We start from the raw sequence: 72,089 nt of genomic DNA, 5'->3' as shown, positions 1-72,089 counted from the left end.
TGGAGCTGGCATGTCAGTTAACTGCTAGTAGTCCTTTGTTAATTTATGTATCATTGCCATTTTGTTTAGTTTCTTTTGTTTTACCTATTCTGACATCGGACTCGGACTTCTTTTGAACTGAGTTTTACTCTGCGTATCGTGTGTGTTTGTTTTTTCTACATTGGCTAGAGGTATAAGGGGAGGGTTGAGATCTCAAAAAACATGTTTAACCCCGCCGCAATTTTGCGCCTGTCCCAAGTCAGGAGCCTCTGGCCTTTGTTAGTCTTGTATGATTTTTAATTTTAGTTTCTTGTGTATATTTCTGAGTTTAGTATGACGTCATTTATCACTGAACTAGTATACATTTTTGTTTAAGGGCCAGCTGAAGCACCCCTCAGGGTGTGGGAGTTTCTCGCTGCATTGAATTTGAAAACCCATTGGTGGCCTTCGGCTGTTGTCTGCTCTTCGGTCGGGTTGATGTCTCTTTGACACATTCCCCATTTCCATTCTCAATTTATTTTGAAATTATAAGTGAGTTGAAATATCTTGATTACGGTTTCACTGTCTTCCATAGTTCGAGATAATTTACTCTGACGTCCAACGGCTGTTTTGCCAGACACGGCCCAAGCTTGTCTGGCAAAACAGCCGTTTGACGTCAGAGTAATCTCTGACTATGTCTTCCATTGCTAATATCATAATAAAAATCATATATTTGTGCTTTAAAAAATTGTTATAGGAATTAAGAAAAAAAAACTGCAACTTGTTGAAAACGTAAAGACTATAAAATACAACGTTACCACTTTTCGTATTTTTTTTTGCAGAATTTTCATGGAAAAGTCGTTTATCAGCATCAAGTTGCTGAAGGAAACGCACAGAAGTGATTCTAGAACACTTCGAATTCACGAGTGTTTACATATGAAAAATCACAAAATGAAACATCGAAAGAGTTGTTTATTTCAAACCGGAAATTGAAAAGTCCTTGTAAATCAAAAACAATTAAGGTGTGAGACGCGTCAAAAATTCGTACTTAATGTTTAACAAAAATATGCGATGGAAGTTAAACAATGCCATCCTTTAGCAAATTATCGATAAAGTATTAATCTAAATATTGTTTGAAGCACCTTTAGCTAAATGAAAGCACATGTAGCAGTCTGTAACACCAAAGGCAAAGCCTGAACTAAAAACACAATGGAAACCATCTTGAAATAACCTTGACATCGACCAATCAGATCTCTAGTTTTATTTGCATAAATAACAACAACTTAATTTGACAAGCATGAATTGATCGAAGATCGAATACGAGATGAACGGAATAATATTAACAAGAATACAAATGAGCATACATTTAATTAAGATGATTAAAATAATCACAATCATCTCAAACAAAACAAATAAAATAATTAATAATAATTACCTTTGAATTATCAGAATCCACCAAATTTAAAACGTCCTTGAATTACGTTTTGTCGACGAAGTGTTCAACTGTTCCTAGACATCTTAGCCAAAAGCACAAGGGGGGGGGGGGATAATAAATTACATAAGAATACCTATTGAGCACTACTTCCTATGTGCAACTTCAAAACTTTTGGGTGGTTCGACGATCATTTGAGGTTTTTCTGGTCATATGTTTTGTATTCCAGAATTAAAAGTATGAAAAAGTGTTCAATTAGTTATAAATAACATAATAGCCAGCTAGATAATAACAATGGCATTAATTTCAGCATTTATTGGGTAGAACACAAATCTAGGGTGCTCGCATAAGGCAGCTTAACTGCCTAAAAATCCGAATGAACATCCAAACCAGCAAAGTGAAATGTATCGACTATACATAACGACTGGACATGCCAAAGTGTCATCTCTAGAAATAAGTATTTCGTTTCCTTGTCTGTTTTGATCGGTCTTTGACCGGGGCAGAAAAAATCGAAATATGATCATCAATAATCTTAACATTCCTACATGTAATAGAACCTAATTCATCAAAGCGCAAAAAATCCAGCATAGCCTATCAAAACCATAGTCAAATCCCTAACAAAAAGCAAGTCATTTTCAAATTCATTACCCCCAAGGGTGACTGGGGAATAGAAATATGGTCACCAGTGGTCTTCCTCCGATCGGCAGTAAAACCCTCGCTAAAGTGAGGCGTCCGTTTGGCTTTACGGGATGCCCTCTAAAATTCGAGCCTTTAAAAAAAAAGTTTCCGTTTCCAATCTCAAAATGTATATAGTTCACAGTTTGCTCTGCTTTATCAACTCTCAGAACTGACGAATATTTTACCAGATTAAGTGATCCAAATGTAACCTAACCATTTCGATTTTTGACATGGATCCCAAACACATTTTTCATGTGCAATTAAGAAACCTAGCTTTTCAAGTTGAATTTTAACAAACTGACTACTTTTTTGACAAGCCACCTCCCAAACCATCATCTTAAAACACTTATTTGTGTGCCTTTAGATCTGAGATACTTTACAACTTTTTAAGAACGAAATATCTGTTTGCACCATCTATCACCCATGCAAAACCTAAATACTCTCTGTGCAAGTTAACAATCTCTATATGGTGATAAGCACTCTTTAAATCATGGCCATTCGTTTGATGTGTTTTGTCATTTGATTTTGCCATGTGATTAGGGACTTTCCGATTGAATTTTCCTCGGAGTTCAGTATTTTTGTGATTTTACCCATAGAGGAAATCATGTTGGTGAACAATTTCCCTTGCTAACCTTGTGTTTTCATATTTAAATCACCCCCAAGGGTGACTGGGGAATAGAAGTATGGTCACCATTGGTCTTCCTCCGACCGGCAGTAAAACACTTGCTAAAGTGGGGTGTCCGTTTGGCTGTGCGGGATGTACAAATTTGCAGCCACGTCCGGTCAGAATGGGGACGTAAAATCCGATGTCTCGTGTAAAGAGAGTGCCACGATTAAGTTCTTTCATTAAGAACCTTTGCAACAACTCTTTGAGGGGTCCGTAGGTGACCTGTTGCAAGGCTAAATTTCTGTCCCTATCCAATATACCCTCATTTCCCGTGGCAGTCCAAATTTCCCCGACCATCATCGAGGATGCCCCTATTACAGAACCTACCTATTGTATTTATTGTTAACTTGTTCTCGTCCTGAATATGCATGAAATATTTGCCACTGCACGTTAAGCAACCAACAACCAATCAATCAATCAATCATAATTAAATCTAAATTTAAATAAATGAGGATTGATATGTGTACAATCCAATACCAACCTGGGTTTGCTCGATTTGTTAAAAGCAACAGTCAAAGGATTAACTACACAAGGTATTTCATTTACTTCTGATATACAACCTTTTGAAAATAAAGTTTTCATTTCTGACTTAACAAAACTTGCATTATCAAGAGATGATCTGTTATTTCTAATAATTTTATGTTCTGGTTCTGTTTTGAAAGGTATCTTATACCCGTGTTGTAATACATCAAGTATATGCGTATTATCTGTGATTAATTTCCATTCATCGATAGCGTTTTTCAATCTACCTACTGGACTAACCAGTTTTTCAACATTAGTAACAAGATCAACAGGTTGTATACAATCAAGTGTTATTGAAACCGTCTCATTTGCGTTTCTTATTTTTGAATTATTGCAATAACAACTATCATCTGAGCTACAAAATAAGCTTGAACTATCTACGTTTGAAAAATACAAAGAATTACTTATCTTTTGTTTCTTATCAGGACAATTATCTGCCCAGTGCCCCCTTTTTCTGCAACTGAAACATCTTCCTGACTTAAAAGAATAATTTTTCTCTGCATTCCTGGCATAAGGAACTTGTCTAGGTTTGATGCTTTTCTTGGTTTTCTCTGCCTTACTCTTGCGTTCTGCTCTAAATTGAGCTCTTAACATTTTTCTCTCATCTTCGGAGTCTTCTGCTATTGGGTTGGCAACATACTCGTTTACCACTTTCCATCCGAGTTGTGAAGAATATGCAAGTTTTATCAACTTTTGTCTCTCTTGCACAATGTCAATACCTTCTGTAATCCTGGATTTAGTGTTTTGTACGGTCGCTCTCGTCAAATCTTGAACTTCTAAGCTTGACTTCGTCTCCTTCAGTTTTGTTAAAACCTTCACACCATACGTGAATTGATTTTCGTTGCCATTCCTCTGAAAAGTATAGTTATCGGTCAGAGTTTCTTCATTTTTGCCATTTGAGTCTGCGCAATTTCTTGTTGACTTTCTTGTAAGGTGGCCTGCAAATTTGTCAGTTTACTGTCCATTATAACGTTTATACTGTTCAATAATTTCTGTTGAGAAATTGATATATCATTAGAAACTTCTCTCGTAATAGCATGTCTTATGGGGCTGGTCAACACACCGGTGTCCACCTTGACTGTATCAGTGTTGGGTAGAGAGTGATTACTACATAGGAGTAGGAAAAATCTGGTAATCTCCAATGAAGGATTGATTTGTTGCTGGTGTGCAGCAGGAATCTCTTCTGGAACGCCTTGTTTTTGTTGTGCAACAAGGATTTCTTCTGAAACGCCATGTTTTCGTATGCCAGTTACCGTTCCCAGATCTAGGATTAAAGTAACTTCTGGTGACTTAGCATGTGTAGGCAAGTCGGCAGGTGTTTGTGATGGCAAGTTCAGTGCCACAGATGACACGAACTCTGGTGCTACATGACTTAGCTCAATCTTAACAGGAGTTTGATTTATCTTTTGCGGGGCCGTCACTTCCTGAATGGCAGTTGGTTCAGAATGTTACACGTGCAGCCTCTTGTTCCATTTTGGCTTTGACGTCCGTTTCTCTGAACATAGCTTGTTCCTCTAATACGGCCTACTGTTTAAGGATCAAGGCAAAGGCTTTTTTAGATTTAGCAGCCTCTGCTTTGGCACGCTTCCTCCGTGCTAGGCTTTGAAGCCATTGAAGCTCCCGCTGTGGGAGTTGTTCTTCCCCTTGCTTGTCTTCGTCGTAGTGGATTTAGCCCTTGTCCTGGCGAGGTGATGCTCGTGTAATGTTTCTATTGCTAGGTCCACTTTGGACAGTCGAATAAATGTTGAAAGTTTACATGCATCAATGTCTTTAAGACTGTCCAACGTTCTCCTATTTTTTAGAAATTTCAGGTACTCGTCTGTGAGCCTGCGATAATTGGTACAGGCTTGTACAATTTTGTCCTGTGCTGTTAGCAGTTGTTGTAGCTCGTTATGAGGCGTAGTCATTTTCAATAACTGAAATCCTAGATCTGATCATAGGGTCTCTAGCTCTTGACATAACTTGTCACGTTTCTCTGTGAATGTTCCCCGTCCCTTTTCGGTAGTTCACGTACTTGCCTAGTCTCGGGATTTTCATCTAAAGGTGTGATATTAGACGGTTTCTCTCATTGTTCTTCAAATACGTTTCCCCCCCCCCCCCAAGGGTGACTGGGGAATAGAAGTATGGTCACCATTGATTGGTCTTCCTCCGACCGGCAGTAAAACCCGTGCTAAAGTGGGGCGTCCGTTTGGCTGTGCGGGATGTACAAATTTGCAGCCACGTCCGGTCAGAATGGGGACGTTAAATCCGATGCCTCGTGTAAAGAGAGTGCCACGCTCTTTGCACGTTAAGAACCCTTGCAACAACTCTTTGAGGGGTCCGTAGGTGACCTGTTGCAAGGCTAAATTTCTGTCCCTATCCAATATACCCTCATTTCCCGTGGCAGTCTAAATTTCTCCGACCTTAATCCCTTAATCTATTACAGAACCTACCTATTGTATTTATTGTGAACTTGTTCTCGTCCTGAATATGCATGAAATATTTGCCACTGGACGTTAAGCAACCAACAATCAACAATCAATCAAAGACGTTTCCCTCTGGGGGTTAAACCTCGTCTTGTTGCTCCGCGTGACTGGGATCCATGATGTTTATATACAATGTTCGTTGTACGTTGTTGGTTTGTTGCCTATGACACAAGCTGTGTTGCGTAACAGCTACGAACGATGCTCCGTTGTATTTCCTGGCCTGGAGATGTGTAGACAAGTTTTTGTCAATTTACTGTAACTGGCCGGACCAGTAGGTATAACCAATGGACTGAATCGCAATCTCGGCGAAAACTAGTTTTGAAAATTGTAATTATGATATTCCACCAAAAAGGTGTATAGGTAAACTGCAATAAAACATAAAGCAATACTATCAATGTGTATGAATAGAACATATAAAGTTTAAATGCAAACAGTATATAAAACAAGTCATAAATATTGAATGTGAAACAGAATCTTAGAAAACTTAAAACACCTATATACATTGTCAAAGAAAAGACTGATCAACCAAATTCCTTTTCTCTAACTATTCCTTCTTTTTATCAAAATAACAAACAACAAAAGTCATATTTTAATTTTATCTATACATAACAACTGATTGTAGCAGCATATATTGCATCTTTTTAGATTACTTTATGCAAATAAATGAAGTTAACATTTTCTTGTTGCACATTATAAAACGGTTTTAAAGAAAAATTTAGCACCAATTGTTTTTGCATCATTGTGAACATAAATATTCACTTTCTTCCTACATGTTATTAAAATATTGATTGATTGATTGGTGTTTGCTTTACGCCGCATGAGCGCAAAAAAGGCTATATCGCGGCGAGAGCTAATTCAAATATTTTTACAATTTACAGTATATTTTTAAAATCAGATAAAAGGTCCTTCAATAATCTTAAATTCAAGTCTAAAGCAAATTGTTTATTAACAAATAAAATTCAAAACTAAGAAAACGTGATAAAAAATAAAATCATTTTAAATTTTTACAACATTTTTATATTTTATAATATATTCCAACTTCTTTTAAGAACGAAACAATATTTGTAATTGGAACACTATTAAATAAATCATACATATTATTGAGATTGAAATGCTTCCTACGAATAACAGCAAAGTCAATACAATTATTTAAAACATGTTTAATAGTATACTTGCAGTTGCAAGGTATACATTGTGGTTCATCTTCATTTTTAAGAAGATACTCGTGTGTTATTCTAGTATGACCAATATGGCACCTAGAAATAACACACTGATCTTTTCTTCACATAAAATTATTAAAAGGTTTACTTAATTTAGGTTTAATTTCATGTAATTTATTATCATCTTTTTTACTCCATTCATTTTTCAATATATTAAAACCATATTCTCTAATATTAGACCCTCCAAATGTGACTGGGGAATAGAAGTCTTTCTCCGACCGGCAGTAAAACCCTTGCCAACGTGGGGCGTCCATTTGGCTGTGAGGGATGTACAAATTTGCAGCCACGTCCGGTCAGAATGGGGACGTTAAATCCGATGCCGCGTGTAAAGAGAGTGCCACGCTCTTTGAACGTTAAGAACCCTTGTAACAACTCTTTGAGGGGTCCGTAGGTGACCCGTTGCAAGGCTAAATTTCTGTCCCTATCCAATATACCCTCATTTCCCGTGGTGGTCTAAATTCCGCCGATTTTAATCCCTTAATATATTACAGAACCTACCTATTGTATTTATTGTTAATTTGTTCTCGTCCTGAATATGCATGAAATATTTGCCACTGGACGTTAAGCAACCAACAATCAATCAATCAATCGAAAAAGGGATTTTGAAAACTTTTATCAATAGTGTGCCTAATATGTATAGAGTCGATATAGTTATTGAAACTATTGGAGCTTTCCATGGTCTCCTTCATGCCACAAGAAAAGAGATGTTCTCATTTATAAACACAATAACTTCATGGAGCCAATACACAACTCTGAGATGGATTGAATCAGAGTGGGAATTTGAGTTGGTAGATTTAATAGAGAATATTATATTTATATTTTCTTTATATATCAATATGAAATGAAATTCTCCACTTAAAAAGATTGTTATAAAATCATAACCTTTTTTACGAATTTACCGAAACTGTTTTAAAGTCTGGACAAGGGTACCAGTCTTCAAAAGACAAAAATATGGTAACTTCTCTTTAAAATGTACACCCCAAGGGTGACTGGGGTATAGAAGTATGGTCACCATTGGTCTTCCTCCGACCGGCAGTAAAACCCTTGCTAAAGTGGGGCGTCCGTTTGGCTGTGCGGGATGTACAAATTTGCAGCCACGTCCGGTCAGAATGGGGACGTTAAATCCGATGCCTCGTGTAAAGAGAGTGCCACGCTCTTTGCACGTTAAGAACCCTTGTAACAACTCTTTGACGGGTCCGTAGGTGACCTGTTGCAAGGCTAAATTTCTGTCCCTATCCAATATACCCTCATTCCCTGTGGCAGTCTAAATTTCTCCGACCTAAATCCCGGACGCCCCTATTACAGAACCTACCTATTGTATTTATTGTTAATTTGTTCTCGTCCTGAATATGCATGAAATATTTGCCACTGGACGTTAAGCAACGAACAATCAATCAATTTAAAATGTACATTCCCTCCATAATCATTATTGATTTTTTTTTATAAATAAATATGTATCGGGGTGGAGGTGGGGGGTAAAATGTATTCATAGTATAGATATGCTAGGTTTCTTTGATTAAGGTAAGGATGGATGCCAATTAATGGGTCTTTCATTTTGGTATTAAATCAAAATATCTATAAGAAATTGTTATTAAAAAGCTTTAAGAGGGGGAGGAGTAACCAGATTTTTATGATACAACTGTACCATAGAGAACGTTAAGAAAAGAAAAAAATGGTATCGAAGTGTCAGGCCTTGATCAGTTGAAATTGTATGGCTTTTCGTCACACATATGGGTTGGATGAATTTTTGTCTGTTTTTACCGTATCGTTTAAATGTACATTGCTGAAAAAAATTAGTAAGATGGCACATAACGTAGTTTCAGCAGAGGATTAATGTGAAAGGGAATGTGGTTAATTTAAAAATATAGTATTTACACTTGGGAAACGTTCTTTGAACTTTAAATATTGATGTTACCTTATAAATTTGTCATTAAGTAACTTTTAAATCCCAAACTGTTATATTTTCCTTGAATTTAGCCATGCTTTTTATTAGAGGAGTTCCGAAAATTATTATCTCTCTAGATTTTTCAATTGGGTGCGTTCGGAGATCTTTCTCTGTGCGTTTTTCTAAATCGAGGCCTAACAAGTTTTCAATAGTAAATTTCATTGGTTTAACTTATGTGTTGATATTTCTTATTGGGTTTATAAATTTAGATATAGTTTCTATAATTAGAACTTAATTAGTATATAAGGCCCACATATTCTTAATATCATTGCTTTTTATGCAAGAGCCACTTGTCTATAACAGACTCTTCAGGTAGGTGCCTATTAAATTAGGACTGTTTTCTACTAGCCAGCGTTAGTCTTCGACTATTAGCAACTTGGCTGATGCGTTAGTTACGACTTACAATTTTGGCTTGTTGTAAGACAAAACTTTGGCAAAACTTTTCAAACTGTTAAGCTTCCACGTCTGGTTTTTCCCTTCCCAAATTTAATTAAGTAGCCTGTTTATTTTATAAAACAAGTTTAAGTAACTAGTGTTAAGTAAGTAGGAAATTAAGGTTCTTCAATATTATTTTAGAAAAGGGGAGATAACTTTGCCCAATTTTCATTACACTGTGCTTTATAGGTGAAGTGTTGATTTGATGTATATTTATATTAAATTCTGACAGGTAGATTTGTCGTTATAACATCATTAAACTATGTGAGCTTGATTGTCTTTATTTAAATAAGCTACCAAGAGGAGTCAAAGACTCAGGATCGAACTACAACAGAACCTAGAGCTTAGATATACCCTGTTTTAAAGGTTGAGTCATTAACATGACACCGTTCATATTATTTTGGTTGTTTTAGTCATTGTCAATAATTCTGGTTGTTCCTTTTTGGTTTTTGGTGGTTTGAATCTTCCAATATATTATTTAGGTTGATCTCCTTGAACAATCATACCGTACTAAAACAAGACATCAACATTTACAAATAAACAATTCAGAAATTCATGAAAAACAAGACAGGATAACTAGCTCCGGTTACAAATCTTTAGCTAATAGTGATCGATTATTTTTTCCCAATTCAAACTTAAGCTTTTTTCCCATAGTCCCGACAACAAACAACATCAGCAAGCAATAGGTATACCTCACCCACACCATCATTGACTATCATCAACCTATACTACAAATTCAACAGGCAGACATTTGTCGTCCTTAATTTGTAGCAACCCAACAACCTGCCATGTAAGGTGTTGTGGTATTTTTAGGTAGAGATTCAGATAAGAATCGAAAAAGAAATGAAAAAAGATGCAAACATTTATGTACGTAAATAAAAAGTTGGTTTTTTTTTCTTCTGAGAACAATACCCAGTATCACTTCAAAAAGAAAAAGATATGATATAGTTCTTTGAGATTTCTTATTACATGAAAAAAAAGAGTATTGTATTTACATTAAGATTACAGTTGCAGGAAAAAGAGAAAAGATTTAATGTTATATAATAATGAACTACCATTATACAAGATACTGATTTATTATAGTATTCATTCTCAGCGAGGAAAGTATATATTCAGAAGAAGCCCCTAAATTAGTTAACATTTCATTAAAATACGAAGAAAACAATACCTGCATCTATTTTTAGTTCATCGTCAGTACTCCAACTTGACTCAATGACAGAATTAGAATTTGATTCAATAATCTATTACAAAATGTATATATATTTAAATCCTTTAAATTTACAGATGCAGGAGAGAAACAAACCTCAGGACATTATAATGATAGACTTGACAAAAGAAGAGGAAACAAAGATACTAACTGTGTATGTATAGATACATGTTTATTTTTAGATGATAGACTTGACAAAAGAAGAGGAAAACAAAGATTCTTACTGTGTATGTATAAATACATGGTTTTTTTAGATGATAGACGACAAAAGAGGAATAAGGAGATCCTAACTGTGTATGTATAGATTTAAGTCATTATAAGTTATACAATTTATACAATGTTAACAATATTATTAAGAAAGAGTCAGAAGTAAAAATAAAATAACAATTGCATGCTTTATTTTTTTTTATCATGTGCAAATGTTTAAATGTTGAAATTTTTTGTAATTTTTATTCAACAGGCTGATTTAACTAACATGACTAAGGGGAATCAAAATGCAGACCCCAAACCATCAACAGCAAGAACATCTTGATTTTTGGTAATAAGTAAAAAAAAAAGATAAAAAAAACAGACTCCCGCAATAAACAAATAATTGTAAAGCAAAAATAAGTATATGAAAACAAAGGGGTTTTAATACCTTTCTTTCCAGATTTTTATCACATTTTTTATATAAATTTAAAACATTATAGCTAATAATGATACTTTTTTTTTTACAGAACAAGAGGAAATTAGTTGACATTACTTCGGATGATGACAATGATGTACGTTATGTGTCTAGAATATGCATGTATACTCTTATATGTATCTATAGAGAATGAGAAATAACAGGGAAAATAAATAGACTTCTAATTAGATGAGGAACAAGGTATGTAAGTGTTTTCAAATACAGAATATATCAGTATATCTGCTACAATGTACGATTAAATGCAATTAATCCTCTATCTCTCTTAACTCACTAAAATACAATTTCTTTCATTCCTTAATAAACAATTGTTACTTGACATGTTTTACTGTACTTGTTTGTTCAACTGTTATACATATGTATATATAAAAAAGGCAATAAAAATATCTGATTATATATTTTCTTTTTATTTTAAGTTTGGTTATATTCACAATAAAGAGTTTCTGGAGCATTCCAAATATTCAACTAATTTGGTACTTTTAGAAAGTTTAATTAACCAGAAACCAATGAGCATGCAAAATATTTATCTTTAAATAAAACAACCATAATGAATAATTCTTATACTTACATTTTTGTCATTTAAACATCAGCTTGGTTGTACTCACATTGACACGTTCTTGGTAAACAAACTCGCATGCTAAATAATCAGCAATTAAGGTGGTATTTCAGGAAAGTTAAACAGCATTAAACCAACAATCATACAAAATGTTCAACTGTTTAAAACATTCATGATAAATATCCAACAAATACCTCGAATACACATTACAAAATATTTTACATAACGTAAAAAAAACATAGAAACCCCCCAAAATGTTTATATGTCAATATTTTTTGGACAACACTTATCATTTAACCCTTTTGTTTAAAACACTTTGAAAAAATATAGACTCATTATATTTAACATGGGTGCCGAAATAAATACATTGGGTGCCTATTTTACCACTAATCAAATTGTCAATTGTGAGTAAATGTTATAGTTTGATTGATTGATTGAATGATTGTTGGTTGCTTAACGTCCAGTGGCAAATATTTCATGCATATTCAGGACGAGAACAAATTAACAATAAATACAAAAGGTAGGTTCTGTAATAGGGGCGTCCGGGATCAAGGTATGAGAAATTTAGACTGCCACGGGAAATGAGGGTATATTTGATGGGGACAGAAATTTAGCCTTGCAACAGGTCACCTACGGACCCCTCAAAGTGTTGTTGCAAGAGTTCTTAACGTGCAAAGAGCATGGCACTCTCTTTACACGAGGCATCGGATTTAACGTCCCCATTCTGACCGGACGTGGCTGCAAATTTGTACATCCCGCACAGCCAAACGGACGCCCCACTTTAGCAAGGGTTTTACTGCCGGTCGGAGGAAAACCAATGGTGACCATACTTCTATTCCCCAGTCACCCTTTGGGATGTTATAGTTTGAACATCATATTATGACTGGATATTTGAAACAATGATTGAAAGAAGACAGTCACAGGATGAAATAAACTGATCTGATCGTTGCTTTTTCCACTTGCCCAACGTTGGCAGACGTATGTTGTCCACGCAGTTGCACAAGGCCAATGCCCACTCCATCGCGTGGACATTGGTATCGTGAACCGGAAGTCCATGCGGTCTCGTTGGACGTCCTCGGGCACAATATCGGACGCAAATCCGGTGCAAATTTACGACTTTTGAATCACCAATATTCATTTCCGTTTAGAGATTTCTGTAGCTTTTAAACTGCCAATATTTTTCTTTTTGAGGTATAGAGGGTTAACACAAGTGGTGGGAATCAATCCGCCGAATTTTTAATTTTTTTTTTACTTTTTACTTTTCCTAATAACATTTGCGTATTTAGTTGTGTTCCATCTTGTTCAATGATTGTTTGGACTTTTTTAAATTTTACTTTTGTACATGATTGAATACGAACATCTTATTGTTGAACTACCAAGCATTGTTTTTTATATTTAGCAATAACATTCCAATTCAAGGCAATGTGTTCTATTCCATGCTCAAGAGAATCGTTGATCGCCGGTCAATTCTACGTTTCAAAGCTGTGTTATAAAAGGTCACCTGAATGATGTTTTAATTTGTGTATAAGAGGCATGCGCAGTACGAAATAGTTTACCTGCGTCAGTTGAATGAAATGTGTATTTCACGCTTGGACAGAGTCACTATCATAAAAAGCGTGTGCAACTGAAAATAATATGAATAATAGAGCGAGCCATTAATAAGGGACTTCTGATTTTGATGATAATAAAAGCTTACCACAATTTCAAATGACCATTTTCACTTTACTTGCTCACTTTTTTTGTGTCTGCACTTGATTTTTTGGGTTTTTATTGTTGGTTGTTTTTTTTTCGAAAATGGGAGTGGCTTTTCTTTATTTTATGTTTTGTCTTTGTTCCGACTTCCGTAAATACAGTTTTTATTTCAGGTAATGACAGATTAAAGTCATTTTTTCTTGATGTTAATTTTTTATGGAGTACATACCTATTTAATTACTTTTTCAATTAAACAAAGATTGTGTTTTGTTAAATGTGTACTTCATTTGTTCCATTTAAGATGTATGGGATCATAATACAGAGTGGCAGTTAAGAAAAATAGTTTCTACATGACTTTGTGTCGATAAAAGGCAAAATGTGTTCCCCAATCGGTAGGGGACTAACAATAAAAAAGTTTTCTAAAAATTATATCAATGAAAGAAATCATGATATAGTTGGTATTCTTCATATCTTTCAATTTTATAGTACATGCATGCATACGAATTAAGACTTGCATGTTAATGCCTAAGAGGCGTATGTCATACTGAAAGTAAATGATTTCAATTTCATGTTGTGATAAGCTAACCTCTTTACAGCTTTCAGTCTAGATACTTTATACTACAGATGCAAATATTAAAACATTGGAATGCCTAACGTGCAGCTACAAGTATTTCATGCATTATAGCCGGAGGTTGGGGAACGAGATGGTCAATTTCGGTAAACCACGAACTTTTTAACATCGAACGTATATGTCAGTAATGGTCTTTTCATATTTTAATCATTTCCATATGAATTTGGGCGCGGCCATATATAGTGATCCAAATTTAATCAGCAAGAATTTCTGAAATACCTGCATTATATAATAAATAATCTATTGAGGTACCATGGATATACATAAATCTGTATGATCATATTTCCAAGCCTGTATGACGTGGAGGCTACATAAACTAATTGTACAAACACTTTACTTAAAATATGCAACATTTCTTTGGACTAACAAATTTTTAAAAGGATTAATTTTAATTTCTAAAAATGCACACACAAATAAAAAATATTTAATTTGAATATAGGACCTTACATTTGCATCGTATTGAAATATTAAATTGTTCTCAATTGATGGTGTCAATAAGTTGGAATTTATTTTTCGTTTAGATTATGATACGAACAATAGATATAATGAGGTTTTAGAAGAAAATTCATTCGTCAATTTAGATAACGGTGTTTCTGCTGATTATGTAGGTAATTGGCTCCAGTAGAAATTTCTCAGGCGAGGAAGGTACTTAAACACGACCGTTTGAAATAGCATTCATAGCGCAGATTGCCAGTCGCCGAACACGACCCTCAAATTCTAAATTAAATATATTCTGTTAATACACAAGATGGTACGAAAAGTCATTTAAACAAGCTGGACTTAGTTCGCCTTTACTGGAACAACTTCACTACCAAAGATATCCGAAAAGCTTTGAATTCCAAAGGCATCAAAGTTACTCGTCAAGTAATAGACTACTGGGTTCAACAGTATCGTCAAGGGAAGTTTACATACGAGATGACCTGTACTTCGCCAAGAAAAGTGAAGATACTGAAGACGCTTACAAGAGCCGATGTACAGTTTGTCAAACGAACACTATCTACAGAACCTTGTACCTCTAGCAGAACTTAACACAAAAGGCTTCTCCTAAAAGGGTCCAAGGTCAGTCAGTCTACGACAAAGAGAGCCATATTCCCTGTTGGCTTCACCTGTACCAAACCAAGGTATTGTCAAATGGTGAGACACGTTAATAAAGAGAAGAGGGTAGCCGTTTGCAAGATGTTGGTGGAGAATGATGATCAGCTCAACGACATGATATTTACAGATGAGTTTACCCTTCAACTTCGTCAAAATAAAATCTACATTTACAGAAGATTGGACCAAGTCAGACCATCACTGCCAAAACCGAAACATCCTTTAAAAGTTCATATGTGGGCTGGTATCAGCAAATGAGGCGCAATACCCATTCTTATATTCGACGGCATTATGAACGGACAGTTCTTTACCGACAAAATCCTGAGGGAGACCTTCCTGCCGTACGTTAGACGAACGTTTCTGGATCACCACCGATTCCAAATGGACAATGATCCACAACACAGGCCCAACGTCTCCAAAAACTTCATGACTGCCAACGGTATTAAATTGTGGGATGTGTGGCCATCGGGTATGTATATTCAAACATTGTAGAATTACTATACCTTTACATTTTAATGCCAGTTAGACAAATTAAGACAGAAGAAGAATAGGAAAAAGAGTAATCCTACTGTTTACCAAATAAACTGTATATCAAATAATGACTAAAGTGTTTCCGATAGACACTATAATGAGACAGTTTTCTGACAGTACCCCAGAAAGTCTCTTTTTTTTTAGTAGTGAAGATGTCAATACAGTTATAGATCGTCTTTTTTTTGTCTTGTTGAGTCTCGAAGAAGGGTTAAACAATTACCTCAGATATCCTTTAAAGGAGGTCTTATTGTAAATACATACTCAACTTGATATTTCCAAAACGATATATCAAAAGTTTAACAACTAATCTATTTCAGAAAGTGCCGACTTGAGAGAAAGCTGTCTACTATACACATGACAACAAAAGAAGAGTACTTACATGTTGAAACAACAGTGTGCCAACTACATAGACCATGTGTATAAAGTAGTGCCAGTGTGTATGTTGATGAAGGGTCAGGCTACAGGCAGCATCCCTAATAGGATCTTCAACGAGCCATCCATCACACGGGAAGAGAATCACGTATTTTCAGACGTTGTTGTGGTCTCCTGAATATCATGGCGCCCGTAAGCGACTTGGCTTTTAAAGACTAGCAAGAACAACTTCAAGATTAAGAGACCAGACCACAAACAGCAGACCAATAAACGGCCCTTATCAGGGCCACCAACATTTTACAAATAGAGTCTAAATTGTTGTACTTTAGTCCTGAATTTTCCTTCCTATAGTTTTTATTGATTGTTTTTTCAACTATCTTTGGTTGCAACCATTGAAACAGGTCACCAACGGACCCCGCAAAGAGATGTTGTAGAGGTTCTTGACGTGCATGGAGCGTGGTACTCTCTCTTTCAACACGGGACTTCAGATTTTACGTCTTCACTCTGACCGAACGTTGCTGCGTATTTGTACATCTTGCAGAGTTAAATATCAAATTGTTTACAAATATATACGATAACATTTTTCAATTTTTATGATAAGGGTGTTTTTCTTCACAGTATTAAACCCGTGTGAAATTGCAGTTTAATAGTGCATCTAGTGCTGGCTCAGATTAATTTTAGAGACAAGAGGCAAGGAAACTTTAAAATATGTACATAAATAAAGGCAGCAGTAGTATTACGCTGTTCAAAGTCGATTGATAGAAAACAAACCCGGGTTACAAATTAAAACATAAATGACATGCATTACAAAAATTGAGGCGAATTGTAAAATGTTCAGTGGAAAGTGTTTCAATCTAAAATATATTTGTTTACAAGCAGTTTAAAGTCAAATCAATGTATGAAATGGAGTGTGACAGTCGTGTCTTTTTTGTAACAACCATTTAATTGTTAACAAGGTGAAATTGTTTTACAGCTGATCCAACGTGTCCGTTCTGAATACAGTAAAGACACTTACGAAATGTTTATTGTCCCCATAGATTTGTTGGACTTTAGTGGCCCGAAAATTATCACTTGACTCACCAGCTTTTTATTACAAGTAGAGGTACATTTGTTCTGATCTTCAATGGCAGTTAAGGTATTCATGGAGTAATATCTGACTACAAGGACTTCCTGGCTGTCAAAATCAAAGAAATACAGCATGAATGTTACCATTTACATACAATAATATTTGTGCAAATAAATCAGTATTCTATGAGGCTATGCATGCAGGAACAGCAGGATATTTGTTTCTGATAAGGAAACAATAAAGCTAACTACTGAAATGATTGAAGAGTTATTATGTTTAAATCAACAAAGGTTGATTACAATTGACAAGATATATTTAATAGTGGTTGTGGGAATCAATTGTTTAAATTTTTTTATAAATGTCTATTGTTCAGTTATAATTTGATGGCAATCTTATACTTTCAAACATGTTAAGATGTATGTGTGTTCATTTTAGCATATCTTGTCAATTGGGTAAATTCAGTACTTGCCTATACTTTTTCGGAAAATGGAAGTCTATCTTGTCCGTTTGGTGAATTCAGTACTTACATATTGTAAGACTTTGTCGAAAAAATGGTAGTCTATCTTGTTCGTTTGTGTAAATTCAGTACTTCCATTTTGTAAGACTTTATCGGAAAATGGAGGATATATATCTAAAATAATTATCTGTTGCAACCCACGCAGATCAAGTACAAGTAAGTACTGACATAATTTCAAGAAGAGTGCAACTCTTATACTTTTCCATGTTCGATTGGTGCTATATTGTTGGTTCCTTGACGTCCAGTGGCAAATACTTCATACCTGTTCATGACAAAAACAATATCAATACATACAAAAGAGGTCCATTTAGAGAGGTCGTCTAGGATAAGGTCAGGGAACATTGAGGGTAAATTGGATAGGAACAGAAATTTGACTAGCAAAAGGGTACCCATGGTCCCCTCAAATAGTTGATGTAAGCATAGATGTATAAACCCATAGATAAAGCTCGTCAAAAGTTCCCTACTGTTCTCTATTGTTAGATAAAAAGAACCATGACCAAATTGACTGTCTTTGATGTTTCATGTGTGTTGTCCTCAATAAAGTAACTCTAGCTACATCTCTTATCTGTTGATCTGTATTGACCAGTACAGCAGAATAGATTTTCTTAATTGTCTTCTCGAGTTATGTCCCTTCTGTTGTGAGAGTATGTCTATTTTTAGCGCACTGGACAGACAAATAAAATGGTGCACAAATGGATGAAATCGGTCAGAAATTGCGCATTTTACAAGGAAATATTGAACTAAATTAAAAAATGTTTTTTTTTAAGGCTTGTATCTTTATATTTTATAAAAACTATGTTCCTGTTAGTTCCTGAAAATAGGAATAGCACGTTGTTGAACTTCTAAAATACACCTTCTTTTTGATATGCTTCATTAAGTAGTCGGACTGCGTCGAATTCGGAAAAAAATTAATAAGAAAGTACATTATTTTCTTTATTTCATCAGTTTTTCTACATTTTTAGAAGAGAAATTTTCTTTTTAAATCATTTTTATATTTTTACGAATAAGTTAGTTACTAAATCATAGATGTATTTTATACATCTATGGCTAAATTATAATAATTTCATTCATGATGTTTATTAAATTAGTTTAGTAAAGAGTTTATGTGTACTACCAAAACATTCCATGTAAAGCATGGTAAATAAATATTATGGAGCATATATTCAACTTTTTCTATTAATTGTATTTTCAATAGACTTAATTGTTTATAATAGTTAACATACATTGTTTAAATAAAGTTTAATTGTGATAAAAGATATAAAATCTAAAAATGTAAATATGACGAAAACATTAGTTCTGGCTAAAAAAAAAGATATCGCATTTATTAATTTCTTTTCAAGAATAATTTGTAATATTGTATTACCTACAAGAACATTATTTTTTCATAACCAATTAAGTCATTCTAAAATATATATTTTGATTTTATTTCTTTCCGACTTTTAGCATGTTTAACTGCTAAGTAGCTTTTGATTTTCAGTTTTCTATTGTCTAGATTGTCAATCGGCATCTCAATGACCAACTGGTCCATGTCATTATCAGATAAGTGTGAAAGCCATTACAACGCACATAGAACCTTTGAAGTCAGTGTTGAGCTTCATCTATGGGTTTATACATCTATGATGTAAGGGTTCTTAACGTGCAATGAGCGTAGCAGTCTCTCTACACGATCTACGAAATTGTGTAAAATTACTTTTCATACACAATAAACCCACATTTGGCAAATGTCTATCACTATACTATAAACCCTGATTATCCAGAGGCAGTCCAAATTTACTATACCCTCATCCCGAACTTCCTCGATTACAGGACCTACTTTAAATGGTTATGGTTTTTTTCTGAATATTCATGAACTGTTTGCCACTGGACGTTAAGCAACCAATCAGTAGATGGGAAAAACCCATGGGTAAGGATAGAAGTGTTGATAAATTTATTCGCAATAGAGTCACAAAATAAGTTTATCAACATTGGCTATTGAAGTTCAAACGATTATAATGTTATATGTTATGTCCATCTTGATAAAAAAAAAACTGTGATGCAGCATTTCATTAATTCCAAATTTTGAACAAAAACATGAGATGAAAAAGAATGTAATTTTTAAATGCTGATCACACAATATATCTCTGTAACCTTTCTTGATTCACAAGATCCGTCGTGTGTTTTTTCCCTCTCTTTTGAGTTTTCTCTTGTGTTATTTTATATATTATTGCCCTTAATATATATTACTTATTTGTATTCTAGAATTACAAAAATACTTATATGTTTCCCGGTTATAATAAACAACGATCATGTACCTGATCTGATATCCTTTTGGAAGTCTGTTCCTATTGTATCACTCGATTGTGTATCCGGTCTAATTTTAATTCGTATCGGAATACTCATTAACTTTTCACACTGAAGTTTTTTGTCTGAAAGAACGTACTGATATAGTAAGATTACTGGTAGAGGTGATTCATAGTGCTAATCAACGCAACAAGATAAGAATAACCATAAAAAGTAATTTGTAATTTGGTATATTAAAATTGTATACATTATTATTATTTTGAAACGAAGAAAAATAAGATTTTAGCGTCATTAAGAATTTAAAGTGTGTGAATGTAGGGGTTCTCTTATGTTAAATTGTTTAATTCTCAATAACTTCCAGAAAATTATTCCAAAACGTGGAAAATTATTACCATTTGGAATAAATAGAACGTCAAAAACATTTTGTTCTGCATGCTATTTATAGAAGTATGCGTTGGATGATTCATCCCATATAACTATGGCATTCTTCCGGGGTCAACATAGTTCGCAACATTAAGCATTTCGAGAAGAAGATAACGGTCAGTTGGTTTAATCTAATTTTGTAGTTATCAATAAATATTATTACTATTTTTCTATATTCAATTGTCTTTTTTTAACTTCTAGTTTCAAAGACTAAAGCCCAATGCGAAAATGTTGCAAATTATACTCATGGTAACAGCTGTTTTCAATAACTGGGCCGAGGGAAAATTCAACCATGAGGTTAAATTGCGGCAAACTCTTTGAAAAGGAAGCCAATCTGCATTTTAGCAATGCTGTTTGGATATATCCTTTCCAAATAAGAGATTAAATTAATAAGTCCTTGTACAGGTAAAGAGTTTTGTGAAAATTTCAATGAACTCGCAATTGAATTGAAAATATTACAACTTCTAACAATCTAAAAACTTAACGAAACGGTAACCATCAAGAAGAGCAATATTAATCCATCAATCCATCAACTACAACTAAATGCAAAGCTAAGAAATACACAAAAAAAACAATTTTAAGCTTCATTTGGGGGAATTATCTAAAACTATCTTCGGTACTGCCACAATTTCGCATATGCAAGTTTTTGCTCAGCACATTAATGTCCTTACAGTGAAATTTACCAAACAAAAGGTTGTACATCCCACTTATTAGTCCTCATTTATTAGTGAATAAAATAATATCAAATACTGTAAATGACATGAGAGATACTCATACTAAAACAGAGCTATTACACAATGTAATGAGAAATAACACAAAGGCACCGAAAAAATTAGGTTTTATTAAATCAAATACAATCCTAAATACTAATAATATAAAAACCAATACAATCCTAAATACTATTAATTTAAAAACTAAAGTGAAACAAAAATTTCATGACTTAAAATTGGAAATTTAATTTTTTTTAATTTAGAAGGAAAACTATCTCCCTTATAAATGAAGCTAATGTGTTGGATAGGAAACTCTAATGGACCAAGTATCCCACATATGTTTAAACTCTTAATAAAAATATATTGACATCTTTGTTTTATTCACCATGTTTGTAAACTTATTATTTTGGTTAATGATTGATTGATTGATTGTTGGTTGCTTAATGTCCAGTGGCAAATATTTCATGCATATTCAGGACGAGAACAAATTAACAATAAATACAATAGGTAGAATCTGTAATAGGAGTGTCCGGGATTAAGGTCGGAGAAATTTAGACTGCCACGGGAAATGAGGGAATGTTGGATAGGGACAGAAATTTAGCCTTGCAACAGGTCACCTACGGACCCCTCAAAGAGTTGTTGCAAGGGTTCTTAACGTGCAAAGAGCGTGGCACTCTCTTTACACGAGGCATCGGATTTAACGTCCCCATTCTGACCGGACGTGGCTGCAAATTTGTACATCCCGCACAGCCAAACGGACGCCCCACTTTAGCAAGGGTTTTACTGCCGGTCGGAGGAAGACCAATGGTGACCATTCTTCTATTCCCCAGTCACCCTTGGGGGTATTTTGGTTAATGAAAAATATAACTACTTAAATATTTTAATGTTAAAATTTGTAAACACTAGCTTTATGGATTTACTTGATAAATAACTACTATTTACCTTTTTAATTTAGATAGATGTAACGTAATTCATTAATAATCTCCTGAGGGTTAAATGGCAATATACAATTAAAGATTTGGGAAGTGTTAAGACACAAGTGATTTATATCTTTTAAGATAAGTTTTGGCTTGACAATAGGGAAAATAGATTAATAAAAAATATGTCATTTATAACAAGATTCAAAGTTTTATTATCCTCAGACACAACAGTGTACAAGAGGTCAATATACATACATACATACATACATAAATAAACAAAATATCTATACAGTAGTTATAATACAATTATGAAAAACATTACATGTACGACAAAAGGAGCTAACACACATTTAACAATCACGTGATTCTCGTGGCACTTTCATTTGTATACAATACAGTCAGTTTAAAGTATATCTGTCATTTGGATTTAACATAATGTCATGAATTTGTGAGTATTCACATAGGTATTAATAAGTGAATAGTTATAAATACTTGGTAATGTTTTGATATATCTGCAAATATTACGATATAACTTTACATTGCAGTTTGACAGCATTCCAATCATCTTGATCTCTGATGGATTTGTATTGTAATAAGGTGGAATAATTTTTTTGCGCAGATCCACGATTTGTGGATATGTACAAGTAAACATATAATGATATTCATTACCAATGTTATTTTTACATAAATGACATATTCTATTGTGTTTAGGGATCTTTGCCCATCTTCCTGTCTCTATTGGAATTTTAAATTTGAACATCTCAATTTACACATATATATTCTATCGGATACAGCCAATCTAAGTAGATACGGTTCAAGTTTAAATTCATGTTTAAAAAGTCCATGAAATCCCCCCTAGATGAGCTATTAATTTGCGAAAACCAGTTTTGAATAAATTGATCAGTCAAATTCTGTTTTAGAATAGACTTGAGAACAATGTTATCCATATGCATTTGATCATTCCATATAAAACTAAGCCCTGTTTCGTCAAAAATAGATTTAACATAAGCAATCCATTTCGTGAAGTTTAAACATAAGTCTATACAAAATACTAGATAGTTAGATACTACTGGATAAAAGGTTGTTCCAAAATAAAGCCATTCTCAATTTAATGACAACTTCAATTGCATGCATTTAATGACATTTAGTTGTCAGATAGTTGTAATCATGTTGTTACATCCAAGTAGTAGAGATTGAGCTTTTTTAGGATACCGTAAAAACGTAAGGTTCTAAGGTTTCAAGATGGCGGCCAAAAGGGAATTCCCCGAACTTTAAAATAGACCCAAACTCCGTTTCTGGATACCGTAAAAACGTAAGGTTCTAATGTTTCAGGGTGGCTGCCAAAAGGGAATTAGAAAACCCCTCCAACCAATCATGAATGTAGGTTTGCATGATATTTCGTCCAATGAGAAAAACAGTACCACACCTGTACACACATATTAATCAATCACATATATAATTAGGAATGACACAAAGACTTCACTTCAAAACAAATTTTCTACATGGACGCACGCGATAAAAAGAAGCTGACCAAGAATTTCGTCCGATTAGTAGCCGAAACTCCCGTCGAAACTGTAGTGGATTATCTAATGCAATCACGTATTTTTGACGACGAACTGACGGAAGACATCCTGTATCAAAACACAGAAAAGAACAAATCTCGACAACTGTTAATGACACTGATGAGAAGGGGACCCAAAGCGTTTTCCACTTTCGTTGAAGCTCTTCGTAGATCCGATTGCAAAGATCTAGCTGATAGTTTAGAATGCAACTAACCAACGTAGTCGTTCTAGGTGATTTGAAATGTACCTTCGATCTCCGCGCTCTGACACATAAACTCGTCAATGTTCGATACGATCCCCGTTTCTTCTCTGCCATGATCTGGCAACATAGGAGAATAGGTGGAAATTGTTTATTGTTTTCCAACGGAAAAATAAACTGTAACGGAAAGTGTCGGTCCTTCCAAGAAGCTCGTAGACGATTGCGTCGGTATGCCAGATGTCTACAGTCGATCGGATACGAGGTGAAACTCTCAAACGTCAGGATAGTTACTGCTTCAGCCGTGCACCAGTTGAGTGGTCGAATCGATTGATTGATTGATTGTTAGTTGCTTAACGTCCAGTGGCAAATATTTCATGCATATTCAGGACGAGAACAAGTTTACAATAAATACAATAGGTAGGTTCTGTAATAGATTAAGGGATTAAGGTCGGAGAAATTTAGACTGCCACGGGAAATGAGGGTATATTGGATAGGGACAGAAATTTAGCCTTGCAACAGGTCACCTACGGACCCCTCAAAGAGTTGTTGCAAGGGTTCTTAACGTGCAAAGAGCGTGGCACTCTCTTTACACGAGGCATCGGATTTAACGTCCCCGTTCTGACCGGACGTGGCTGCAAATTTGTACATCCCGCACAGCCAAACGGACGCCCCACTTTAGCACGGGTTTTACTGCCGGTCGGAGGAAGACCAATGGTGACCATACTTCTATTCCCCAGTCACCCTTGGGGGCTGGTCGAATCGATCCCGCACATCTTCCGAGTTGTTATAGCTATGAACCTGAATTGTTTCCAGCAGTCATGTTTCGACGTCATGGAATGCATTTCACCTGTCACTTGTCGGGTAAAGTGATAATCACGGGTATTAAACGAACGAGCGACGAAGACGATATCTATGTCGTTCTTTTAGAACTGGAACTGTTTCTATAAGAAGCGATACGTTTACATTCAATACAAAATGGACAAGACGTACATTCTCTTACTGTTTGCAGAGAAACCGTGCGACGTATACGTAGCCTTGAGCAAAACCACACAAAGTCGAGATCAAATAGCCTCATATATCACAGATAAATACCTGAGAAAACCACAGTGGAAATCCATCTTGATCGCAGCTTTTCTGGAATGATAACCAGACAATGACCTATCAAGAATACCTCGAAAAGATATATTACGACCCAGGACATCCGGGTTCGTTCAGCGGCGTGGATAAATTGTATAAAGCAGTACGCAAAGAAGGAAAGTACGTTTTGGGAAAATCCAAGATTAGAAAATGGTTGGAAACGCAAGATTGATTGATTGATTGTTGGTTGCTTAACGTCCAGTGGCAAATATTTCATGCATATTCAGGACGAGAACAAGTTCACAATAAATACAAAAGGTAGGTTCTGTAATAGATTAAGGGATTAAGGTCGGAGAAATTTAGACTGCCACGGGAAATGAGGGCACATTGGATAGGGACAGAAATTTAGCCTTGCAACAGGTCACCTACGGACCCCTCAAAGAGTTGTTGCAAGGGTTCTTAACGTGCAAAGAGCGTGGCACTCTCTTTACACGAGGCATCGGATTTAACGTCCCCATTCTGACCGGACGTGGCTGCAAATTTGTACATCCCGCACAGCCAAACGGACGCCCCACTTTAGCACGGGTTTAACTGCCGGTCGGAGGAAGACCAATGGTGACCATACTTCTATTCCCCAGTCACCCTTGGGGGGTGGAAACGCAAGAGACTTTCGGTCTACACAGACAGATCAACCGAAAATTTCGCCGTCGAAAAGTGATAGCTCCATTTATCGACTATCAGTGGGATGTAGACACGGCCGTAATGAAATCTTATGTAAAGGTCAACGATGGATACGGATACTTTTTACTGTCGTGTCGTTCGCACCCATGCGCTAAAATCGACTCAAGGTAAAGAAATGGTCACCGCTCTGAAATCGATCTTTGACACCGGCAAGAAACCCTCAAAACTGAGATCTGATAGAGGCACAGAGTTTCGGAACAAAGATGTACATCGACTACTCCAAACGGAAAAAGTCGACCAATTTTTCACCCAAAACGAACAAAAGAGTTCGTATGCGGAAAGAGCCATCAAGACAATAAAATCGAAACTCAGTCGCTACATGTCTCGTCACCAGACGCATCGCTGGATCGACGTCTTAGACTCCGTAACACAGAGTTATAACGGGAGCTATCATCGTTCCATTAAAATGGCACCGAGAGCAGTAACCAAAAAGGACGAGGCACGTTTGTGGAAACTTCAGTATGGACAATCGACCCGAGTTAAGGCTACGACCCCTCGTTTCGTCTTTAAGAAGGGAGACACCGTTCGTATTTCTCATCTGAGACTACCTTTCGACAGAGAGTACGACGAGCGCTGGACCATGGAATACTTCGTCGTAGTCGACCGAGGAATGAAAGAGAACATCCCGTACTACTCTTTAAAGGACACGACCGGGGAAGACGTTGGGGGATCCTTCCATCAATCCGAATTGAGTAAAATAACGGTGACGGAGGATACGGTATACCGCATCGAAAAAGTGATACAAAGAAGACGAAACGAAGTGCTGGTGAAATGGATGGGATGGCCCAAGAAATTCAACAGTTGGATTCCCTCCACAGCACTGGAAGACTATAAGAGAAGCGAGATGTGAAGTCGTCGTAAAAATGGAGCAATCGAACGTATACGGACGCATTCACTTTCTCAGAGAATTGGGACAAGCTGACAAGACGACGAGACAATTACTCCTCCGGTACACAACGAGAGATCAGATGGAAGCCTTGAGAGAAGTTGCAGGTTACATAGTGAACGGACACATTCGAATCCTTTCCAGAGACGATGTCCATTTCAGAGAACGATCGCTAGTCTTACGACAGATTATCGAACCCAGATTATCGTTACGGAGAAAACGAAACGCATTGCTGGCTTACCAGGACGTCATTCCTCGTTTATTGAGACCTCATTATCTTAATCGAGCTGTCGTGTTATCGATTCGTTCTGGCGAACAGTGATAAGAGAAAACCTTGATGATTACGGGAAAATCATAACCTATATTTTGATGTTTACAAAATCAATGGGAGACGAAGTCTCTTTGCGAACAGTGTTTACGGATCGACATTCATAAGAGAGTCTAGGAAATAGCGATGATCGTTTCACATGGACGATTTTTACTTGTACCTGTACTGCGGTGATTCGCTGGCGACTCAAGTGAACAATCACGCTGGAGACTTTGTGGTCGTTTTACCCAGGACGTATCGATTGAACGGTCGATGGGAGTGTGCTTTGGTGGAATTAACCCTGAAACCACAGATCGAACAAAGATCCGATCGCCTCTACGTATGTACCGACCTGATCGATGAATCGTACCTGCGAGATACGTTCCTTCCGATCTTGCGTACAATTCTTCCGACCGATGAAGATGTCATAGACATAGAATTCGGTACTCCTCACTACATGTCAATTCATCGAAACGAACTGGACCGGGTGCGAATATTTATAAGAGGTGATCGACTTCAACCCTGTCGATTTAAAATCGATCACCTGTACTGCACACTTCACTTCCGAAAACGAGAATGGGATCGATAGAAGTTTACGACCAAACGAACAGACGATGGGTGACCTACGTACCCGACTACAAGAAATGGGAGCAACACTTTGCAGACGTAAAGGATGGAAGAGTTCTACCCGACCACAAAGGACGAATCATCGTCGGAAGCGGTGCCCGATGGAGATCGGAGATACCCAAAGTCGAACTGGTCACTCCCGTCGCACAGGGTCTCGAAATGGCTAAATCGGATCTGAAGAGACAAAAAGTTATAAGAGAGAGAAAACGAAAAAGATCGTTCAATCAAATTGATCAACTATGAATCTCTTGGAAGAATATCACGACGATGAACTGTCTCTGTTTACGACGCCACCAACCAACACCGGTATACAGGCCAGGGAATGGATCGAATATCGACCAACAAACCAAGTATCCGGAGAATCTCCCCTGGAGTTTTTGATTTCGCCACAGCCTGTCCGATACATGGACTTGAGACGTAGCGTTCTCAGAATCAAACTTCGATTGTTCGACGCCGCAGGCAACCCCATTGCCAAAGATAACAAAGTGGCTTTGGTCAATCTAGGTTTACATTCCATCTTTTCGCAAGTAGACTGTTATCTTCAACAAACATCCATCGGTAAACTGGGGAGTATTTACCCGTACAAGGCTTACATGGATACCCTACTGAACACCGGTTCGAACGATTACGTTCAGCGTACCTCGCAATTTTTTTATAAGGACACGGCAGGTCATCACGACGACGCCAACGTACAATCGGGAGGAAATCAAGGCCTATACTTTCGTTCCAGATATACAGACGAGGGTCGCTCCTTGGAAATGGAAGGTCCAATTCACTTGGATATCTTCCAGCAGAAACGTTTGATCATCAACGGAGTCAGTCTGGCGTTGAAATTCTGGCCCAGTAAAAATGCTTTTCGTCTGATGTCGGGTGACGATGGAGCGAACTACAGCGTACAGATACTAGAGTCCAGCTTCAAATTATGTATGCAGAAACCCAACAGTGGCGTTCTATTAGCTCACGACAAGTTACTCGGGAATGCGACAGCCTTGTATCCTTTCGTCAGCACCAGCTTCAAGACCTCTTCAATATCGAAGGGCGAATACAGTCACAGCGAAAACAATATGTTCCAAGGTGAAGTTCCATCTCAGTTGGTTGTGGCTCTCGTCAGCAGCGAAGCCTTCAACGGAAGTTATAAGAGGTCACCGTTCAATTTCCAGGCGTACGACTGTGATTTTCTGGCGTTGTACATCGACGGACAGACGTTTCCAGCTAAACCATTACAACCCAACTTTAGTGGCAAGAACTACGTGGAAGCCTACAGGGGACTGACGGCTTTCAGAAGCGACGTGGACATCTCGTATTTCGAATACTCTGGTGGTTATACGCTCTTCGTTCTCAACATAGACGACAACAGGGATTTTAATACAAAGCGTAGAGGAGATTGTAGATTAGAACTTCGTTTTGGTAGCGCCCTACCGGAGAGCATCACTGTGCTCATGTATGCCAAGTTTCCCACGATCTTACACGTGGATCAATCCCGCAGCGTTTTACTACAATGAACAACTCGGAACTGGAAGAACTGTTACAAGACTATCCCGTACAAGTGATTTGCGCCAACGAGTTACCCGTGTCGATCGGAAAGAGACCAAGAACGTTCATAGTTAATACTGATCCGTGTTCCCGACCGGGAAGACATTGGACCGTATTTCACTTCACGACACGGGGACCTGCAGAATTTTTCGATTCGTTGGGAAATCGTCCACAGACCTACAAACCTCGTTTCGAAGACGTACTTGTGAATAACGGACCTCGATATCTTTACACATCGACCGGAATTCAACCGAACGATAGCGACACTTGCGGAGCCTATTGCGTTTACTTCGTGCGAGAACGTTATCGACCTCGTTCGTTCAGAGGCATCATGAAAGACTTTAGTGTGTACGACTTGAACGGCAACGATCGAAAAGTTATAAGAGGAGTACGACGAAAAGAAACTAAGCAGAGATGGAGCGAGAAAACAGCACGAACAGCGAACGTTGGCAGTTGATGGGAAGGAATCTACCGAAATCAGAAATCGTGTATTTCTGTCAAATGTTGGTAGTATACATCATTATCGTCACCTCAATCGTTAATCTGACAGTGCAGAACGGCAAGAACGAATTGTGGATCAGTCTATTGAGCAGTGCCATCGGTTACGCTCTACCCAGTCCTACACTGAAGAAAACATAAGAGAGACCTCGGAGCAGTCCGCAGACGTACCATCATGGCGTACCCCTTTTTACCGTGTTCCAGTATGTGCATCACCGGACAAACGAATTGTGGAAAGACGCGTTTCGTATACAAGCTGTTGCAACACCTGGAAGACATGTATGTCGAAGACCCACCGGTGCAAGTGCTCTACTGCTATGGTATACATCAACCTCTATTTGACAAAATGGAAGAGACAATCCCTCGCCTTTCGTTTCACAAGGGTTTACCATCTACGGAAACGATTGAGGAATTTACGGCCGATAGACGACACCGATTGATCGTGTTGGACGACTTGATGCATCGCGTGGTACGCGATGTAGACATGGAACTATTATTCACACAGGGTTCACACCACAGACGACTGTCCGTCTATTTTTTGTCTCAAAACTTATACGTACAAGGAGCTAGATCGAGAACCATTGCCCTAAACACCACATACTTGGTGCTGATGAAGAATGTGCGGGATGTGTCTCAAATATCCACCTTGGGTCGACAACTCTTCCCCGGAAGATCGAACGTATTAACTGAGTCTTATACCGACGCCACCTCCGAGCCGTACGGATATCTGGTAGTCGACCTTTCAACAAATTCGGACGACACTTATAGATTGAGAACTCACGTGTTTACAGGAGAAGACACGATCGTCTACGTTCCCCGAAAGCCATAAGAGGATCGAAAACAATCCCGAGACCGAATCATGAGTCGTTTGTTGGAGGACCAAGTGCATTTTCTAGAATTGTTGCGCACCGCCAAGAAAGACCAGAGGAAGTCTTTATTAAAAACGATCAACAAGTTACAGTTGAAAGCCTTGAGTGAAATCGCTCACAACGTCATTAAGGGAACGATTGTTTTATCGTCGGATGACAAAATCAAACTCAGGGGATACAAGAAAATTCTAACCACCCTCGGGAGAAAATCGTCGACTCAACGAGATCGTCTGAGTTCGCTTCAACGTGGGTCGACTGCCGTCGTACATCTTTTGAACGTCGCAAAAACATGGACAAGATGATACTGATCCCATACGACAGATATCAGAAATTATGTAAACGTCAGACGGGCGAAGGAACCGAATCGTCAAAGAAATCTAATCTAGGATCAACAAAGAAATCAAAGCTCGGACCCCCTGGAATGCCTGCCAAGAACGATAAAACATGGATCTCTTTATGACTTTAAACTGTTCTTTTGCAAATAATAATAATAATGTATTCTTGTGTATACTGTATTTATTTGTTGCATCTGTATTTTCTTGTATTAATAAAATGTAGAATACGATTGGTTTGGTTTTGTTGATTCACGTCCCGTTACTCGTAGTGATTCAACATCATTAAGAATTATTGATCTGATGCACTAGATGAAATAAGACAGATCGAAGATTAAATACATTTATTAACATACACAATAATCAGTTTACAAAGGATAATTTTACATCTATATACACATAGACATCCTTTTTAACGAGTCAAAATAGCATTCACTTCAAAAATTACGCATAAGAATTTACACTATGAGTAAAACAAAAATCTTCTAAGGTTATTTACATAAGGTTTTGACGACTCGAAATTTCATATTATTTTAATTTTTCATGGTCAAATTTATAGAGAGTATGTTTTTTCTAGCATTAAATTCATTCATCGACACAATTTGGTGTGCAATTTTTACAATGGAAAATACATGGAAACGAATAAAAAAAAAACAATACATAAGATCACATTTCAATCATCTTCTAATTTTGACACGTAAAAATATATTCCATTCAAAACTGACGTCTGAAAATTATAACTTTGGATAAAAAAGATCGCCTTTCTATGTTATTTACATATGGTTTTAAAGAACTCCAAAAGTTCAAGACCAACACTTGGAACATGATTAATCTTCAAAGTTTGTCTCCAATATATGAATCAAATAGCGGTCCTGATCGTCGTGGTCTACTTCCATGGGTGTGTCATCTCTGGGTGGTTCGTCGAGGTCCATAGATGTTTCTTCTTCATTAATTTCTTCCTTTGGTACGGGACATAGCTCTATATCGAGAGGAACGGTCGATACTCCATCGTTCAAGACTCGTCTTTTACAATAGAAATACGAGAACCCATTCCTTGTCTGCTGATAGGTGGAGATGCCGTTATTGAGGACTCTGAATCCTTTGAGAGTACCGCATCCCGCTCGTTGAGTACCTAGAACGTGACGAAAGGTGGTCATCGGAGCTTTGACACGACGTTTGGTAATTCCTTTCGAACTGAATTTCACTTCTCGGACTTGGCGGGAACGTCTGTGAAGTTTCTTGACCGGAATCTTCTTGGCACGTCTTAATAAACGAAAGGATGCCATCGCTGTGCTTGAAGTGGACACGGATTTGCTCTTTTGTACGATGTATGTTTTCGAGCAAAGTCCGATCATGACGTCACCCTCGTACTCCACTTTAAACAATCCCGGTGTTCGTTTGTCATACTTGGCGTGTATCGAACAGCATGTTCGAGGACACCATTCGGGTTCGACATCGTCCCGACAACATTCGGTGAGCGATCGATGGTACGCTTCTTGCATCTCTGGTTTGACAACGGAAGACAGATCGGGTCTGGATAAGGCCATGTAAGCGGAATCGGTGTCCATCTCACAGTACGCAAAGTCGGATCGGTCGACGTAGACGTCCAAAAAGTCGTAGTAGAACTGGAGCATTCTCAATTTGGCGTACTGTAAAATAAAGTATCCAATCTGAATCGGGAGGTTGATGTCGAGTTTCTCTTTGGCCTTTTCGACTTCGAAATACTCTTCTTCTTTTAGCAGAGTAGTCAACTTCTTGAATTGTGGTTTGTTGGCCTCGATCATGGCATTACCCTCGCCCTGGACGTACTTGACGGACTGGAATTTTTCTTGGTCCATAATAGTAGATCCGTACGCACTGTTGCCTTCCATTTTCGACGTATCGGCGATGATGGCTTTATCGGGATGTGCATCTCCCATTCGACGATTGTCGCTAACCGTTTTTACAAAGTCCCGAAAACAACGTTGTGGTGTAAATTCGATCACTTGATGGATCTTGGAGACCACCATACCGTGCTGCAAGTACCATTTCAACAGCGGAGTGGCGATCAACATCTGACGAGCTCGCATGCCACCAATTAAAAGTCGACGAGGTTTTTCCGATAATTCGAATCGTCGGACGTGCTCTTGCATGTGTTCGCCGATGATGTCGAAAGGGACGTCGGTGGTACAGAAGAGAGGCGACATCTCTTCGAAATATTTGAACGGTGTCATGGTCGGATGTTGAAAATACGACGGCCATTCGTCGGGAACTCGGATGTCGCATTCCACCATCCCAAAGAGTCGATCGTTCAGAACACCCTCTAGAATTTCGTTTTCGGTGACGGAACGTTGCGGCGTCGGGGGTTTCCGTGAATCGAAGAAGTTTTTCAAGTTTTTGTCTCCTCGAATCTCGACTCGATAGCGACACTCCCATTTTTCTACCAGTTGGTATCCCTGCTTTTGGATCAGAGACGACGTTTTGGCAGTCTTGTCGTACTTGGCCTGTCGTCCTGTTCGCCATTTCTGATCTTTGATCGACTTTGTCATCCAACAATCGTGTCCGTGCCAATAACATCCGTGGAATTGGTAGACGGTGTTAGTTTGCACATCGAAGCCATCCACGGGGTAGGGACCGATCTTTTTCTCTTTGCCCGTATTTAACTTATGCTGGATGTGGAGACCATGCGTTTGGTTGAGGTAGTCCAACCAGTCATACATCATCGTATATCTGTCTCTTTTCTTGGGTTTGAATCCATCCTCCAAACGTCGACGAACAAAGGCTCCAGTAGGCATGTCCTGGTCGATGGCCCACAGATAGAGAGCGTTGGCATCGAATCCGAGAATCTTCTGACAGGGCTTCTCTGGATTGTTTCGAATATACGATTGTCCGACTTCGTGGTGTCGATTGAAAATGATGGACGGTCCACCGGTTAAATTCTGTTTGACGGTGTGGTATAGATCGCTATTGGCTTCGTCGAATAGGGCAAAGGAGGCTCCGGCCTGTCGACCCGTATCGAAGAGCATACGTCGTGCGAGTCCCGGTACGGATATGGAGGATTTAAAGATGTCGATATCTCTGTCGAAATAACATTTTTGAAGATTTTGCACGGCCTGGACAAACGGTCCGACGTCTAAATTATTGTACCACACGAGAAAGTCTCGAAACGTAGACATGTCGTTCTCGAACCAGACGTTCTGACAGAATTTGTATTCTTCCATGGTGATGTTGGACTCTTTCAAAGAGCTGTAGAAAGCTGCGTGTGGAGGTAATGCAGGATGATCAAGCTTTTCAGCTCCGTCGAACCACTCGTACGGAAAGAATCCTTTGTTGTCGATGACATCAAATGCTTTCAGAAATTTTACATAACTGACCCCCGGGGCTAAATACGACGTGATGTCCAGAAATTTGAATTTATCGTTAGCCAAACAGGCGTAACTATTGTTCCTTTTCACGGTAAAGTTTTTTCCCGGTTGGTGCATGTCTAAAGTTTTGGCAAGATGGGTTTTGACCAGATTCATGTCGTATTTAGCCGAGTTGAATCCTAGGACGATGGTCTGTCGACAGTAGGCGTCGAGTTCTTCTTTCAGTTTTTTAAAAACGTTTTTCGTTTTTTCGTTCACTTCAAAAAGTTCTTCGTCGTCCAGGAACGCGTCAAGTTTAAACTCGTCGTCGTCGTCGTCTTCTAACAAGGCACGCATCGGATTTTGAATGTCTTTCTCCAGTTGATCGAAGGCATCTTCAAATGAGTGTCGTGTAAGCTCGTATGATTTGTCGCCGATCTGGTTCATGTAGTCCACCATCTTACGTAAGAGCACCTGCATATCAGTTTCCACGATACAGTGAGGTTCGAAAAATCCATCTACATTAGAACAGACAGAAACGGAAACGGGATCGTGTCGTTGCGTCCACGTCAACTTCTCGGAATTCGAGTCTTGGATAGATACGAGCATGGCCTCGAAATCGTAGACGACAAACCATTTGAAGAGCCGTTCTTGCACGTGGATGCCCTGTTCTTCTAATTTATCGAAAATGGTTTTCGGGTTGGAATAGAATCCTCCTTTAAAATTGTAGACGGTCTTTCCGGTACATTTTAATTGATGTCGTTTCATGTTATTTAACCGGTTGAAATGCCGGTTACAGGTCCCGCATTGATATTTTTGGGTGTACGCCGTTAAATTGGAAATGTAAGACAAATGATGGTCGAATTGGTTGACGTTCATATTGTCTTCATACTGACATCTGGATTTGTAGACGGTTAAAGCCACACCGTCGTCTCTAAGATGGTACACATTGACGTTGGTCTTGAAACAATGTTCGAAATAGACCGTTTGGTGAAGTGGTAACCCCTTGAATTTCTTGACATCGACTTCGACTTCTAGATGTTTGTCCGGAGCAAACTGAATCCATTCTTCAAACAGGCGTTTGGTGTGCGCTTCTAGATCAATTCGTTGATGTCCCCTGTGCACGGCCAAACATCGGAAGGCGCATAGATGGTCCTTGTAGACAGTTCCTTTTCTACTTTTGTTTAGGGCGATGATCGATTTGGATACGGTGATGTATTCCGGTAACTGATCGCCAATGTATCCCAATGGATAGTTCAAATGATACAGGACGAATCGAGCGTTAGTGACCAGGTACGGTTTCCACTTGGTATCCGGTCTTTGCCTCAAGAGGAAATCGGTAACATTGAATCGTTCCAGTCTGAGTCGCAATCGGTTTAAATCTCCCCGTTTTGAAATGTAGACGGGACGCTGGAATAAAGATTCATTGGCATACGCACGAAAATATCGATATTCTCCCGTCTCCGTATTTCTTAAAATGAGACCAAATTCCAGGTTAAGTCGAAAAGCGTGTCCTTGTCTATCGTAGATTTGTTGTGCCTGTTCCATCAGTTGAGGGACCGAAAATCGTTGGTCAGTGGTACGTTATATGTAGAGGTCACGGAACTTTCCTGGTGATTCTCTAAAATCAGAGGGGCGTTGCTTTCGTACACTCTTTTTAAAATGTCATCCTCGTCATCTTCCCATGGCGCTTGATCATTTTGCCAAGGTCGGGCTTGTAACGTTCCGGAACCGGTCTGGTAATGCTCCTGCATACCATGCAAGTATAATTGGCGTCGGTCTGAAAACCGTGCTGTACATCTTCTACATCGATATGAACTGCATCCCTGTTGCGGAGAGGTTGAACTGGACTCTGGTTTCGGTGACTGCGTATTCGGAACGTTTGGATTTGATGCTGAACTTGGACCAGGTTGCGTTGAGGTTGAACCTTTTGGGGATACCTAAGAAAGACCATTTAACAATAAATTAGAGAAAAAAAAAGGGAAATGGGAGACAACTCTGCATGTCTTCTAATTTTCGATCTACATGAATTGCTTCCCTTGTGTGTGTTTTTATCAGGTTAATCCTCATCGTGAAGTTTGTTTTGTTTCAAAGTTAATCCTTTTTTGACAACTTAATCTGTTTTATTTAAAGAACGTCTAATTTAATCTTATCTCAGAAATATTAATCGCAACTTAAAGAAAGAAAACTTTAGCATATTTTATGTAAGGATAAGGAAGCGCGGGTAAATTCTAAGAATATATTACCGTTCCATTACATTTCTGTTGGTGACTTTTCATATCTTTCTTGTACTTGTTTTTTTGTCCACATAAATTGCACTGGTATTTTCCGTCTGTGTGCTGAGAGGATACGTGGTCATCGAGAAAAATAATATGGTCAAAACGACACTCGCAATATCGACAAATGATCTTACACTTGAGAGTGTGTTGTTGTAAGTTGTCTTTTCGATTGAAGCTTTTGCAGCACTTTGTGCAGGTATATATTTGGTTGCCATGGACGGAGACATTATGTCGTAATAGGCCTGTTATACAGCTAAACGTTTTACCGCACACCTCACAAAGATGCATGTCTAACGTCGGATTGAAGACGTATTTCGTTGTAAATGAAATGTTTCAAGGTGTGCCTAGCTTTTTTCAAACACAGAACGGATGCTGTTTTTATTGGTCTAAAAATAACGTAATGTACTGCATCGTAATCGCATTAAGGGTTCTTATTGGGCAAAATATGTCGCATTGCATTGCATTATAATCGCACTAAGGTAAACGAAATGATTCAAGGTGTGCGTAGCTTTATGTAGGCAGAACGAATGCTCTTTAAAAGGCAATGTACTGCATCCTAATCGGCTCAAGGTTTCTTATTGGACGAAATATGTCGCATTGCATTATCGGATTAAGGTTTTATGTATATTTTTTTCATTGATTGTCATACGGCGTCATGCACTGTCAATGCGGCAGCGTACATCATAATCCGGATTATGGGTTGTCCATTTGTACACCCTAACATGCATAATGTAGTCAACGTTTGATTACAATTTAATCCAACCCTTGCTAAATTAAGTTTAAATTGTGTACACAGAAAATGATACTTTATGACAACTTAATCTCCTCGTTCGATTACATCTTTAACCTTTCAACATTTGATTACAACTAAAATTAGTAGTATATATATTTAGGATGATATTTATGGTAATATTGCAAACTTGATCGTTACATCCTTGACGATGCTATTATTTCTTTAATTCAAGAAGATTCATTCACTAAGACCTCTCGAGTTCAAGGATATTCGATCACTAATATACCTCAATCAAGGATATTTAGTCAATCTTATTAATTCGAATCCCGGACATGATATCTGTTAATTGTTGATTTGATAGCATTTTTAAAATCAAAACGGACAAAGCTCGATTTAATTCGATTGAAATAGAGAATAATTTTTCTTTAATCCAACACAACGTCCAAAACCAGTCTAGAGAGAAGATGGATTCACCAACAGTAATGACTTCAACACCGATAAACGTATGTATAATACACATTGTATACCTCGAATTGAATTCGTCATATCGTCACATTTTATAATCGAAATATCTGCACATTTTATATCGAAATATAAAACCGTGTTTACTCTCTTTCAGTTCAAAACTCCAACAAGGAAAAGGTTGCTCTTTTCAGAGAGTCTTAGCCCTGTCTTCGGTCCTGAAAATGGACAAAATGTTGCCCATTTGAATGAACAAGGAGGAATTGTAAGTATAATTTTAGAAATTAATATAAAAGAGTCTAACACCGATAAATGTATGTATAACACTGTATACCTCGAACTTCATTCGCTATATCTCCACATTTTATTATCGTAATATCTGCTCATGTATTATCGAAATGTAAAATCATTTTTACTCTCTTTCAGTTCAAAACTCCAACAAGGAAAAGGCTTTTCTTTTCGGAGAGTTTGAGCCCTGTCTTCGAAAGTAGACAAAAAGTGGCCCGCCTGAGTGATCAAGAAATAATTGTAAGTAAAATTTAAGAAATTAATCTTATAGAGTTGACTGGTGTTAAAAAAAGGGAAACCTAGAATACCAAATTTGATTCATAACTTAAAGAAAACATGGAAAATATATATGAATTACATATGCATTTTGAATGAATTTTTATACTAAAAGTTTGATTATTGTTTTGACAAAAAAGCTGTAATATATTTTTTATTTATTTATTAATTTTTATTTTGTTTTTGTTTTGCTATCAAGAGTATTTGTTTAACTTTTTTTTCTTTCTGTAGAGCATTGAATGGGAAACAGAAGAAACTAAGGAGGATACAATTGAAGATAGTCCAGTAAGCTTGTTTGAGGAAGCTGAGAGCCAGACTATACCATTTGGAGGCTATGCTGATAGCACATGTATGCAAGTGCAAGTGTTAATTGCATTTGTGTGTAAACATAACGCGGGACATTGGTTATATAGTTTTTCAAATATATATAAAACATGGGATTCTAGTGATGTTGTTTTTATTATTGATCGATTGGAGTGTAATTATTTTTTCATGATTAAACCATGGTAAGTGTAACTAAAAAAATCTCACTGAACCGTTCTTATACAAAAGGGTTTATCAGAAAAGTGTTGTCATGATATATTGTTAAAAGATTATGCAAGTTACTTCAGCGATCGATATGACGTACACAAGTGGTTTGAACTTGATTCAACAGATTACGGTTTAAAATGACAACTTAAGACAATTCCAATGGGTTACATTCTTTATTAATTTACCGTTATTAATACACAATATATTGTTATATTTCAAGTGAATATAATGACCACAGTTAAACAAAAAGTTACAATTATCTGTCCTTCGTTTGTTTCATTCACCACTCTGTAAAATTGTTTGGATTACACTCTGGACATGTTAGAAATCCCAACTGATTCATGTGGTCCGATCTATAAGGACACGGTACGACAGAAGACAGTTCGGGTACAAAGTCACCCATCACACTGGCAGTGTCTTTCAATTTGTTATATTCGGCAGGTCTCAAACAAATGCCTTTTTTGGTCGGTATGACATCGGTTTGATTTGGGGGTACCCAATATTGTCTAAGGTCTACACAGATTGAGTTCTCTTGAACAGTGGCGTAGACGTTTCCCCCCAGGTGAGATTTATACTCCCTCTTTTCCGTTAAGGCCTGGTCAATAAAGTCGAGACTGTCGACCAACATTTTCCATCGAGTTAAGGGTAGACTAATTCCTTTTTTCGTGGGAATCATATTTTTCTGGGAATCCCACTCTCTGATGTCGATTCTTATATCATCATTCCACTCTTTGGCTTGGACGAATCTGTTATTTCCCAATTCGATATTGCAACGTACTGCCATGTCGACGTATTTCGTTGTAAATGAAAAGTTTCAAGGTGTGCCTAGCTTTTTATATGCAGAACGATGGGTTTTTTCATTGGTCAAAATAAAACGCAATGAACTGCATACGTTTGCATCATAATCCGATGAAGTAATCTACATGTCCTTAAAAGGACTTTTAATGTAAGGGATTAACCATCTTATTAGGATATATAGTTCTGGTCTTTCATTGGTTGAAATATGACGCAATGAACTGCTAACGTTTGCCTCATAATCCGATTAAGTAATTAACATGTCCTTAAGATTAATTTACGGTATCATGACCTTATATGGAAGTACATATACGTCTATTGTTGGAGTTTGGGTCTATTTTAAAGTTCGGGGAAGTCCCTTTTGGCCGCCATCTTGGAACCTTAGAACCTTACGTTTTTACGGTATCCTAAAAAAGCTCAATCTCTACTACTCATCCATGTCTCATGAACTTATGTGATCGTTATTGCTGAATACTGATTATAATATACAGTAAAGTACTTTAAATCTGTGTTACGTTAGCATTAATTCTTAGGGAGAATTGATTGTTGTTTGCTTAACGTCCAGTGGCAAATATTTCATGCATATTCAGGACGAGAACAAGTTCAAAATAAATACAATAGGTAGGTTCTGTAATAGATTAAGGGATTAAGATCGGAGAAATTTAGACTGCCACGGGAAATGAGGGTATATTGGATAGGGGCAAAAATTTAGCCTTGCAACAGGTCACCTACGGACCCCTCAAAGAGTTGTTGCAAGGGTTCTTAACGTGCAATGAGCGTGGCACTCTCTTTACACGAGGCATCGGATTTAACGTCCCCATTCTGACCGGACGTGGCTGCAAATTTGTACATCCCGCACAGCTAAACGGACGCCCCACTTTAGCACGGGTTTTACTGCCGGTCGGAGGAAGACCAATGGTGACCATACTTCTATTCCCCAGTCACCCTTGGGGTGTCTAAGGGAGAAACCTTCTCTTTCCCTGAACTAACATTACAAATAACCAGGTAAGAAATTGGCACAGTACTAGCCTTGGTTATATACATACATATATATATATATATCACCTTACAACAATTTATGTCTAAATCCGCTCCGGTTTTAATAGTCAGACAATAGGATTATAATAGTCTAAGCCTGTAGTTTTTTTATAAGCTGAAATCTTGAAGAGTATACAATGGTTACAGAAAAAAATCAAACCCAAAAAACAAACAAGAAACACACCATTGCGTTTTATACTGAGAACCTTCACAACAAATTTAAAGAAGGCAACAAGAAGGGTGGGGCCATTGAACAGCATAGATCAGAGGCCGGCACGGTCGAAAAAAATTTTTGAATGTTCATAGCGAATCTGGATTAAGCGGATGTATAATGAGCATACTGATTGTTATTCTTATTGTTCTTGTAATGACAAGCCCCTTGCCACTGCTCAATCTATGATTAAACACATCGAAAGAAAACATTATGATGTGAATGGCACCGTGTTGGTGAATGATTTTGAGATGTCAATAAAAAATAACAAATGAGTTTGTAGAAAATAAAATGTGTTCAATAAGCATCTTGCAAATTTCCCATTCCTCTCTCTGTTTACCTCTTGCTTCCTTGCATTTGCAAAACAGATTTAGATGTAAAGGGAAAGAACAAAATGTTACACACTAAATATTAAACAGAGCACATACATGTTCCGAAAGCTGAAATCTTGTTTCGCACTGAACAATTTCCATTTTTAAATGCAATATGGAATATAATGTAGAAATAAGATAATGTATTGTTTGTTTTTCAAGGTCGTAGAAACAAAAAAAGTGTCTTCAAAGTAAATGTTTGCTTAGAGTAACTTTTGTTAAGGGAAATTTCGTAGATGAACATGTATACTTTTGGTTATAACTAATAACCAACACCTTTCATGTGAAAGCATTTGGCCAAATAAATATAGAATTGGGATCCATGTCTCAGCATGTTGTTACATCCATGTCTCATGAACTTATGTGACCGTTATTGCAAAATACTGATTATAATATACAGTAAAGAACTTTGAATCTGTGTTAAGTTAGCGTGAATTCTTAAGGAGAAACCTTCTCTTTCCCTGAACTAACATTACAAATAACCAGGTAAGAAATTGGCACAGTACTAGCCTTGGTTATATACATACATATATATATATATATCACCTTACAACAATTTATGTCTAAATCCGCTCCGGTTTTAATAGTCAGACAATAGGATTATAATAGTCTAAGCCTATAGTTTTTTTATAAGCTGAAATCTTGAAGAGTATACAATGGTTACAGAAAAAAATCAAACCCAAAAAACAAACAAGAAACACACCATTGCGTTTTATACTGAGAACCTTCACAACAAATTTAAAGAAGGCAACAAGAAGAGTGGGGCCATTGAACAGCATAGATCAGAGGCCGGCACGGTCGAAAAAAATTTTTGAATGTTCATAGCGAATCTGGATTAAGCGGATGTATAATGAGCATACTGATTGTTATTCTTATTGTTCTTGTAATGACAAGCCCCTTGCCACTGCTCAATCTATGATTAAACACATCGAAAGAAAACATTATGATGTGAATGGCACCGTGTTGGTGAATGATTTTGAGATGTCAATAAAAAATAACAAATGAGTTTGTAGAAAATAAAATGTGTTCAATAAGCATCTTGCAAATTTCCCATTCCTCTCTCTGTTTACCTCTTGCTTCCTTGCATTTGCAAAACAGATTTAGATGTAAAGGGAAAGAACAAAATGTTACACACTAAATATTAAACAGAGCACATACATGTTCCGAAAGCTGAAATCTTGTTTCGCACTGAACAATTTCCATTTTTAAATGCAATATGGAATATAATGTAGAAATAAGATAATGTATTGTTTGTTTTTCAAGGTCGTAGAAACAAAAAAAGTGTCTTCAAAGTAAATGTTTGCTTAGAGTAACTTTTGTTAAGGGAAATTTCGTAGATGAACATGTATACTTTTGGTTATAACTAATAACCAACACCTTTCATGTGAAAGCATTTGGCCAAATAAATATAGAATTGGGATCCATGTCTCAGCATGTTGTTACATCCATGTCTCATGAACTTATGTGACCGTTATTGCAAAATACTGATTATAATATACAGTAAAGAACTTTGAATCTGTGTTAAGTTAGCGTGAATTCTTAAGGAGAAACCTTCTCTTTCCCTGAACTAACATTACAAATAACCAGGTCAGGAATTGGCACAGTACTAGCCTTGGTTATATACATAAATATATATATATATATATCACTTTACACCAATTTATGTCTAAATCCGCTCCACTTTTAATAGTCAGACAATAGGATTATAATAGTCTAAGCCTACAGTTTTTTAAGCTGAAATCTTGAATAGTATACAATGATTACCGAAAGAAAAATAAACCGATTTAAGCTGAAATCTTGAAGAGTATACAATGATTACAGAAAAAATCAAAACCAAATAAAACAAACAAGAAACACACCCTTGCGTTTTATACTGAGAACCTTCACAATATTTAAAGAAGGCAACAAGAAGAGTAGGGCCATTGAACAGCAAAGATCAGAGGCCGGCACCTTTGGGTCGAAAATATGTTTTGAATGTTCATGGCGAACCTGGATTAAGCGGATGTATAATGAGCATATTGATTGTTATTCCTATTGTTCTTGTAATGACAAGCCCCTTGCCACTGCTCAATCTATGATTAAACACATCGAAAGAAAACATTATGATGTGAATGGCATCGTGTTGGTGAATGCTTTTGAGATGTCAATAAAAAATAAATAAGTTTGTAGAAAATAAAATGTGTTGAATAAGCATTTTGCAAATTTCCCATTCCTCTCTCTGTTTACCTTTTGCTTCCTTGCATTTGCAAAAGAGATTTAGATGTGGTAAAGGGAAAGAACAAAATGTTACACACTTAATATTAAACAGAGCACATACATGTTCCGAAAGCTGAAATCTTGTTTCGCACTGAACAATTTCCATTTTTAAATGCAATATGGAATATAATGTAGAAATAAAATAATGTATGGTTTGTTTTTCAAGGTCGTTGAAACAAACAAAAAAGGTGTCTTCAAAGTACATTTGTTTGCTTAGAGTAACTTTTGCCAAGGGAAACTTCGAAGATGAACATGTATATTTTTGGTTTTAACTAATAACCAACACCTTTCTTGTGAAAGCATTTGGCCAAATAAATATAGAATTGGGATCCCTGTCTCCCTGTAGATAAAATTTCGATGGCTGGTAATCCATGTTTGTACTTATTTTCGTCCAATCGGTTGTTAACAACACATTTAACTGTATTTTATCGCGCTCTCTACACGAGGAGTCGGATTTAATGTGGCCAAATGTACGCCCCACGTTGGCAAGTGTTTTACTGCCGGTCGACAGAGGACCTTTAGTGACAGTATTTCCATTCCCCAGCTACCCTTGGGTGTAGGACATGATGTTTAAGAACATTTACATCATTCAGCTTTAGTAGACAAGTGTCATCGTGCTGGTACATCTATGTATAGTTTGTCTGGAAGGACATATTAATTATGTTAATGTAGTTAATAGAACTGTTACAACATTCAGCAGAAGCCAATCTATGTAAAGATAATAGTGTGACACCTGGGAAATGTTATTTTAGTTTAAAGGAACAGTCACATAGATAAAATAGGTAGGTCCTGTAAGATTGGCGATTGCTTAACGTCAAGTGGCAAACATTTAATCCATGTTCAGGACGGGAACAAAGTGACAAACAATGCAATAGATATGTCTTTTATTTTCCCCTTTCTCTCTCTCAAACTATTTAAAAGGTCTACTTCAACCACGTAAACTGATTATGATCAAAAGTATTTACTTGAGAGGAAAAAAACGAAAATAAAACTCATTATAATCTGTTGCACCTATATAATTTTTTTACCTAATGCAGGATTTTTAGCTAACCCTTTTCCAAAACACATATCCATTCATATATATAAAAAAAATCAACCATTTAACATGGAATTTACAGAAGTATTGATGGAATTCATGATTGGAGAGATGGAATATGGAAAATTGCCCGTGTAGCATATGCAATGCAAATGCTGAAATAAGGAGAGAAAGAGAGATATGTAATAAACTTCCAATGGAGGATAATTCACTAAGCAATCATTTAAAAGAATTATATCATCTGAAACAAACTTTTACTCTGACGAAACAGCAAGACTATGATTATGAATTTGACAAAAACATAATGGAGAACGACGAATACGGATTTGGATTTGGAACACATGTACATGACTCAATTTCTGCAACAAATTAAACAAACGCCTCACTTTGGGAAGGGTTTTTCAATCAGTGACTATATTTCTATTCCCCAGTCGCACTTGAGATACAAGTCTTAAAGAAACCATCATAAATCTATCATTTGACCATCAATGATGATTATAGAAAATGTTTGTGTCCAGCTCTACCTTAGATCGCTCAGTCAGCAATTGAAGGGCAGCAGTTCGTGTCTCTAAAATAAGTCGAAGAGTTTAATGCAACGATCTAGTTGTCGGTCTTTAATCCAGAACAACTGAGAGTTTTTCTACATTTCCAACACTCACTTGAAAAGATTGTCTACTTCGATAACATACAGCTTAGAGATTATGTAATCATCAACCCACTTCTCGTGATGGAGGTTATGAAATCCTGTGTCACATGTTATTATCAATTGTAAACTATATTAATAATTCTAAATGTTTTAAACAAACAGTATAATAGTAACCCTCATACTGTTTTAAAGTTGATTTGATATTTAGATTGTTATTTTTTCTTGACGAGAAAATTAAAAAAAAAATCAACAAATCTGTGCATTTTATAATATTGTAAAATTAGATTTATTTATGTTTCCTCACCGTGAAGAGTGCAAGTTAAACATGTTCCAAACAAAAAATAAACCTGACTGCTAAATACAGTATTTTTTCATTATTTTTACCTTACAGAGTACACACAATGGAATGAATAAAAAACAATGAGAGAATCAGTTAACTTAGAATTTGATATAGAGGCTGAGTTATAAGAAAGCGACTATGTAACGGAGGAGCTATTAAGAAACATATTTGACGCAATCACCTAACATTCCGACGGAAACGGAACACACAATTTTATTACTGGAAAACTCCTACCTATTTGTCTTGGTAAATAGTTTATAGTTATAATCGAAGAATTTCTGGTCTCTAAAAGAATTCGAAGATTTTAATACAATGACCTAGTTGTCGGTCCTTAATCAGAACAACTGAGAGATTTTCTACATTTCCAACATTTACTTGAAAAGATCGTCTACTTCGTTACATACAGCTTAGAGATTATGTAATCATCAGCCACTCACTGAAAGATTTTCTCGTTTTCAACACTCACTTGAGAAGCTTGTCTACTTCGATAACATACAGCTTAGGAGATTATGTTATCATCAGCCCATTACTCATGATGGAGGTTATGAAATCCTCCGTCTCATGTAATTATTTATTGAACATATTAATAATTTTAAATGTTTGATACATACAGTATAGTAGTATCCCTTATATCGATTTACTTCAAATAAAGTTGATTTGGTATGTAGATTTATATTTGTTCATGACGAGAAAATAAAAAAACATCAATAAATCTGTGCATTTTATAATATTGTAAAATTAGATTAATTGATGTTTCGTTACCGTGAAGAGTGCAAGTTAAACATGTTCCAAACAAAATGTAAACCTGCTAAATACAGTATTTTTTCTTTGTTTACCTTACAGAGAACACACAATGAAATGAATCAAAAACAATGAGAGAACCAGTAAACTTAGAAATTGATATAGAGTCTGAGTTATAAGAAAGCGACTATATAATGGAGGAGCTATTAAGAAAAATATTTGACGCAATCTTCAAACATTCCAACGGAAACGGAACACACAATTATGTTACTGGAACACTCCTACCTATTTGTCTTTGTAATAAGATAATACTTATAATTGTATTACTTGCAAATATGCAACCTACATGTAGATATTTATAAAACAGATACATAAAGCAAATGTATTACTTTAGTGGAAATGACCTGCCGTGACGTTAATAAAATAAAACCGATACTGTTACACATATTTTACTCTTTTAACTTGGAATTCACAGGTGGATGTGGAATACATGAACATGACTCAATTTTTGCAAAAAGTTAAACAAACGCCTCACTTTGGCAAGGGTTTCACTACCAGTGACTATATTTCTATACCCCAGTCGCACTTGGGTTACAAGTCTATAACCATCATAGATCTATCATTTGACCATCCTTAATTATAGAACAAAATCGAGTCCAGCTCGACCTTTAGATCGCTTTGTCGGTAATTGAATGGCAGCAGTTCCAGTCTCTTAAAAACGTCGAAATAATTTAATGCAATAAGCTAGTTGTCAATCCTAAATCCAGAACAACTGAAAAATTTTCTACATTTTCAACACTTACTTGAGAAGATTGTCTACTTTGATAACAAACAGCTTTGAGATTATGTAATCATCAACCCACTACTCAGGATGAAGGTTATGAAATCCTCTGTCTAATGTAATTATCAATTGAACTTATTAACAATTTTAAATGTTTGATACATACAGTATAGTAGTAACCCTTATATCGACTTACTTCTAATAAAGTTGATTTGGTATGTAGATTTATATTTTTTCATGACGAGAAAATAATAAAAATCAACAAATCTGCATTTTATATTATTGTAAAATTAGATTTATTTATGTTTCGTCACCGTAAAGATTGCAATGCACGTTAAACATGTTCCAAACAAAATATAAAACTGACTGCTAAAATCAGTATTCTTTTAAAATTTTTACCCTACAGAGTACTATTGTGACATATATTAGTGTAAACATTTCATTAATTAAATTCAAGTTAAATAATGTACACAATTAGGCATTAACATATTAATGCAATTGAATAATCAATAGGATCATGAAACAAGCTGTTAACTTATATTAATCCGTTTCCTAGATATCTGTGACAGATATTTGACATACATTTTGGACATAGATGACGTTACAATTATTAGTTCAATTTTATGTTAATAAGATAGGTTACCATTTTAGGTATCACTATTTATACCATGGGATACTTCAGATTTTTCTCCGGTCAAGTAAAATTTATTTATCATCACCATTGTTAAAGGACCTCTGTATTATATGTGACATTTACTTATACAACATTTTGACCTTATTGGTATTTTCTAATTTGATGCTGACAAAGAAAGTGATGTTGACGTACCATCAATTAAATGAAAGCTATATAAGTAACAATTCTGCTTTGAGACGTCAAAGTTTGAATTTTGAAACTTGTTGGTAAGTCATGAATTTAAAATTATTATTTAAAATTATTAAGATTTAGAGTAAAATATATCTAAACAAGTTTAACTAAAATAAAGATAATTAAAATTTTTCATAAATGAAGTTTTATCAAAATAGTTATTGTTTTCTATTAAGGAAATAATTGAAAATATTTGTTTTACTTTATTGTTGTTTGCAACTGTTTTGTATTCCTTTTGTTTTTATTTATTTTATTAAAAAGTTAGGATTTTAAAACTTATAGGTGTCAGTCGATCCCGGCCTGCCTCTACATCGGCAACAATTTCTAGCCTGCCTTTACATCGGCGGCAATGCCATAAACCATCATAGGCATTTGTCAACGGTTAGTTTCCCCTAACATGTAAAGATCCAGAATTAACTCTCACAGAAGTAGTTCTTCTGAGAGTCTGCAGAGAAACAACTGGAACCATATAAATCATGTAACAACTAAATTTACATTTACATCTTATATTTTCTTATTACAATAGTACACACAAAGGAATGAATCAAAATCCATTGGAGAACCAGTAAACTTAGAATTTGAAATAGAGGCTGAGTTTTTTGAAACCGACTATATAATGGAGGAGCAATTAGGAAAATGTCTGACGCAATCTGCAAACATTCAAACGGAAACGGAACACACAATTGTATTACTGGAACACTCCTACCTATCTGTCTTGGTAATAAGTTTATACTTCTAATTGTATTACTTATGTGCAATCTACATGTAAATATTGATAAAACAGATAAATAAAGCATAATTTTTCACTGGTGGATATGATATGCCGTGACCGTTAATTAATTGATTCATTGTTGGTTGCTTAAGGTCTAGTGGCAATTAATTAATTAGTTAATTAAAAACTGATAATGTTACCCCTATTTTACTCTTAACTTTGAATCCACAGAGGCAATGATGGAATTCATGATTGGGGAGTTGGATTATCATCCATACTCTTTAATAACAAATTTGGAAACTTGCCCTTGTAGCATATGTAATGCAAATCCTGAAATAAGGATGGATTGATTGATTGTTGGTTGCTTAACGTCCAGTGGCAAATATTTCATGCATGTTCAGGACGAGAACAAATTAACAATAAATACAATAGGTAGGTCCGGTATTAGAGGTCAACTGGGTTGCAGGTCGGGACAATTTGGAATGCCACGGGAAAATGAGGGTATATTGGATAGGGACAGCAATTTAGCCTTGCAACAGGCCAACTACGGACCCCTCAAAGAGTTGTTGCACGGGTTCTTAACGTGCAGAGAGCGTGACACTCTCTCTACACGAGGCATCGGATTTAACGTCCCCATTCTGATCGGACGTGGCTGCGTACTTGATACATCCCGCACAGCCGAACGGACGCCCCACTTCGGCAAGGGTTTTACTGCCGGTCGGAAGAAGACCTGTAGTGACCATATTTCTATTCACCAGTCACTCTTGGGGACTGGAATAAGGATGGAAAGGGAGATACTTAATTTTCTTCCAATGGTGGATAATTCACAAAGCAATCATTTGATGCTACATTTTACTAATGTTGAAGTGAAAAAAATGCACTAAAGACACAGTAACACTCAGTAAAGTTATGGAGAAGGATGAATACTGTTTTGGATTTGGAACACATGTACATGACTCAATTTCTGCCAAAAAATAAACGAACGCCTCACTTTGGCAAGGGTTTTACTACCAGTGACTATAATTCTATACCCAGTCGCACTTTGGTTACACGTCTAAAGAAACCATCGTAGAATTATCATTTGACCATCCATATTGGGTATAGAAAATGTTTGTATCCAGCTTGAAATTAAGGTTGCTGACATGTCAATTGAAGGGCAGCAGTTGAGGTCTCTATAAGAAGTAAAATAATGTAATGCAAAAAGCTGGTTGTCGGTCCTAAATCAAGAACAACTTGAAATATTTTCTACATTTCCAGCACTCATTTGAAAAGATTGTCTACTTTGATAACATACAGCTTAGAGATTATGTAATGATCAACCCACTTCTCATGATGGAGGTTATGAAATCTTCTGTCACCTGTAATTATCAATTGTAAACTATATTGACAATTATAAATGTTTGATACATACAGTATAGTATTTACCCTGATATTGACTTAATTTACTATATAAATCATTATATCGTCATGGGAAGACTAGACTTGTGCAAACATCACGAGTTAGTGGATGTAGCTAATAATCAAAATATGTATTTTTTACCTTTTCTTTTGTTTGTTTCATTTTGAAGTTTCATATTAATATCACAAATCTTTCAACATACGATATTTGAATTCATGTTAACATACTATAAATGGTTTAGCGACATAAAATATTATTTGTTTACTTCTAAGGAAGAAATGCTTGCAAATATCCATCAGGGAATGAGATTTTGTTTCTTCAATAAATTATATTATTATGATATAAATGATAATGTTATAATTTATTATTTTCAATGACGATAACTAATTTAAAGAGGCAATGAGGGAACTCGTGTTTGGAGAGTCGAATTACTATCCATACTCTTTGGTAACAAATCAGGAAACTTTTCCTTGTAGCATATGTAACAGAAATACAGAAATAAGAATGGAAAGAGAAATACTTCACAAACTGCCGATGGAGGATAATTCATTGAGTAGTATAACATCAAATGTTACATTTGACTAATGAAGAAGTTAAAAATTTTACAATGTAGAAACTGTAAGACTTTGCAATGTGAAATATTTAGCAAGAAGAATAATGGAGAAAGACGAATATAGCTTTGGACTTGGAAAGCATGTTCATGACACAATTTCTGTCATGTTATTTGTAAGGTAATTTTTACAAATTAATTCTCACAACTGGAGTACGTCTACTCTGGGATCTTTTTTTTTCCTACAGACCTGCCACAAATACTTATCTTTTTAAAAGTATTACTTTATTAGATTCTGTAATTGTTGAATAATTTTTATTGTTTCTATTTTGTAGGATGATTGTGAACAACTCAATACATGGCCAGAACAAAAGAAAATCCGAAGTTTTTTTTTCAATAAATCTTATGATGTATATGATCTGGTTATAATTTATTATTTTCAATGATGATATCAATGACATAATTACTTGCGATTAAGTAATTAAAGTGTGCGAATGAAGGTGGGCGTATTTTATTAAATTGTTTTATTCTCAATTACTTCAGAAAATAATATTCGAAGACATGCAAGATTGTTACTATTTGAAGTAACTAGAACGTCAAAAACATTTTGTTCTGTATGCTATTTATAGAAGTATGATGCATCCCGTTAAGTAGTAAATAGTTTTAACCATTGCAGATCAATGATTTACAGTATTTACTATATAAACCATTACATGACTTGGGAGAAGACGAGACTTGTAATATCACCACGTGTTGTTCCGCAGTTTCAATGTTCCATGTTTAGAAAACGAAACTAAAATGTAATGATTATGGCTGTGTTATACGCCCAAGGCAGCCTCTGGTTGCCAATAGGTACCTGTGGGTACCCATGGTTTGATATTTTGTTATTATAAAATATCAAACCATAGGTACCTTTGGTTAACCAGAGGCTGCCTTAGGCGTATATCCAAACACAGCCTATGTAAAACCACAGGTATGTTCACACCTGTTGTTTTTAATCCGAAATCTTGAATATCATATTTTTGCAAAATAGAATTAAATTTTTATTGAATGCAGACATTCCCGTATCAACACGATGGTCTCGACGTAAAGATTCTAAGTACTGACGTTGTTTATCATGAAATAATCAGAATAACGGCATATCTAACATGCGTTCTCATGTCGTTTAATTGATCTTTCACTCAATATAAAGTTGACAGCAGTCACTCGAAGTGAAAAATGCTTAATGATATAATTACACTTGTAAATGGAATTGACAATGTAAATAGTTTTAAACGTTTCTGTAGAGAAATTATTATATTTACTATCTAAAGCTTTATATAACTTAATTGAGAATATCCTGAATATGACGGATATACAGGTATAATCTCACCTGTTGTTTTTAAGCTGAAATCTTGAACATCATATTTCAATCAGATTACATTCAATAATAAATTTAGTAGACCATTATAAAAATATGTGTATTTGTTACTTCTAACAACTGGCCTTTTTTTAAAGAACTAAAATTATTTTTTAAAATAAATTCTACTTGTTAACACCACGCGTCCCGTTGAAAACTACCTACGGAAGTCCGTGGGTTATGTCGGCGTCTAAATATTTATCCCACAATCCGCTTTGAAATTGATATCCTTACAAATAACATATTCAATACCATGCTAAATACATGGCACAGTAATTATACCCTTGTACCGTTCTGTTTGACTGTTGGTTGTCTAACGTCCAGTGGCAAATATTTCACGCATGTTCAGGACGAGAACAAATTCATAATTATTACAATAGGTAGGTCTTGTAATAGAGGCCATTCCTATTGAAGTTCTTGGGAAATTTGCACTGCTACTAAAAAATGAGGGAAAATTGATTAGGAGAGGAATTTTGCCATGAAACAGGCCATATACGGAGCTTTTTAAGAATTGTTGCAAGGGTGCCGAGAGCATAGCACTCGCTATACGAGGCACGTACTTTTACATCCCGCACATCAAAATGGACACCCCACTTTGGCAAGGGTTTTGATTGTTGGTTGCTTAACGTCCAATGGCAAAGATGTCATTAATGTTCAGGACGAGAACACATAAACAATAATAATGTGGTGTTCGTCTCGGGAAAGACTATTTCCCCTGAAAGGACCCGACCTGGACTTATGATATATGACAAGAGAAGGCTCTATTACTGTAATTACCTCTATTATCGGGCGTTGATGCTGTCTCTTCGTAAGTAACGTCTCTTCACTTCGAAGGTCAGTCGCAAGAGGGCGCTGCAGGCGTGCGCAGACTCCGTCCTCAGCTGCATCCATCAAGAGGCCCACTGGTGTCAGTTATCTGCTCCTAGCTTGGAGAACCCAGGGCTTAGGGTAAAGATACAACACCCCCCTCCTTCCTAAAAAGGAGGAACTGTAAGTTCCGACAAAGGCCTGACAACTGAAGACGCCCCTATTTCATAAAAAGTCAAAATCCTTAATTATTAACATAACCTACGAATGGGTTATCTAACCCAGCAAATATCATAAAAATTGCTGTTTAAAATCCACCCCCTTTTCCCTGGGTATGGGGTTTCTAATTAACTTTAACCTTTCCCTAAAAACATGGCATATAAAAATCACTATAGACAACTCGGCATTGGACAACTAAAAAAAATTAATTAAAAAAAAAAAAAAATTTCACTCATCTTTCCTTTCCCTTAACCACTATAACTCTGAGCTACAACTCCGCACCGGCCATAGGTGCAAGCAACCCCTCAAGACCTAGTCCTGGAAACATCTCACCATGAGACGATAGCTCACTGTTCTTGCTAAGAACTGAGTCCAATACATAATGGATATAAATGGTGTTGTCCAACCCAGAATCGTCCTAATTATTGATTGCATATACAATATTTCAAAAACGCATAAAACAAAAGATATTTCCAATAATCAAAATATACATAGATATCTGTAATCGCCAGTTCATTAATCTCCCCTCGAATTTCCAATTAATCTAAGCTACGTACTACTATTCTACTAAATCCCCATAATTATATCAAAGCACCTGTTCCAGCATGGAACAAAAAGGGAAAACCATGACCACAAAAAATGAAGTATACACCAATACCGTTCTTCAATATGGCGATAATATAAAAAAATGTCCAACACTATTCTACTATACTACAATTTGTACACTGGCCTGGCTTTCAAATCCTGTGGAGTACAGCTTCCAGACAGGAAGCGGAGGCTAAAGCCAACAAAAAAAACAAGATCTTTTCATGGAGTTCTGAATACACCGATGCTGTACATTCACTCCTTCACAACGACCTCGAGTTCTGTCATGGCAGGCAGCAACTCCATCTTCACCGATCGTGTCAGTTCCGCTCCTAGGTAGGTAAGCACGACCTCCTGCTCCTCCAGGTCAAAGAGATCCCTTGCCTGTGCCACCGCGTTTTCCATCGTGGTCACTGTGACCATCTTCTTGGTGTTCTGGTAAACCAGAACCACCAAGGATTCCCGGAAGGCAGGTGCCGCCACTGTCACTGGCTCCTCCACTGTTGGGGTTATCATTCCAGCCGACTTCCTCTCATCCTCTTTGGGGGCAGGTTGTACCTCTGGCACAGTAAGTGGTACCACTGGAGTGCTGGGTGGAACTGTGGACTGGACCACTGGAACATTGGCCTGAACAGTTGGCTGGACCACTGGAACACTAGGTATGGACTGAGCCACGACGGGCTCTGCCACACTAGGTGAACTGCGGAACCTCCAGTTCATCTGGCATATCACATCATAAGAAGGGCCGTTGTTCCCTCTGTACTCCTCCACTGCCACGCAAGCTCTACGGGCAGGGCTCAGGTGACGCAGCACCGACAGAATAACTCTCCAATACAAGATAACGACAGGGCTATTCACTGGATGTAATGAATAGATGCTAATCTGTGGCCATTTCATAGCGGAACACACTGCTCGTAGTGGTGGCATGTCTGGTCCCTGGATTCTGCATCCCCTGGGAATGCCTGCTCGCTGCTGGAGCCACAGCACAAACTCCCCTGAGGTAATGTCCTCCTGCCCAGTGAGCCACCTGGCCAGCAAGATAACCATGTGGCCTCTAAATCTCTGGAACCGCTGGTCCTGCATAACTTCTCGAGAGAATCTCGTCTCGAACATGGGAGACAAGTGGTCAGCCAGGGCATGTTCTCTGAGGTGCCTGGTGATGACAGGGCACTCTGGTACGGGACAGGCCACATCCCGGTCACTCACTCGCCAGGTCCTTTCTTTATACCCGTTGTAGGGGCCAGTCCACACTTGGTCCTCTTTCCCTTTCCAGGCCGCTGGTATTTCTTTCTTGAAAGCCATGGGTTTAGTGCTGGCGGGCACTGGAGCTGACTGCTCTCCCTTCTTATCTACAGGTGCCTCCTCCTGTGCTGCTGGTATCTCTCCTCGAGCCTCCAGTGTCTCTTCTGGATTACCTTGTACCAGAACAGGTGCCTCCGGCTCTCTAGAGACACTTACCTCTGGTACCTCCAGCGATACTGTGGTGGCCACAGGTCCTTCCTGGACAGGTTCTTCCCTCCTGACCCTTCTCCTGTGGGTGGCTGGATCCAACACCGAAGTGTCAAATGGCTGAATGCCCACTCCCGGCTGGGAGTTACAACTGCTTGGCCTCCAAGACCTTGTTTCATTCTCACTGCCCTCGTCGGAGCACGATCTGAAGGATTCAGAGTCTGACATTCTGAAAAATATTAAAAAAAAAACAAACATTAGAAAACCTGACAATTTAGTGAGTTTGTTAAACTACTTGATTTCTCCCCCTCCTTTGTCTTTTGAGGGTGGAGTAGTACGAACAAGTTGACAGTTGGGACAGATGTAGGGATCTATCTCATTGGCCTCCTGTATTGACATACCTATACAGGTCAGGTGGAACCATTCCCTACAGTTATCACATTGAACCATTGTCTCACCAGTGTCTGGGCCCCGACACACACAGTACTGGGGAGTAGTAGGCTTGGTCTTATTGCCTGCCAAGACATCCTCACCCCTTTTAAATTGGTCCCTACATGTCTCTAACCAAGCAGGAATTTTTCTATCCCCACATGGCTTAAGCCTGTCATGGTTAGTATTAAAAACCACCCGTTGGAGTTTCACCTTGTACACATACCCAGTAACCTTACTAATAATGATACCTGGCCCCTTCCATGGTGACCCCAATTTCTTACATTTTCCCTTTATCTGGGCAGTATCGAGGACATATACAAGATCCCCCGGCTGGTATGATTTTTCCAATACTCTCAGATCATAGTCCCTTTTCATTTTTTCTTGGGAGGTCTTAAGCTTATCGCGTGCAATGGTATGTGCACTTTTGATAGCTTTTTCTAGATCTACAATATAGCTGTCAGCACCCTCATATTTCTTTTCACTCTGACTAACGAACATAAGGTCTGCTGGCTGATTGGTCTCTTCCTAGCATGAGCTTGTTCGGTGTGTACCCTGTACTCCTGTTGACACTAGATCTCATGGCTCCCCCTAGAAGAGCAAGGTGTTGATCCCAATTATCTTGTTGTGAGTCAACAAAGCATCTCACTGCATCCATGAGACTGCGGTTCTGTCTCTCTACTTGTCCATTTGACTGAGGACGATATGGAGTTGTTCTAGCCTTATGAATTTGCAGCAATTCACATACTGCTTTAAAGAGTGCACTCTCAAAGTTACGTCCCTGATCTGAGAATAACTGGAATGGGTAACCAAATCTTGTGAAAAACTCATTAATGGCAGCTTGAGCGGTCACTTCAGCTGTTTGTGACGGTAGTGGTATGCATTCTGTCCACTTATTGAATTGATCTGTCATCATCAAGATATGTTCGTTATTCTGTTTTGTCTTTGGTAAAGGGCCCATAAAGTCTATGTGAACTCTCTCCATAGGGTACCCAGCATGGTACTTGGTGAGAGGACACTTACCATGTCTGCTTGCTTTCTTGTTCTTGTTGCAGGTATCACAACTAAGTACAAACACGTTAATGTCTTTGGTCATGTTATACCAGTGATATTTATCCTTGATCTTGGACATCGTCCTTGACACACCTTGGTGTCCTGCGCTTGGCAGTTCATGACTGAGCTCCATTACTGTCTGTGTTAAAGAAGCAGGTACAACCAGCCTTGTATTGGCTCCCTCCGTCTTGGGTTGACTCTTTAAAACACCATTGTCGTCCATAAAAAATCTTTGCTTATTAATCCAGTGACTCTTGGCTGCTGGTGATGCCAAGAACAAATCATTGGACAGAGGTTCACTGCCATCTTTTAAATAAGGTAGGATGAACATCAGGTCTGGATCACTCTCCTGTCCCGTTTTGATTTCCTCCTCACTGAAACCTGAGATGGTTATGCCCTCTTCTGGTGCGGTTGCTGCCACGACGCAATCAGAATGACTGTCCATTACAATTCTTGCTGTCGAAGGAGTAAAAATCAATTCCATTCCTGTACTGAACGGGAGTAAATCACATTCCGGAGTCGGCTGGCTGGCTACTGGCTCAATTGAGTCCAAGCTACTGGTGTGGCAGCAATCTTCAATAACTGCAAGTTCAACTGGTACTGCAGGTTGTTCCAAGGTTGAAACTTTTTCCGGTGTTTCAAATAACAGCATCATTGCTGTTGCTACCCTTTTAAGTAATCTTGGCTTCTGCTTTCTTTTTCTAGCCAGTGGGACTGTTTCATCTACATCACACAAAAACTGTGCCCAACTTTGATGTGCTCGCTGGCAGTAATTACAGCTCTTGCAAGGTAAACTTGCTAGTATGGTGTCTGCAGTATAATGTGGACATTCTTTCAACCTATCCGGGAGACGGGACAAGACATCAGCATCAATGTGTTGTTTACCTGGCCTATGCTTTATAACAAGGTCATATTGGCTGAGCTCTTCCAACCATCTAGCCAGCTGTCCCTGGGGCTCCTTGAAATTGACAAGCCATGTCAAACTACTGTGGTCTGTCCTCACCGTGAATTGTCTTCCCAGAAGGTAGTGTCTAAACTGTCTAGTAAATCTAATTACTGCCAACAACTCCTTTCTAGTTGTACAATAACGTTTTTGTTCTGCTGTAAGTACAAAACTACCATATGCTATGGTGCGTTCTTCTCCATTTTGCACCTGAATCAGCTCAGCGCCTATTGCATTTTGGGAGGCATCTGTATCTAGGATGAAATAATCTTTGTTGTTTGGTAATGTCAATACCGGTGCAGTTAACAAGCTGTCTTTTAACGTCTGGAATGCAAGTTGACGTTCATGGTTCCATGAAAACAAATTTTTTCCTGTTATTTCATATAGTGGAGCAGAGATCCTGGCATAGTCCTTGATAAATGAACGGTGGTAGTTCACAAATCCCAGAAATTGTTCAATTTCCTTTGTGCATGTAGGCACCACCCAACCATTAACTGGTTGCAAATGTTGCTGACCTATTTTGAGGCCCTGGTTACTCACACTCCTCCCTAAAAATTCTACAGTCGTTCTAAACAAAGCACACTTTTTAGGCTTTAATCTAAGTCCGTACTCTCTAAATCTTGTAAATACCTTCTCTAAGTTTGTGAGGTGTTCATCGAAAGATGGTCCTAAAACCAATATGTCGTCTAGGAAAGCCAAGACAGTTTTCCACGTTAATCCCCTGAGGACAAGGTTCATCACTCTGGCATAAGTCCCTGGTGCGTTGCACAGTCCAAAAGCCATCTTGACACACTCAAACAACCCATACTTGGTAACAAATGCCGTCTTCTTACGGTCCTCTGGCTTGATCTTGATTTGCCAGTACGCACTATTAGCGTCCAGTTTGGAGTACCATATGTTGCCAGCCAAGGTATCCAGACATTCATCTATTAGTGGCAAAGGAAAGAGATCACGTGATGTCACTGAATTAAGCCTTCTAAAATCTATGCACCAGCGCACTCCCCCATCCTTCTTCCTGATAAGGACTGGTGCTGAAGCCCATTCTGATGTTGAGGGTTGTATAACTCCAGCATCTAACATTTTCTTGAGGTGCGCCTCCTCCTCCTGAACAAAACAAGCTGGGGTCCTCCGCATACGCAGCTGAATAGGTCGGGCATCGCCAGTGTCAATCTCATGTTCTACATGGCTGAAATTACCAAGGTCAAACTCTGTCTTTGCAAAGACATCACTGTAGGTGTAAAGCAAGGTTCTCAGTTTTGATTGCTGGTCTACTGTCAAATCCTGACTGGATGTAGTAAAGAGTTCTTGGAGGTGGTCTGGTAGGTCCTCTTGTTGGGGTGGTGACCCATTTGAACTGGTACCCTGCTGACTGGTTAAACAAGTACCAACACTTGGCTCTTGAGGATCCTCCATAGATTCAATTACTGCCACAGCATGTGCCTCAGCTATTTCTAGTCCACTCTGGAGTCGGACAGGGTTGTCCGTCACATTCATAAAACAAACCACTGGACTTTGTCCTTTAGCACAAACTGATCTGGGAATCAAAAGTGTAGTCTTTGAGTTTGGTTCTATCACAAAATCATTATCTTGTACTGGTACTGTGCAATTCATTCGCATAACTGAATTCGGTGGGACTACTACCGAGGTTGGTATCGTAATTCTGTTTACTGAGGGTTGAGCAGATGGTGTCTCTCCTCCTAAGACTAGCTTAACCGTCTTGTCGTTGATGGACATGTATCCTTGACCAATGTTGAGTATGACATTATTACTAGCTAGGAAGTCATGGCCAAGAAGCATCTCACAGTCAATTGGAGCAATATATAGCTGATGGCTGAAAAGTAAGTCATCTATCCTGAAAAGAGTAGGGTTAGTAATCCGGCAGGTCATCTGCATGTCTCGTCCTGCACCATGCATAAGTGTCTCTTTAATAACATACGGTTGTTCTTGTAAGGAATCAAAAACCTTGTCTTGCATAATGGTAACTTCCGAGCCTGTATCAATCAAGGCAGTCACTAGCTTGTCCTGGACTTGTACCTTCACTCTCAAGAGTCGAGCAGTCCCAATAGTTCCTACAACTGTAAACCCATTAGATGGCCCCTCAGTAACTGAGTCCTCTGGCACATTAATTGTAACTGATTTGCGTGCTGTTTGATTGTTCTGTTTGGGAGGCTGCCTACCAGGTGAATTATTTAACTCTGGGCAATCTCTTTTGTAATGTCCCTGCTTGTGACAATAAAAACACGCCCCATCTGGAATCTGTGTCCTGCGGTTACCGGAACGATTATTATAACCACCTCTCCTGCCTTGTCCACGTCCACGAGAGGTATCTACTCTATAGTCACGACTGGGCGAAGTACCATTAGATCTGTTTGATTGTCGCATCTCCTCAGTTAGTGTAGCCATTGAGGATAGTAGGCTTTGCATCTGTTGCATGCTCTGTTGTTGCTCTTCTCGTTGTTGTTGAAGCTGCTGCTCCATCTGCGACACTCGGGTGTCTATGGCTGATTTGGAAGAGCCTACCCCATGCACTGAGGGTGTATCACTTACTTGTGCTACTGGTGTTGGAGCTGCTGCTTGTTTCACCTCTGGTGTTTTTCCTTGAGCAATGTGGGCTTGTACAGCTTTTCTTGAATGTTGGAACCACTTAATTATATCAATTGCATTTTCAACCGATACTGGTTTAAATCCACATGCATGTTGGCCAGCCTCTGGATCATTGCAACCTTGACAAAATTTCATTACTGCTTGTTTTGTCATGTACTCTTCAGAGAGATCTCTGAAGGATTGTGTTGCCAAAGATAACACACGATCTGCCCAGTCCTCCAGGGATTCCCCTTTCTTTTGGGTTATCGTCTGAAACTGTATCTGTGAAGTTTCTTGTGGTTCCTGAAATCCAAAGCGTTTCACCATTTTAGTCACTACTGCACTAAAAGCAATGTCTTTGTTAGAGTCCAGCAGCACTGTATAAAAATCACTAGCCTTGTCCTCCAAGCACCAGCAAAGCTGGTCTCGTTTTTGTTTGTCTGTCCAACCTGCAGCCTCAGCGTACCCGGTGAACTTTGTGTAAAACGCCTTCCAGTTGCCTTTTCCTGTATACTTTAGGTTTTTGGGCATAGAAAAGAAAAATTTATTATCTTGTTTCATCTGAGCTGGCTTAGCTTTATGACGGTTGCTCGATGAATGGTGACCATCTGTGTCTGACTGACTATGTCTGTCTGACTTCCTTTTAGCGTGCTTTTTGCCTGAGCTCTTGTGGTGTGGCGATGAGTGATCACTCACCTCCTCCTCAACGGGAGAAACATGTCTACTTGACACACTTTGTCTAGAATGTGTTCTGTGGTTTCTACTTTTGTGACGACTCCGACGGTACACTACCCCTGATGTAGTACTAGATGAATCTGAATCACTATTTGAGCAGCTTGTAACCCTAGATATACTTCTTCGGTCCTGAAACTGAGCCTCTGGTCGGTTGTTGTACATCTGTTGTTGTTGTTGTTGAGGGTACACTGGCAAGTGTGGAGCTGCACCATAATAACATGATTGAGCTGTTCCCTGAGCAAGATTTTGTGTTGTTGAAGGCTGATCAGGCCTCCCTTGTTGATATGGTATATTTCCAAATGGCTGTTGAGGCTGATGTAGAGGTGCAGTAACACTGTGGAGATGTCGCACCGGCTGTTGTCTGTAAAATTCTTGTTGGTGCAGGATGGTCTGAGGCGGCTGCCCCTGTTGACCAATTGTGTTGATGAGGGGTTGTTGAAACCCTGACTGGTTGGTGTTAGGTTGGTGTTGACCTGGTCTGTTAAAAAATTGTTGTGTCGATAGAACTTGGCTGCTGATAGGTGGTATAGGTACAGGTTGGCTGATCGGTGGTTGATGTTGTGGATTATCAATCACCCTGATGAAGTTTTGTCGTTCGGCTGTATTACTTGGAATGGTATAGTTCTGTTGACTAGTTGACTGTCTTGTTGACCTGGGACAGGGTGGTTGATGGGCACTGTTGACGGTGGGTTGAGGTTGTTGACAAGGTTTCCTTTCCCTGACTGGTGGAGTAGACCTATGTGCAGTTATAGGGTTTGACCTGTTGATGGTGGGTTGAGGTGGTTGTTGACCTGTAGCCCTATGGTTGACTGGTTGATTGACAGTTGTCAGAATTGACCTGTTGAAAGTTGGTTGAGTAGGCATTTGTCTACTCGACATGGATGTGACCTGTGGTTGATGTTGTATGTTGCTTAAAGTATGCCGGGTAGATTGTTGAATTGTTTGTTGAGTTGGGTGTGTGTTGGTGACAGTGTGATCACCAGGTAGTTGAATGGCTCGAGTATGTGATCGAGAGTAGTTGACGTTATGCTCAACAGGGAGTTGAACAGCTTGTTGACGTTGTTGGTTGAAGTTGACGGTATGTTCAACAGGCAGTTGGACAGTTTGTTGACGTTGTTGGTTGAAGTTGACGGTATGTTCAACAGGCAGTCGGACAGTTTCTTGACGTTGTTGGTTGAAGTTGATGGTATGTTCAACAGGCTGTTGAACAGTTTGTTGACGATGGTTGAAGTTGATGGTATGTTCAACAGGGAGTTGGACAGTTTGTTGACGTTGCTGGTTATAGTTGATGGTATGTTCAACAGGAAGTTGAACAGTTTGTTGAGGCGGTTGAATATAGTTGACTGAATTATCTAACGACCGACTGTGTTGGTTGCTTGTTTGCCTATTCTGGCTGTAGAAGTCCTGCTCAGTAGGCGGTTGACTTTGTTGAAACCTATCATTGAGATTAGGGTTCTCTAAATCTCGCTCTATCATAACAGTTGATAGCTCGTATGCTTTACAGTTTCCACCCACAAACCTGGGTTGCTGGTTCAGCTGAACTTCTATCATACTTTCACTATTGTCCTGTTGAATACCTACAGACTGGTTGTTTTCTTGACACCTAAAGGCCTGATCTTGACTTGGCGGATCTGGCTTATCTGATGGTTCATATTCGACATTTTCCTGTTTATCATATTGTGATCCACGTCCAGAGCCAATTACTTCTGGTTGTAATGTTTGACTGTGAAGTAGTGATTCCTCACAACAGGACAGAATATCATCTGATATTCTGCAACGGTCCATCTCCTGGGTAGGATATTCATTTTCGTCGATGCATGATGGCATGGATCTTGTCGACTTGTGATCAACCTGCGAGTTCCACACTGTACGTTGCACTGCAAGTGTCGAATCCATGACAATCTCAGAGTCAGAAAAAACCGGTTGATGTAATTTAGGTTTTGTATAGATTTCACCCCCCTGGACAGGTGCGTACGTAGAACCGTGTTGGTCTATCCACCTCTGTGTGTCCGTCTTAAATTGTTGGAAATGAGCAATCTCCTGCCTAATAGTACGCGGAGTACAGGGTGTTGACTCAAAATTGGCTCCCCCTCCCTCATGTGATTTTACCTGGGTATCTGTCTCATAGTCTTGTGACACATGTGGCTGACCTTGATACCTTGCATCAACATTGTCCATGTCATTCAATTCACATGGGGAAAAATCAATCATCTCTGACACCTGGGACATTTTATTTCTCATATATGGTATTTGGGCCAATATTTCAGGTGTAATTGTTATGCCATTATTTCTCATAACCATGATTCTATGAGCGGTAGCCGTACCAATGCCAGGTACATGTAGGAGAACAGACTCCGGACTGGAGTTGATTTTAATTTTATACCCACTCATTGTTTTTAATAATGACCTATATGCAATGATACTCTCAATATAAATAAATGACAAGACAATAACCAAAGAAAAAACAAGTCTTTATTGATTCTAAATCCCGTTTACAAATAGCAAAGATGTGTATTGCATATGTAAACAAATCACGGAAATCACTTCCGGTATTGATCTCAGGTGTCGTCGTTACCTGGTAACACGAAATCACGCGAGACTCAATCAGAAAAAATCAATACTTTGAACAAAGTTTGAAAACTTTCACAGACAGTGAAAAACCTATCCCAAAACGCTTTTTTCAATGAGGTACTGCTTCTAAAGCTTTTATTTGAGCCTAAACCGACTTCCGAAGTCACATAATAGCCAAATAAATTCTGCAAGTCACGCTTGATTGCACCTGGTCAAAATTCCCTGACCAAAATGGCTACCCAGGTCCCACGATGTGCGTTCGAACCACCCGCACTACCAATAATGTGGTGTTCGTCTCGGGAAAGACTATTTCCCCTGAAAGGACCCGACCTGGACTAATGATATATGACAAGAGAAGGCTCTATTACTGTAATTACCTCTATTATCGGGCGTTGATGCTGTCTCTTCGTAAGTAACGTCTCTTCACTTCGAAGGTCAGTCGCAAGAGGGCGCTGCAGGCGTGCGCAGACTCCGTCCTCAGCTGCATCCATCAAGAGGCCCACTGGTGTCAGTTATCTGCTCCTAGCTTGGAGAACCCAGGGCTTAGGGTAAAGATACAACAATAAGTTCAAAAGGTAGGTCCAGAAATAGAGGCCGCGCGGGATAAAATTTCGGAGACCTTTTATACTGGAAAATGGGGGTATATTGAATATGGACAGAACTTGCGCCTTGTCACAGATCCTTCAAACAGTTTTGTAAGGGGTCGTAATGTGTAGAGAGCCGGACCTCTGTCAACACGAGTCTTCAGATTTAACGTTCCTATTTTGACATGACTTGACTGCGAATTAAAAATTACAATAAGCTGAACAAATACCCCACTTTAGAAGGATTTACCTGTCGGTCAAATGAAGACAAAGGAATGACCATATCTGCATAGCCCAGCCAATATTGATATGTAGAACAAACACTAGTAATCGATTGTCAAAGTCAATTAAGATTGTGAAAAGTTGAAAACTAGAAATTGATCAATCAGCATAAATAATGGCATATCGAACAGCACATGCGTTTTCATGTCGTTGAATTGATGTATCAGCCTAATATAAAGTTGACAGCAGTATTAGCAACGTAACAGGTTAAAAAACACATGTATATTCTTACCTGTAGATTGTAGTAAGCTGAAATCTTGAACATCATATTTTTACAGGAAATATTAAAACAATGATTGAATGAAATGAAAAATGTAATTGTTACCAATAAATGTTGGTCTGTTATACGAGTACACTAAAAATATCTTACTAATGTCTTCTTGTTAACAACACGCCACGTTGAAAGCTTCCACCGGTAAGTATGTATGGTATGTAGGTAACTGCTTACGAATAATCTCGCATTTCGTTCTGAGATCAATAACCTTACTTACAAAATATTGGCAGGGTATTCAATACACTAAAACAGGGTACAGGACATATTTCCTTGTAGAGTCCTGCAAATTCCAAGCAACTTAGGATTTATCTGGCAGTACCAGTAGCCGTTTAAAACGGCTGATAAGACCATGAACGACTGTATGGTATGCTACATTGATCGGTAGTTACATTTAGATAAGGGCTAGGGTCACCCAGAATTGATTGATTGTTGGTTGCGTCACGTCCAGTGGCAAATATTTCATGCATATTCAGGACGAGAACAAATTTACAATCAATACAATAGTTAGATTCTGTAATAGAGGCGTCCGTGATTAGGGTCGGAGAAATTTAGACTGACATGTGAAATGAGGGTATATTGGATAGGAACAGAGATTTAGCCTTGCAACAGATTATGGACCCCTCAAAGAGTTTTTGCGAGGGTTCTTAACTCTTTACACGAGGCATCGGATTGAATATCCCCATTTTGACCGGACGTGGCCACCCGGAAAACAAGTCAAACACTTGTTGAATTGATTGATTGATTGTTGGTTGCTTAACGTCCAGTGGCAAATATTTCATGCATATTCAGGACGAGAACAAGTTCACAATAATTACAATAGGTAGGTTCTGTAATAGATTAAGGGATAAAGGTCGGAGAAATTTAGACTGCCACGGGAAATGAGGGTATAATGGACAGGGACAGAAATTTAGCCTTGCAACAGGTCACATACGGACCCCTCAAAGAGTTGTTGCAAGGGTTCTTAACGTGCAAAGAGCGTGGCACTCTCTTTACACGAGGCATCGGATTTAACGTCCCCATTCTGACCGGACGTGGCTGCAAATTTGTACATCCCGCACAGCCAAACGGACGCCCCACTTTAGCACGGGTTTTACTGCCGGTCGGAGGAAGACCAATGGTGACCATACTTCTATTCCCCAGTCACCCTTGGGGGCAACACTTGTTGAATCCTGTCCCTACCAGCTCAAAGGGCCTTGTCAATGATTTGATTTGATTTTTGGTGTTTTAACGCCACTTTTAAGCACCGCTTTAGGGCTATTTCGTTGCGGCCAGTTCTTATTGGTGGAGGAAGCCGGAGTAAACCACCGACCTTCGATAGGAAAACTGACAATCCTAGTCAATTAAGATTGGAGTCGAGTGCACCCGCACCAGCGGGGTTCGAACTCACAACATCAGTGTTGACTGGCTAGTGATTACAGTAGTAACTACTTAAACCACTCGGCCACCGAGGCCCCCCCTTGTCAATGTATCTTAGCAGTAGCGTAATGGCATGACCATGAAGTATAACCGACGATTGGTCTCAAGCAGAATCTTAACAAGAGTTTTCTTTTCTTTTCTTTTGAGGGCCGGTCACTTCCTGTACGGCAGTTTGTTCAAGATGTTTATTGACGAAATCTTGCACACGTTGAAGCGGGTCTTCAGTCTCATCAGGGAGACCGTCTAACGCCAAAATCAATGAAAATTTGCAAACTTGAAATTATTCAATCAGCATAAATAATGGCATATCTATCAGCACATACGTTTTCATGTCGTTGATTGATTGATTGACTGTTGGTTGCTTAACGTCCAGTAGGAAATATTTCATGCATGTTCAGGACGACAAACAAATTAACAATAAATACAATAGGTAGGTCCGGTACTACAGGTCTACCAGGTTGCAGGTCGGGAAAATTTGGACTGACACGGGAAATGAGAATATATTGAATAGGGACAGAAATTTAGCCTTGCAAAAGGCCACCTACGGACCCCTCAAAGAGTTGTTCCAAGGGTTCTTAACGTGCAGAAAGCGTGACACTCTCTCTACACGAGACATCGAATTTAACGTCCCCATTCTGACCGGACGTGGCTGCGTACTTGATACATCCCGCACAGCAAAACGGACGCCCCACTTTGGCAAGGGTTTTACTGCCGGTCGGAAGAAGACCTGTAGTGACCATATTTCTATTCCCCAGTCACCCTTGGGGAGTTCATGTCGTTATATTAATGTATTAACCTAATATAAAGTTGACAGCAGTTTATATGACGTCACCACGAGTTGATATGCAGTTTCATCATTCATTTAGTAGACATAGAACTCAAATATGAAGATGACATGTAAAAATACAGGTATATATATGCTCACCTGTAGATTGGAGTACGCTGAAATCTTGAACATCATATTTTTACAGGAAATATTAAAACAATGATTGAATGAACCAAAGTCAAAACACAAAAGTAATTAAAAATATAAATCAGTTGTTTAAAAAACAATTGTTAACGGTCTTTTCCCTTCCAAACATAGTTATTTGATTGGTTGGTTGGTTGGCTAGTTAATTAGACACATGGGACCTAGCCTCCAGGAACAATCGAAAAAAGACTTGAGAGCCTAATTCCCCTGTTTAAACACGTGGGACCTACCCTTGAGCGCTTATTCCTGTTTAAACACGTGTGATCTAGCCTCAAGGAACAAGCGAAAAAGGACTGGAAAGCCTAATTCCTCTGTTTAAACACGTGGGACCTAGCCTCTAGGATCACGCAAAAAAGGACTTGAGAGCCAAGTTTCTTTGTTTAAACACGTGGACCTTACCTCTAGGAACAAGCCAAAAGGGACTTGAGAGCCGAGTTCCCGTGTTTAAACACTTGGGACCTTGCTTCTAGGAATACGCGAAAATAGAATTGAGAGCCTAGTTGCTATGTTTAAACACCTGGAACGTAGCCTTTAGGAACACGCGAAAACGGGTCCCTGCAACAAGTTTATTTATATTTAAATTATGATATTTGTAGGAACATGCAAGGATTTAAACACCCTACAAAAATATCCTTGCATCTTCCTTTATAATTGTTCTCTTTTGTTCTTATAAGGCTTCCCGGAATTTGTCTTATTTACTTATTGTGTGTGCAATTTTGTATTTAAAGGAAATCCGACCTGACCTGCATGGATCTTTTGTTTTTAATTTACGTGCACATTTTAATTCTTTTCGAAAAGGGGGAAAACCCCTAGTTTATTTTAGGTAGCACGCGCTGCAGATGGTGTGATTGAGACGTCACCAAGCTGATATACACAAAAAGACTGTTTTTAAAATTTCTTTGCAGAGGATGTCGTAAAGACCAGACTTATGTTTAACGATTGTGCTAACGGATTTAATTTTCTTTCATTTACAGGTCATTGATGTCGGATCATGCATGCTTTTTTCGTACACATATTTACGGGAGCACAGAATTGTATTTTAATGCATGCTTCTTTCGTACACATATTTACGGGAGGACAGAATTGTATTTTAATGCATGTTAAGAAATTAATTAAATTATTAAATTTAATAAGATCAGAACGTCAAGCGGACCGCACGTGATTTATAGCGCTAAGGGGAATATATTTTCTTGATTCATGTTACAGGTAAAATATCATCGAGTCTTCATTCATTGCATGCACACACAAATAATACTGTTGTTATAGTACTTTAAGAAAACGTTTATGGATTAATTTCAGAAAATACATGAATTGGAGCAGATTTTTGCAGGGATGGATTTCTATTTCAGACAGAAAGAAGTTTGTACATAGGAAGGATTATCATTTTTTCAGTAAAATGTACGGCGGGACTGAAGGCGATCTTCTTTTCATAGATTCATTGATTGATTGTTGGTTGCTTAACGTCCAGTGGCAAATATTGCATGCACAATCAGGACGAGAACAAATTAACAATAAATACAATAGGTAGGTTCTGTAATAGGGGCGTCCGGGGTTAAGGTCGGCGAAATTTAGACTGCCACGGGAAATGAGGGAATATTGGATAGGTACAGAAATTTAGCCTTGCAACAGGTCACCTACGGACCGCTCAAAGAGTTGTTGCAAGGGTTCTTAACGTGCAAAGAGAATTGCACTCTTTTCATAGAAATGGGATAACTAAATAAAATCAGTTTGAAAAAAGGGGGGTGAGTGAAGTTGTAGACTATGGTTGATAATGAAAATCAGATACATTTAAAACATGATAGCTGCAAAGTTTCAGTTTTTATTAGTAATTTGTTGATTTGACAATTTCAGGGCATTGACCCTGCAATAAAATGACGCGTACCATTTTGACCAAAAATTTCCAGTAAGGACATGTCGAGACAAACATTTAGGTTAAATTGTTTTGCCGATATCTATAACTCTTTTCTTGGAAGAAGCGACATAAACTTAACGTAAAAGATCCGAACATAACCTTGACCTGTGACCTAGACCAAATTTTCTTCTTTTTTTTTGGACCAAGGACCTCAAATCGAAAGACTCTAGGTCTCTATCACTTATGGTTTACCAGTTACAATTATATTCACTTATTCTGAATACAAAAGGGGAAATAACTGTCATATGGAGTCTCCGGATAGCTTCGGTCAAAATAAAACGTAACATTCTGAGGATATAATGAACAATTTGGAAAAATAAATTTGTCGCTTTCTCTTCGTTGCGAAGGAGATCTCATACCAAGAAAAAGTGTTCGAGGAGATAACTCTTGCACAGAAAAGTGTTCCGTTAAACAGGGTCAGTTTCAAAAGCGTATAGACTGTAAGATATTATATACAAAAATACTAAGCAACATCTTTTGAAACAAAAATACAGCGCAAGAAAAAAAAACAATCAGAACAAAACCGTAAAAGTGGAAAGACCTAATAAAATGAAAAACGTATTTGTTACTGATAACATTTGTCCTGTTATAAATACTAGTCCACTAAAATCATATAATTCAGAACTTCTAATTGTTACCACCACGACCCATTCACAACTTCCTATCCCCAAAGGTGGCTGTGGGGAATGGAAATATGGTCACTACAGGTCTTCTTCTGACCGGCAGTAACACCATTGCCAAAGTGGGGCGTCCGTTTGGCTGTGTACAAGTACACAGTCACGTCCGGTCAGAATGGGGACATTAAATCCGACTCCTCGTGAAGTAAGAGTGTCACGCTCTCTGCACGTCATATGCAACAGACAGATAGTGTCGCTAGTGTCCTTGTGTAGACTTGTAACGGGCAAATCAGTCTGTTTATGGTTTTTTCATGTCACCTTAGCTGAGTTTATACCCATATCCTCATAAATAAATGACGGATCATTTTTCATGCGTGCCATTTTTCGTAGGAGGGTTGCAAACACCTCAACTAATGGATATGAAGATGAATTGTAACCCTTTCTGTAGACCATTTTTCGTGCAAGTGATATGGTAGTTTTGCAACAATTGAATTTACTCCACAGATCTGTCAAAATATGCAAATAATGGACGGTACTGTTCATAAGTTTAAAAGGCTGTAATTTCTGATACTTTGTCCAACAAATCATATAACTGCTTTGGATATTTGTATGTAATCTTGGGAGAAGACAAAAGTTTTCGCTTAATCGAAGATTCAACAATCTTTGAGTCGCTCCCATATTCTGTCTCGTGGCAGGGTCCAAATAGTTCGCTGAGTGGATACTTATAGCAGACTTTGTCAACTCTGGTCCAAGATACGATACTTCACCAATTAATCAACTTCTTCAGATGATGAGAGGCTTAACTCATTCACAGTGTCAGAGAAAGATTTTTTCAACGATTGAAAATATCCTGACATTCCAAAAATCTTTGTATCCGAATTATCAGAAGATTTTTTTTAACGATAAATTCCTCACTAGAGATATTGATGGTTCTATGATAATGTGGGGCAACCTTTGCATTCAATGGACAAGACTTAGTGTCTACAGTTGGCACAAATTTTGGACATGGTTTGTAGCAATCTGAATCACTGGTAATAAATCATAATCTCGATTGTTTTTATCATCATAAATATTCTGTTTCGGTTTCGTTTCAGTTTTGACGACATAGTCAATTTTGGGGACTCGGATATCACCAATGGGTTGTGGATCCATGATTTTACTTTGATCGAAGACAAATTGTTTCACTCTTTTCTCTGGCGTCTCAAACTAGTGTTAATCTTCATGTTCTTCCTCGCTACTTTCCATGCAGTCGTCCTGAACCCCTTTTGGCATTCTGCAAACTCTCGTTGTGTGTTCAAAATCTTGATATATGCCTCAATGTCACTTTTTTGTTTTAACAGATCTGCTTCCTGTCGATTATATTCACACGCAACTCTTCTACTTTCACTTTCTGTTGAATGTATAATGAATTGACATTTGACTAAATAATTTAAAATTTGGTGACTATGTTGAATGCATCTATCCTATCGAACTTAGTTCAAAGGATACAACAGATAGAGTTAATACTGCCTCATATCTAAACTTGCATCTATAAAATTGACAATGATGGTCGGTTGAAAACAAAGCTTTACGACAAAAGAGATTATTTCAGCTTCCCAATTGTGAACTTTTCATTTCTATGTAGCAACATTCCAACAGCGCCTGCATACGATATTCCAGGGCTTTTATTTCCTATCGCCATCTCCATAATAGAGGGTTGCTGCTCACAAGGAAGCTATTAAACCAAGAGTTCCAAGTGGTGAAGGACATAGCTAATGAGAAGTCCTGGGGTCTACGATAGTGCAATCCAAACTTAAACCGTTTTGTGTAAATTACGGGAATTTGATAGAGTGTATCCAGACAACAAACCCCTTTTAAGAGATAATACCGTCCAAACGTCTATTACAGGACAAACCTATTGTTTTTATTGCTATTTTGTTCTCGTCATTTATGCATGAATGATTTGACACTAGACGTTAAACAAACAACAATCGATCGGAATGCGTGAAAAGAACAAATAGTCATCCCGGCAGTTACTATTCTCCAAAGGAAATTTCGCAATCCTCATCCGTCGTGTGGCAAATATTTCGTGCATTTCAAAGACGAGAACAAATTGATAATAAATGAAGTGCGATTGATTGATTGGTGATTAACGCCACTTTCAACATTATTTTGCTATTTCGTGGCGGTCAGTTTTTATTGATGGTGTAAGCCGGAGGGAACAACCGACCTTCGGTATGGAAACGGACAATCCTATACAATAAATGCAGTAGGTAGGTCCGAAATGAAGGGCGGGTTAATTCTGACTGCCACTGGAAATTGATGATATGTTAGCTAGGAAAACAAATTGTGCTTTGCAACGGATCCCTCAAAGAGCTATTGATAGGGTTCATAACGTACAGAGAGCGTGACTACCTAAGACGTCCGATTTATCGTCTTCATTCATACTTGACATCACTGCGTAGTTATCCAGCCCGCATAGACAAACGGGGGCCCTCATTGTCGAGAGTTTATCTGTCGATCAGCAGAAGACTTTCTATTTCCTATTCACACTTGGCCTGCAGAAGTTCAATCTGAAGTAATCATTCTTGAAAAAAGCCTAACAGTTATCATTAACAAATATACATTTCACAAACAAAAAATGTGAGTAATTTTTGTTCTACGACTTTATGACTTTGGTCTTCATTATACAATACTTTTAAATGTTTATGTCATGTAAAGACAAATATGATCACAAGAAGGTATATAATCTAAATTTTTGATTTAGAATATGAGAAAAAAAACTATACTGACTCCAGACCTTTCCAGTTGCAATTAGTTGTCCAATACATTAAAATCATTATAATGTATGTTTTTTATTAGATGTAATAAATTATACAGTCTATTATAAAAAAGGAGACGGGGTTGTGCATGTGATGACATATTTCTTCCATGGAAATTTTATTATGTGATATTTTTCCATATGGAAATATTTTAATGTAATATTTTATCCATTACCGTAATGGAAAAAATATTAC

At 37.8% G+C, this 72,089-nt stretch overlaps 2 protein-coding genes across 2 annotated transcripts; one reads left to right on the top strand and one right to left on the bottom strand.

Annotated features, from left to right (window-relative positions):
- Positions 1–17,860: 17,860 nt before the first annotated feature.
- LOC127722307 (uncharacterized) lies at positions 17,861–35,503 on the bottom strand. The gene is made up of 3 exons (XM_052229197.1): positions 35,184–35,503; positions 33,330–34,889; positions 17,861–17,930 (listed from the first exon to the last, which is right to left on the bottom strand). The coding sequence occupies exons 1-3, from the start codon at positions 35,501–35,503 to the stop codon at positions 17,861–17,863; spliced, it is 1,950 nt and encodes a 649-aa protein (XP_052085157.1).
- A 1,795-nt stretch (positions 35,504–37,298) lies between these two features.
- Positions 37,299–38,766, top strand: LOC127722306 (uncharacterized). Its single transcript, XM_052229196.1, has 5 exons — positions 37,299–37,470; positions 37,587–37,694; positions 37,856–37,957; positions 38,225–38,352; positions 38,745–38,766. The coding sequence occupies exons 1-5, from the start codon at positions 37,432–37,434 to the stop codon at positions 38,764–38,766; spliced, it is 399 nt and encodes a 132-aa protein (XP_052085156.1). The 5' UTR covers positions 37,299–37,431.
- The last annotated feature ends 33,323 nt before the right edge of the window (positions 38,767–72,089 follow it).

This window comes from Mytilus californianus, unplaced genomic scaffold (assembly GCF_021869535.1).
Source record: "Mytilus californianus isolate M0D057914Y unplaced genomic scaffold, xbMytCali1.0.p SCAF_12, whole genome shotgun sequence".
Lineage (NCBI taxonomy): Eukaryota > Metazoa > Mollusca > Bivalvia > Mytilida > Mytilidae > Mytilus > Mytilus californianus.
This window is presented reverse-complemented; position numbering and strand designations above follow the sequence as displayed.

Coding starts and splice junctions, on each gene's coding strand:
- LOC127722307 (XM_052229197.1), bottom strand. CDS start 35,503: ATGGAACAGGCACAACAAATCTACGATAGACAAGGACACGCTTTTCGA. Junction 34,890..35,183: donor TTGGGATACATTGGCGATCA/GTTACCGGAATA, acceptor GTACCATCTTAG/AGACGACGGTGTGGCTTTAA. Junction 17,931..33,329: donor AGAGACAGATATACGATGAT/GTATGACTGGTT, acceptor TGTCATGAACAG/GTATGAAGTATTTGCCACTG.
- LOC127722306 (XM_052229196.1), top strand. CDS start 37,432: ATGGATTCACCAACAGTAATGACTTCAACACCGATAAAC. Junction 37,471..37,586: donor TGACTTCAACACCGATAAAC/GTATGTATAATA, acceptor ACTCTCTTTCAG/TTCAAAACTCCAACAAGGAA. Junction 38,353..38,744: donor GATAGCACATGTATGCAAGT/GCAAGTGTTAAT, acceptor TTATATTTCAAG/TGAATATAATGACCACAGTT.